The 72,089-nt window shown below is 38.6% G+C and overlaps 1 pseudogene; it reads right to left on the reverse strand.

Annotated features, from left to right (window-relative positions):
* Nucleotides 1–41,827: 41,827 nt before the first annotated feature.
* Nucleotides 41,828–44,600, reverse strand: LOC149216623 (uncharacterized; annotated as a pseudogene).
* Nucleotides 44,601–72,089: the final 27,489 nt, after the last annotated feature.

The raw sequence follows: 72,089 nt of genomic DNA on the forward strand, positions 1-72,089 counted from the left end.
AGCAAGTTTGCTTCTACACTCACTGCATTCTTTTGCATGTCTTCTAGTGTGGTAGGATCATGTTCCCGCAATTGATATGCCATATCAACATTGAAACCGTCTGGAAATTTAAGCAAAGCCAATCCCTCCGGTGGTTTAATGTTAGCAGGAATAACATTGTATACTACATTAAACCTCACACAATAGTCTTGCACACTTTCACTGACATTTCTCTTGATGTTCTCATACTCGGACAAAATCTGAAGTGGATTCTTCTTCACCTCCCACCGATCCAGGAATTGCCTATGGAGGATTGGTAAAGTGGTGATAGAAGCTGCTGGTAAAGCTCTGAACCATTTTCGAACTTCACCTCCAAAGATTTGTACAAAAAATCTCATCGACACATCTTCAATTTCTACTTCATGGAGGTCAAAGAAATCATTCATTCTATCAACATGTTGCTGAACTGTAATGGTTTGAGTGGCATCAAAGAGAGGTATTTTAGTTTGATAATCAGTAGGCATGGCACCAAGATTTTGAGGTAAAACAAGGGGTGCATACCAGTCAGCCATAACTCCAGGTGGATTTAAAACAAGGATTGGGCTACTAGGAGTTGATAGAGTATTTGATGGAGAACTGGGAGTAATCGATGATTGATGGGAAATGATAGGTTGATAGGGAAGTGCAGGTATGAATGGAGGTTGGGAATGAACTTCAGAGGTTGAAGGGAATAATGATGAACTGAGGGTAGTGGACACTGGTTCAGAAAGCTCAGGGATCTTAGCAGTAGTGAGGGATGATTGAGGGGAATTTAGAATATACTCATCAATTGACCGGTTTGCCTTTTGGACTTCGAGATCTGCAATAAACTTGGGATCTAGAACTATGTCGTCAAGTGCACTTTCAGACCTGGTTCTGAATAGGGAAAGGTCAAATGATAAATCAAAGGGGAGATCTTCTAAAAACAACCACTCATCAGGGCATGAATCTACTCTTATTGAAGGTGTGGGACTAACTGAAGTTTCTTGTCTTTTGAGTCTTCTTGAAATCAAATTAGGATTATCCACTACTAGGGTAGGATTTGGATCGGGATTGGCCCTAGTGTACTTTCTCAAAGCCAGTGTGCTCAAATTTCGAAGTTTTATATATTGCTTTACAACTTTCCAATTCATCTTAGTAAATTCTAAAACTCATCATCCATAAGCTTAAGAATTCAAATGAAAGATATTACTTGCGTGATTAATCTTTCATTCCCCAATATGGTCGCCACTATGTTATCACCTAGATTGAACCTTGGTCTGAAGGAAGGCAATGCCAGGGTAACCACAAACCACGCTTAGCCAAGTAGCTAGCCCTACTAGGCCGGGAGAGGGCTCTCTCCGTAAGGATCTCAGCTAAGATGACTGGATCAAGTAAAGGATTTTAGGCTAGGTATAGTAGCACGAAGTTTTGATTTGATTTTGAAGGGGTTTTGCCGGATTATGAGGAGCTGGACAGTTTAGGTCTAGGGAATTAAGTCAAAATTGCAACGTGTTTAATGGGGCAAGATAGGCATAGGCTTTAGCACTCAAGAGCTTGATGGGGTGAGATGTTTTAGACTGGTGAGAAGCTAAGAAGAGCATGTGAAACCATGGATCCTTCCTAGATTGCAGAAAACATGAAATGGTGAATGGTTTCCCAAGGCAGAGCACTGATGTAATGAATTCTACCTATCAACTTGAAAACATTCAACTAGAAGCAATGAAATGATTAACAGAATACATAAAACACATTAACACATGATCACAGAAGAAGAAACTGTACTAAAACTCATACCACATGGATCCCATAAAAATAGCTGCAATTCTTATTAATCTCCTGCCAAACTGCTTACAAAAGGTGTACAATCAAGGTTTGAGCATCCAGCTGAGTCCAACCCTTTACAATGAGAAAGAAGAAGAAGATATAGACATGAATTCAACCTCCTCCCATCCTCAAGGGTCGAATCCCTAAGATGAGGAGCTAATCTAACTAATACTGAACAAGAAACAGGAATATAGGCATTTCAACAACTTGCCTCTAAAAGTGAAAAACTGATTCATTGAGCTAAAACTGACCTCTAAAGCAATGAATATACCCTATATTACTATTTACATATCATAATTAAATTTCAAGTCATCATTTACAAAGGTGAATCATCATCCATGAGAGAGAATCCAAGAACACAATAAAAAACTGGAAAACTAGCCATCCTTAGCAAAAACTGCCCTACGCACAGCACCACTTTCGGGTCCCTTTTGGAGGCCTTCCCGAAATCCAAATTCACCCCATGATAGCTCATTGGAAAGGTCGTCAAATATACTTTCGAAAACACCTATAATTTCTGCATTTGAAGTTCATTTGACTCCTAAAAACTTGATTCTCCCAAGAATGCTTTTGTGTGTCCAAAAAGTGGCAGAAAGGTCATTTTTAGGGTGTTTTTTTTACCTTTTGGTGGACTAGTTCTACCCCAAAAACTTTGAAAATAACTAGGGTGCATGTCCTCATCACTCTGAATCCAAAAATTTAAACCATTTCTTCATTGGGTGCCCCTAGGAAAATCGCAATGCCGCGTCTAGGTAGTTTTCCTGTGTGTATAATTTCAAAAATTGGCAAATGACAAAAATTTCTCCAAACTTGCCCAAAATTGTTCAGAAGCACCATCATCAAGTGTCTTGATGAGCTAAGGAAGCTTCAACAAGAATCCTAAGCCTATCCTCCTCCTTTTTTCCTTTCAAGGCCCGCCTTAGCCTAGCTTTCATCTTCTTGACCCTCATATTACAAATCTTGTTTCAGGTTTTGTAATGATAGGCCATGTGTCTCATCATATGATTGTCTCTATTGGCCTTCTATAGTAGCTTCTCAAGGTTCAAGTTGACCCTCTCAAGCCAAGTCTCCCTATCGTCTTCACTCTCTTTCTCATTAGGAGTCAAAGTGACATGTGCCTCTTTGCTACTTTGTCGTTTCATCTTGAGCATTTCCAACTCCATGAGGACTTGTTTGTCACTCAATTGCTTGTTTTCTTGCTCCAAATATGTGATGACATATTTGGCCCTCTCCAAATTGTCCGCCAAATCTTGTACTTGAGCTTCCCTTTCTTGTATGATGATGTCTTTGATGGTTTCTTCGTCCTGAGCCTCTAGGTCAATGATTTCAACTCCATGATGGGTATACCGTTGCTCCGGCTCATCATGCTCAGTCAAGTCAAAGTCCCTTTCCTCCTCATCATCAAGACTCTCCTCCAACATCTTTCCTTCCCTTTGTGCAGCTGCTACACCTGTACCTGTTGTGTCAATGAAGAAGGCAAAGCCCCTTCCACATCCTATGGAGCTAGCATTTGCCTATGGGCTGATGAAGAAGGCAAGGTCCCTTCCACATCCCGTGGAGAAAACACTTGCCTATTGGCTGCAAATAATCTCCTTGTGCCCCTCTGATATGTCATGTAAACGGGCACCTTAGTAGTTCTAGTCTCCTTGGCTTCCTCATCTATTTTCACTTGGGCACTGCTAGAAGGTCCCCCTGCTTCTTGAGACACTGGTGGAGGAATTTGAGGACCCCTGAAGATATCATGAGAAATAAATGTCTCCCAAGAGATGTTGAGGAGACTGAGATGATGAAGCACAATGATCTTGATCAGGGAGTAATGATAGAGACTGCTCATCTGCTGAGGGTATGGCTTCTTCTGGACAAAATGAGCCATCTTCTCAATATTCCTAAACAAGAAGTAAGGGAGGTTTAACATCCTCAAACTAGTAAAATGCATGAGGAGCCTGATGTGATAAGTGTACAACCTAGAGAATCTGCCCTCACAAGTGAAATACTTCATGATGATTTTCATCATGAGGACATACTTATCTTCAAGAAATCTGAAAGGAAAAAGTCTCTTCACCTCATTTCTATGTTGTGGTTTGATATAAGGCTCATAGTAGTGTTCATCCAGGTCCTGGTCCTTGTACCACTTATCCCCTACATTCAGAATCCTCGTGGCATCTAAAATGATGGAGGGTGAAACTGTGAAGGTTACCCCAGCAAGAGTTACCCTGTTGTCTCGGAGATGAGATACAAAAAGTCTAGTGAGCTCAGGGTGGCGTTGAACTCTCTCTACCTGCTCACAGAACTCATAGTAGCCAAGGTATCTGAAAAATGTGATAGCCAACTGAGAGGCCTGAAATTCCCTAAGGTTTGATGGCTCTTCTCTGATGATCCTGCCTCCCTTGTGTGGTTTTCTTAGTTGCCTAGCTTTATCTGCTGAGGTGTCACTACCTATGTTTGCCTCCTCCTCATAGTCTCGGTCCTCTTAGTCCATGTTTGCAAGGCTGGAGGTTGTATGGAGGGAATGAGTGAAAGTGTTTTAGGAATGAGGGGATGGGAAATGACTGTCTGGGCTAAAAATGAATGAGGGAGTAGGAAATGAGAGGGAGGGCTTGTTTGAGAAATTTCCCTTGGGGAAGAGGGATAAAGGGGTAGGGAAATATGGAATAGGGATAAAGGGACAAAGGGATAAAGGGATAGGGAAATAGGGATAGGGTTTAGAGCTGTAGTGAGTGATAAGAGGAACAATGAGGGTTTAAGGTTTTAGGCATCACTAGGGAGATTTTTTAGGGTTTTATATTTATCAAGGAAAATGATGCTTATGATGCTGATAGGCAAACCAAAACTGAAGTGGGGGATGTCAACTTACTTGCAATGATGGAAAGAAAGAGAAATTTTAGGTTTGTTGGAAGATATGAGGCTTTTCTAGCCCTCCTGCACAACGCACAACACCAGTGCACAGACACACAGCGCCACCCTAGAAGCGCAGCGCCAGTGTAAAATTACACTGTGAATTTTTGCCAGACACGCAGCGCCAGTCTCAATGTGTAGCGCCAACCTGCCTGCCTTAGAAGCGCAGCACCGCTCTACCAACGCGCAGCGCCACTCAACCACTACTCCAGAAGCACAGCGCCAACCTTCCTTCACCCAAAACTTGCTCAAGCTTGCCTCTTCTTCTCACTTTTTGACTCCTTTCCTTCCAAATGAGAACAATGAACTTAGAAATGAAATGTGAGAGCTTAAATAGGAGTAGATTTTGATTTTTCACTTGAAAAACCCACTTTCTAATGTTTCTTGTCCTTCTTGAAAACTTTGTTTTAATGCCTTTTCTTCTTTGTGTCTTTGCAGGTGAATAATGCTCATCTTGAACTGATTTTTGCAGTGTTTCTTTGTCTTGCAGCAAGGAGAGATGCTCTGGTGCAGTTGGGATCATTTATTACATATAGTGACTTAAAATTACATAAGAAATACAAATAAACTCAAAATACTTTGTTTTCACCTCAAAAACATGTTTTTGAGGTGAAAATTACATTAGGTTAAAAGATAATTTTTTAGTGACTATGACCTACAAGCCATCATGTTTGACTTATTTATCATCCTCATACCCTTGTTGACCTTTATTTATACTTTAAAATCAAGCATCTTGACCTTGGTGATGAAACCCTAAGACCTAATGGAAAACATGCCCTATGACCTAATAAAACATGATTGCAATATTGACCATGAAACCATAACTGAAGACAACCTGAAGAAGGGTCAGCAAGTATACTCTATGAGGGAGAAATTGGATTTTCAGAAGAGAAGACAACCATCAGTGAATCAGCTTGACATGACCTAATGAAATGATGTCAAAATTTCAGTATGGGACCCCAAAAATAAAAATGCAAAGAGCAGATTTGATCCCTGATGGAAGTATGCAGATACTGACACTAATAGCATCCATGCTTGTTTAGAGCCTAGTGATCCATTGACTGATATATGGCGGTATTGCGGTAAATACTGGTAGTGTATATTTTTTTGTTTGGGCCTAGGAATCCCTTGAACAGTAATGGCGGGATATACGGTAAAGCCTTGTTTTATAGATGAGGGTTTCAGGCCTAGGAATCCCTTGACCAGTAATGGTGGGATACACAGTAAAGCCTGAGAAGCCATGGTTGGTTTTGTTGTGAGTCCCACATTCATGCTTGGAATATAGCACGGGGGTGATTGGTTGAAAGAAATATTTGGTTCAACCCAATCTATGGTCGAGTGGTACGTGAAAGTCCCTAACTTGGTTGGATTTTGCATATGTTAATAAGAGCTCTTTTTCCTTGTATTTCATGAGTAAATGTACTTTTTATTACGTGGATTTAATGGTTGTTCTATCATTGTTATTATTCTGGTTATATGCTAGTTATAAGCATGGTTTTATGACAAACTTGAATTATGGCTCTTATCATGTTTTGATTAGTAAATGAAATTTTAATGAATATATGACCTAATAGATGATAATTCATCTATTGTGAGAGGACATCAAACCTTCTTGATGAATCTCAAATAAGTATCAGGCCCCTATGTTCATATGTGTATTTATGACTTGTATATTACATGTTAAATTTAGATTCACTTGAAATTAACTAGTCACAAAAAGTACCTTTTTTCCCAATATTTTCATGTATACAGAAATACTAAAAACACAATTTCAGACTAATTATTCAAACTAATAATAATCTAATAGCCATAATTTATAATTAACTATTATAATATGATTAATATTATAGGACACAACTATAGGGTCTCACTGTGAGGGGCATTGTGACAATATATGTACGTTTCTCATTGTATTAGACAATCATCTCTCAGAGTGTGATATCCATCCAATGAAATGTAATCCCAAAGGCCATTGAGGGATTGAAATTTTTTCTTTCAGTGGACAAGTGGTGATATATTTTCTTAGGCCTTAGTGTTTTGCTTCCCTAAGGTTTTAACACTACTCACAACTAGCACCTTCATTCAACCAAGTGAGGTACTCATCTTGGAAAGTTGAATCATTTTGTCTCCACAATCTAATATGATGTTGGATCAATCTCATGATCTTAAAAACATAGGTCATAATAGCGAGGAACCTTTAATGTGGGAAAAATAATATCTAAATTTAAGGAACATGACTCTTTTAGAATAAGAAATAAGGATATTTTTTACACTGATTTTTTTTTTCCATTTGTTTTCACAAGTTATCAGTTGCCTAATATTTTTAACATGTAACTTAGTTGGTATGATTGTACCTAAGGTTTTGTTGAAGGTTGAATACTAAGTTCCTAAGGTGTTATTTTCTATGGTGATGTTTTATTTTCTTTGTTTATACATGTCATCTAGCTGCATAGTGGCCACTATCGAATGTTGAGGTATATGTCGTATAAATATTTTATATTCTACTTTATTTTATATTCAAGTATTCATCATCTTTGATGTCTTATACTTTGCATTGTATCTTCTTTCATTTTCAGGAGAGGAACTCAATATTGAGGGGCCCGGTAGGACCCGTTAGAGGGCTCACTATTCATATGGTGAGGGTGAGCCTGCCGAACTCTCGACTATAAGGCCGCCATCGACTCACTCATTCCGATGCCCACCACCCAATAAGCATCAAGGAACTTTAGTTGCTCGACCCCCGGGCCGCCTCGTAATATAGTGCAGGGGCGCAGATTGGGGCACAGCTTAATTCATTGAACGCCTTTTCTTTCTGGGCTAAAGTAGTGGTGGATTAGTGTTATGGAGTGGGCGTCTTTTGGGGTATCGGGTTAATGTAGACCAAGAACACCAACAATCTTGACGCATCCATAAGGTTATCCCCTTCTAGCTCAGCTCAGGCTTTTAGGGGAACAAACTCGCCCCCCACCCAATAAGTCAAATGAAGGATGGCGAAGTTAGTTACTTATTTAGAGGGGCCACCCAATAAGTCAAATGAAGGATGCGAAGAACCAAAGGGAGAGGAAGGAATATGATTGAATAGGCTCGACTGTTAAGGACCGGCAACGGGGCTCGACTGATAAGGATGCGTAAGCAGGCTCGACTGTTAAGGAGAGGACCCTTTAGGGGGCTCGACTGATAAGGATGCGTAAGCAGGCTCCACTGTTAAGGAGAGGACCCTTTAGGGGGATCGACTGTTAAGGATGCGTAAGCAGGCTCGACTGTTAAGGAGAGGACCCTTTAGGGTGCTCGACCATAAGGGAGAGCAGAGGAAGGAGAGGACCCTTTAGGGGGCTCGACTGATAAGGAGAGGAGAGGTGCTCGACCATAAGGGAGAGGGAGAGGTAAGAAGCAGCAATTGAAGAAAGAGGAGAACAATAACATTGGAGCGACAAATGCAAAATGAGAGAGAGAAGAGAATATTTCTAGTGATATACTTAGAGCCAATATCTTGCATAAGACACACTCATAGAGACTGATGGTCAAGACTTCAGAGTTTGTGAATTCACTTGCAATGCTTTGGAAACACAATGATAATGTTTTGAAATGATGAAAAAATATTTCATGTGTAAATTGTAGTCTAACCGATATTAAGTTGGAAACTCATATTGTAATACTTGATATTTTATATAATAAAATTTATATGGTTGAAATTATTTTTATTTGCATTTGATATTATTTAGTCTTGTAATTAACATATGTAACTTTGCATTATCATATTAGATAAACATGCACATTGTATGGCATTTTTTAAAAATTTAGTCGCAAAATCATACTAATTAATTTATGTTGATTAATAATGAACACATAAAATCAATCTAAAACTACTAAATTAGTAGTTTATATTAATTAATGATGAACATAAATAAAATGAATATATGACTAAATTAGTCGTTTATAATGATTATGAATGAAATTAAATGAAATGAATAGAAACTACTAAATCAATCATTTATATAATGAATATGAAAATACCAAAAAAAGATAAATGACTACTGCAAATGATAAATTAATGATTAAAATGATGACTAAATTTTGCATATATATCACTATTAGTAGCTAATTTACAGTATCTTATAACACGACTAAAATTTAGTCATATTTCTTTGGTCATTAATTGGTTTTAAATGATGACTAAAATTTGCATGTATATGACTATTAGTAGTTAATTTATAGTATCTTATAACACGACCAACATTTTGGTCATATTTCTTTGGTCATTAATTGGTTTTTTCAAGGATTCATATAGTAATATATTTTATTGTATATTTTGTCACTAATTGTGACAATTAATGACTAAACCAATGAAAAATTAATGACCAAATTAATAACTAAATATACTACTAGATGGTAAAATTGAGGAAACCAATTAATGACTAAGCTAAAAATGACTAAAAGTCGGTCGCGTTATAAGATACTGTAAATTAGCTACTATTGGTCACCGACTGAAAAATGGTCGTTTATATGCAGATTTTAGTTGTTTTCTTAGTAATGAATTAGTCATTTTGTACTAGTGGTTCATGATGTGGTTGACAAAATCCCTGTCATGGTTAGGATGAGTCAGGTTGAGTCCTTGTTCAATTTTTACATTAGAGGCCTTATCTTCTTGTTATTCATCATTTTTTATAGTTTCATTAAGTTTTGGGCAAAGGCTTGTGTCCTAGCCCTGAAAACGTGCCTCGGATCTCGCGGGTGTAGGCACAAAATTGGGTAAAAAAGGCCACAATCACTGGGATGTAGGCTCATGAGAGTGAGTAGGGGGTCTTAGCCACTGGGTTGCCTTGTCAAGGGAGAGACTAAGAGCCCAAGTTAGTGAAAATCTAAGTTAACTCAGGGGTTGGGCACCTGGGGTGGTTGGTTAGCTCTATGGGGTCCTGTAGCACCTGAGGTAGGCCTGTAAAGTTTTGGTTCATCGGTTCCACTTCCTTAACTAGAATCAAGGAGTTGAATCATAGCAACTCTTTGTCACATATTTACCTCGGTGGACCAATAAGCTTGGGTAAGTGTGTGAGGAGGGTGTTACATAAATCCAAATAGATCTTGCATCATGCTTTGATTTTCCTCCCAATCTAAATTATCATAATGAAATAAGCATTGATGATTTAGATAATTTCTCATATAACATTGAATCAACAAATGTATGACCAGATAGTGCATTGTTTGAAGATGATGAGATAAAACATGTTAACTGATCAACTCATGAGAAATTGAGATCCATACTGCGTACAAATTAGGAAGAAGCATATGCATTGAACAACTTGGTAGACAGAGCATGTCAAGAATACAAAAAGATGTTTTTCAATACTATAAATCCATCTAAGATCACTACCAAGAGAAAACATAGTTTCTTGAGCTCAGTCAATAAGAAAAGGCGATGTGCTCGCAAGTCAAAATCAGGGAAAGATAAACTACAATTTGAAAGGGTTGGACAAGTCCATGCAAATAAAAGGGCATGGATGAACAATTGGAGCTATCTTCTCAAACACAATGAAATGTGGACCACATGCCTGAGTTAGTGCAACATTCTATTATACACAAAATTGGTATAGAAATTTGATGTTATGCATGGTTTTATGTGAAATATGATATTTTATCATTTTCAATGCATTTTCACAACTATATGAACCATTTTTTATTGTTACAATCAAGGGACCCACATCTCACAACATTCAAACTTGTTGACTTTGATTATTTGATGAGCATGTTGCTGAAAAAAAACTATAGCATTAGGAAGACTGCTCCAGCCATTAGCATCCCTATTTCTTCCCCGATGGGGCTTCCCCCTATTGTACAACCAATGGGGATGTATTTTCTCCCACACCCACCACCTTTTTCTTCCATAAATTCTTCCATGCCTATAACCACTTGCCCAAAACCTTCCCAATACCCACCCCTAACCTTTAATCATCCACCCTTCTCATTGTTTCAATCATCCACCCTTAACATTCCAATTTCCCATTAGGGAAATCAATAAGCTAGAAATTGACATACTATACTTACTAGCTCAATTTCTCTAGTACAATTCTAATTAGGTTTGAAGTATAAAAAAAAAACATTAAATAATTCAAAATAAAACTTATAAAAGGTTAGGTGAAAAGTGATATTTAATTAGGTTTGAATTAAAAAAAAATAAAAAATAAAAAAAAATAAAAAAATTAGGTGAAAAGTGACATAATTGAGGGTGAGCGCATGGAGTTGGGCTACAATTTTTGGCAAGAGAGGGTGTGTTTTGGGTGAAAAACAACAGCTCGATCAAGTTGGTGTTCAAGTATGAATCATGCAATTCACCCAATCCACATTTAATTGTCAACCTAGGGTTCTACTAGTTATTTCAAGGCTATCGTGCACAGTATATGCAGGCCACAGTTCCCTACCCAACATTGAACATTAATTATAAATTCATCAATGTGTAACAACAAGCAATAAATGTAACAACAATAAGAGTAATAACAAGTAATAATTGTAACAAAAATAAGAGTAACAACAATTAAGAATAACAGCAACACAATGATAAACATTCATAGCAACAATAAAATCATGGAAATAAACCTAAACACACATCTAATCCAACAGCACCTAGTCAGGAGAGTGGGCCCAACTCCCTGATCAGGGTTGTGGCGAGATCAACGAATCATAATATGCTCAGAAGATCAAACTATCATTAATTAAAGAAATATTACAAGTATGTTGTTACAGACTCAAAGTTAGAGTATTTCTTTTGTAACCTTAATGACTCTTAACAACCATAGCTTTCATAGTCCGCAACTCTACTTTATACATTTTTTCAATAATACAGTTCCTAGAATTACGATGTTGTCTGCCTTTAATTACATGGTGGTTTTCAAAATGAAATAGAATGTAAAAGATAGTAGTGTGTCAATCGAGAGATTGATTCACCGTTGCAGCCAATGTTCAAGGATAGTGCTACCAGATTTGACAGTATCATTCAACGAATCACAGTCCTGGTCATTCTTCCTTCAAATCTGCAGAAATAACTGAATTAGAAATCCACTTAGGTAATAATCCCCTACGACTATGCTTCATTGACCAATAATCCATAAAGACATGACAAGAGGTATACCTGTGCATTTTAAGATATCGATTAACCATTATTGGCGTGAAATGGGTAAAAATAACAAGGTAAAAGGGTGAGTAAAAGTATGCAAATCTAGTCACCAACATCTCCCCCCAACTGGCCTTACTACAAGTCCTCATGCAGTTCATCGCCTGCGCAAGTATGGATTAGAGTTGTTGTGACCAGCATGAAGTTGGGCAAGATCGTATTTTGCAGACATCTCTGTTTCTGGGAGCTTATATCCATCTGTCCTGATAAATTCCTTCCACCAATCCTTGGGAACCACGTAAGTTGGAATATAGTCATCAGCTGGCAACCAGATAATGGGAAATTTGAATCTCAAGCCCATCCATTGGACCCCACGAAACTGCATGCATGAAATGTATCATGGGACTCTGTCCAAAGCCCGAGCAAAGTTGGGGCCCCCAAAAGGTTCATGTGTCCTAACAGTTGTTGATGATAACACCCACCGCTTTTGACAGTTATCCCTGACCTCATCCTGACAACTAAGAATTTTCTTTGTACAGATGTTAACACACCATTTCTGGGTCACTAGCATCAACCCTCTTCGTCCTTCGATGACCAAAATGGTATGGTGTCTATTATAGACATTGGAAGAGTGACAATTTTCTGCTCGAAGGACAAGTGGTCGATTTGCTTGGTTCTCCTCAAACGTGTCAAATGCATTTCTCCATTTAACTTGATTAACTGTATTGGAAGTGAAATCCCTTAACTGAATATCACCCACGTATGGAACCGGGTTGAAAAATTGATCGTCACCCATAAAATAATCATGCATGTATAAATCACGCATTAGGTGCTGGTTCAGGGTGTTATGGCCCCTTAAAATGCAAAAATTGTATTGGATCTTCTATCTCATTATTAATTTCCTGATAAATGCTCTCTAAACAAAAGAATAAGAATTTCTCATGGAAAAACAGAGCATAGCTATGAGCAGGAGGTCGGCAAGCCATTACCTGTTGCGCCAAAGTAAACATTTCTTCCTTATCGGCCTTTAATAGCTTCACTTGTTCTTCCAATCCCTCAATTCGCTTATGTTGTCTCTCCTGCTTCCGCTTTTCCTTCTCTTCTATCCTATGTATTCAGAGACTATTTTCACAACTTGCTCTCAAATTTCCCTTATTCCTACCTGATGGTCTTCTAGAGAAATGGACTGTCGTTGGAGGTGAGATGCAACAACTTGCCATTTATGGGTCTCTGCAGCCATCACGAATTCTCAAGACTCAAATAAATGCAAGAATGGCTCAGTTTGTGCATCCGCTGAAGTCATGGGCTATTGGTTTTGTGGGCCCTAACCTACGTTCAGCATTAGCGAGCCAAACAAATCCCTACACTACTAGCCTTTTTGACATCAGCCGGCGGAGCGCGGACCGAAGTCTCACCTGAAGCAGTATGGGGGGATGCTGGAACAAAGTTTTCGCACCCTAAGATGGTCATGATGTCGGTTTATACCCCCTACCCCTGCTTTCGCGCAAGTCACTAAGTCTTAGGGCTCTATCAATCTACCCTTTATTCCGTGGTGACTTGGGGACTTTATCTAGTACCTCTGAAACCTCCGGAGCAACTCCCTCTGCCTCCATAACAACCTCCGACACAGCCCCCTCGGTTGTCACTGCTTCGGCGTCCATAGCTTTGGATCCTGGGATAAAATCACAGATGAAATTGTGTTCGAACTCTAGAAATCGATCAAACACTGGGTAGTCAAGTAATTATTCGAAGAATGTGCGGATCATGCACATCTGAGAGCTCACCAACTCAATGCTCAAAATGCCAAGTGTTTTTTGTTGGGTAGCCCCATGTAATTTATAGGCCATTTTGAATTCAACTCCGACCATTCCCCCCAAATTCGGTTCATTAATGTCAGATTGGCGAATGATTTTCAAGGATTTTACCCATAAATGTCATCTTAAATGCCGGCTAACTGCTCCATTTGGCCGTATTCTCATCGTCAAATCATGAACAATGACTTTAACGGTCACTTTCCGGCTAACCTGTGCGATTTCTCCCCAGGTAGCAGAGCTCTCTCCGTGCTGTCGCGAACCCTGTGACATCTCTGCATTCCGTACAATCCTCTAATCGCACATTTACCCAACCCGGGCAGTGTATTTTATAGTCTCACGCCTCCTTTCAGCTGCCTGGAGTGCTAAGACTATGCTACCTTCATATAGTCACCTAGCCGGATCACCAGTGTATGGCTTCAATCGGCTGCCATTCACCTTTCCTGGGAAGGGATCTCTGTTCAATTTAACCAACTTAACTGCTCCACCATTGGTAATTTCCTTAATGAAATAGGGCCCTAGCCAGTGCATCCTGAATTTCCTTGGAAATTTATCAAACTTGTTGTCATATAACAAAACCATGTCATTTACCTTAAAGTTGCTCAGTTTAATGTGTTGATCATGCCATGATTTTTTGTGTTGCTTTTGGACATGTTGGTGAAGTCCAGCCAGAAACCTTTCTTCCTCAAGCTCAGCACGCTGTGCGAGCCTCTCTTCTAGGGCCTCGTGATCTGTCATACCCGTGAGTGCCACTATGCATAGACTAGGCACATTGTATTCCATGGGCATCACTGCTTCAACACCATATACAAGCCTAAAGGGTGCCTACCTAGTCATATTTTTTCATGTGATATACCGTAAATTCCTCCGTTATTGTGCTGATCATTTCATTTAGAAAGTGCATACCACGATCACTCATCAAAATAGTTGGACACCCAAATCACGTCAGTACATACTCAAAGAAAAACTTTGTAGCGGTCGCGCTTGTGCAGTCCTTCACAGGATGTGCCTTTGCCCATCAAGTCAAATACTCAGTCGCGGTGATAATGTACTGTGCTCCCCTCTTCTTTCCTTGGGGCTAAATGGGTCCCACAAAATCTATTTCCCATTTCTCGAAAGGTCGTAACGTCATCTGTGGGTTCAGAGGCAGCTAATCTCTTCGTGATGGCCTGCTAGTCCTTTGACACACGTCGCATACCCTACAGTAGGCTTTCGAATCCTGATGGAGGGTTGGCCACCACAACCCTCTGTGTAGGATCTTCTGTGTGGTCGCCCTTCCTGCGTAATGCCCTCCCGCGGCACCCCCATGAGCATCTGCGAGGATACTGCTTCTTTCAAACTCCGGTACATATCGTCATAATACTTCATCAGACCCCATTTTGTACAGATGTCCAGCAATGACAAAAAAGTCTGTCGCGCGCACCACTAACTCCTTTTTATGATGGGTGGTGTAGCCTTTCGGGGCCATTTCTGTCATTAGGAAGTGTGTGATGTCTTCAAAGTGACCATCCGCGATGAGCATTGCAAAGAGCTGTGCGCCAGGAAATCCCTCCTCCTAATTAGTAGTATCTTCCCCCGTTTCGATGCGCAACAAATGGCCTAGTCCCGCGTTCAGTCATCCAGGCTTCACAATAACTTCAAAATCATACTCCTGGAATAATAACAACCACCTGTAGATTCTCCCCCCCAACACAGGCTTATTGACCAAGTATTTCAACACAGAATGATCCATATACATCTTAAAATGTCCACCCAGCAAATAGTGTCTAAACTTCTGGAGCACATATACCATGACTAATCCTTCACACTCGGTGGTGGAATAGTTCTTCTCTGCCTTGGATAACCTCTTGCTTGCGAATGATATAGGATGGTCCAATTCTCCTCCGCCAGCCTATGTCAGCACTGCTCCCAGTGCTATACATGATGCATCTACATGTACATGAAACTCCTTCTTCCAATCCGGGAAGACTAAAATCGGCGCGGTGACCATTTTTCCCTTCAGCACATCTAAGATTTTCTGATAGTCCTCATTCCAACAGAATGTGACATCATTTTTCAACAACTTCTCCATAGGCATGGTGATCTGGGCATAGCCCTTGATCAACTTCCTATAGTACCCAGTATGTCCCAAGGTTGCGCGCAGCTGTTTCACACTCCTCGGTGCCTCTAAGTTAATTATCACTGCGATCTTTGCGGGATCTACCATCAATCCCTGTCTGCATACCACATGACCCAACAAGTCCCAAAAGGGACACAAAACAGAAATTTCTTCAGATTGAGTGCAATTTGGTACCTTCAACATGTATCTAGCATTAAGCGCAAACTGGCCACATGGCGTTTTACGAACCCAAACATAGTCCAGTCATCAAAGTACACTTCCAGAAACTTATGAATGAAGTCTTTGAATGCAGCAATGACTACGCACGAAAAAATCACTGGCGCATTCTTTAATCCAAAAGGCATGACGGTGTACTAAAAACATCCCCATTCACTCGTGAAGGTTGTCTTGCTTCTATCTTTAGGCACGATTTTGATTTGATGGTACCCCGAAAACCCATCAGGGAAGGAGTACACTTCCTAGCCACCTACATTATCCAATACCTCATCAGTGAATGGAGTCGGGAAAGGATCATGTACACAAGCGTAATTCAACTTCCTGAGATCTACGAATATCCTTATTTCATCCTTCTGGTTCTTTTCCTGTACCACCATTAGGCTCACCCAATTAGATTCTTCTATGGGCTCAATGATGCCTGCCGCGAGCATCTTATCTAACTCTAAGTAGACCTTCTCCTTATACTTCGGATTGAGATAGTAAGGTATTTTCTTAACCGGCTTTGTGTCGGGTTTTAACGTGATCTTCATAATGCCCGGGTCTCCTGTTATCCCCCTTAACTCCCTAAACTTGGTAGGGAACAAATCCTGGTATTCACGGAGAAATTCGGCAACCTTATCTACCATTGCATCATCATTGCTCTGCCTTTGTACCAATATTTATTTGTTTAGTCTTCAGTGGTGCGGTTATATCAGGATTCTCGATCAGTGGGCCCTCGACCTCGTGGTGACCCTTGGTTATAGGAATATTAATCTTTCATGGGTCCTCATCTTCTTCTTCAGCAATCACGTTATAGCATTCCAGCAAGTGGCTCAGTGAGTAGTCCAATCGGGTTGAATTAGATCCAAAAGATCCCGCGGTATCCTAAAGATCACTGCTTTAACCTCTTGTAGCACTTTGTCAATACAGTCAAACCCGTATTCGAAGCTGAACTTAATTATGAACCCTTCGCGCAGAATATCCCATTCTCTTGTGCCATGGAGGAGCTCTGTCTCCAAGTACTAGTTCATCAAGATGACATCTAGGGTGTGACAAAACAAGTGCACCCATTCAAGTTGGGGCTTTGATCCATAGGCCTTAGCCCATTTCACCAACTATACACGCGGATCATCCTTCCTGTCATACTTTTCTATCACTCGTACCTTCAGCTTCCCAAATCATGTTCTCATCATCCTCCTACACTCGCGCCAATCATCAAAACTACCCTTGTGCATACCCCACCAACTCATGGGCGTAGCACGTAGTGCCCAATCCAAAACCTGGAAACGCTGCTTCTCTGGTACCTCCCTCTCAAATGCATCCAAAAACACATCCACATCATTCAAGCCATCATAAGTCGGCAGATTTCTTACCTTTACAAAAAAAAAAATTCAGCGAAGATCACATGAGACATCATTTGTCGACGACACATAGCATAGCAACTGGGTCATCATGTTATAGCTCAGCGTGGTTACTTCATGCAATCAATTCTACTAGCACTCTAATTCTTTGCCTGAGTCTGAGTTGCAGGAACTCTCATGATCCCATGTAATTTGTCCATTCACTGTCAGATTCACCCAATCTTGGTCTTGCCCTGTTATCTTATATATGCAGTCCAAATCATCATCGCTTTCGTAATCGCATGATCCTTCAGCAGGATCTAGGGGTACTATTACGCGAAGCGATTTCTTTTCAAATATCATCTTTCACTTCTTTAGGTTGATTACCCCGTTCATGTCAGTAGCCCAATCAATGCCAAGGAGCATAGGGTAGGGGTTGTTGTCATCCATAATTTCTATTACTTCAAAATCAGCCAATGCACTCGCGCCTTCAATATCTATAGTTACTCCCTGCAACCGTCCCATGGGGATGATCTTCTGCTGATTTTCCATCCTTAACTGAATCGGAGACCACTGCAGCGCGGGTCTCCCCATCCGCTCCCAAGTCTACTTTGGAAAAATGTTCGTGTGTGACCCCAGATTCAGAATGACCTGATCCATTTCGTATTCCCCTATCTACGCGGTGAGTCTCATTTCTCGTCCTATCCTTGCCTTATGCTTACCGATCTTCCGTACCACATGCAGTTCACCCGGAGTGGTTCCGACGCACCTATTTATAAGTAAAATGTAACCCCTTCACAGCCTTGCTATCACGCAGCAGCTTCATGCAGGTCTCCAGGAAGGTTGTAAGAATAGAAGGGTCCATTTCCTGAACAGGTTTATCCCATCTCCCTGAGGTAGAGGCCTCAACGAAGCTATTCTTTGCTTCCGTGAACATTTCGCGTGCGCACTCCAAATCAGATTTAGCCTCCTTTTCTGGAGCTTTGTGAACCCATGCACTGTCTTCAGGCTGTTTCCCCTTATCGTCGCCTATTGTAATTCCACTTCGGAGCACGATATTCACATTCGGGTCCTCTTCACGAAGCTCAGCCCTCATCATCTGCAGGTTCTCAGTCGGCTGCGGTGGTAGCACCCCTTTGTTGAATATCCTTGCTATCAGTGTAGGACAGTCCTCAGTCTCATGATCAAAATGAGTACAATATTTGCATGACGGATGTGTTGGGTTAGTGCATTCACGGACATAGTGTCCTGGTCCTCCACAATTGTAACAGATCAGCTCTCCCCGACCTCTGCCAGGTCCTCCTCCGCCTCGGCCTCGTCCACGCCCCTGAAAGCCTGTCCGCACCATCCCAGCGCTCTGGTAAGGAGGTTGCGTTTCTGCCTGAACTCTATGGATGGGTAATCTGTCCACCATCAAATCATAACTTTGGCAGTTGTGCTCATCATGCCCTAATGACCTAAAGAAGTTGCAGAACAATTGTCGCGGTGTTTGTAAAAACTTCTGCAGCAAATGATAATTATCAGTCAAATGTTTCCCTGTTACCTGACATATAGCGCACCACAACGTAGGCCACACACTCAATCATGCTTGGGCTTCCAGCCTCAAAGGCATCATTCCTCCTCCTGCAATATAGTTCGTAAAGACCAGGCAGTGGTCTTTGTCATGCCCCTGACCTTTACATTTCAGGCACCATACCTCTTCACATGCCTCTGGCCGAACTGTTTTGTCCTGCTTCAGACTTTGCATTTTGAGGCAAAGATTTTGAAACTGTGCATGGATCTGCTGAACCCACATATTCAGATCTTGCATCGGTGTTTCATGTAGTCTTATTGCAACCTCCAAGAACTCTTCTTGAGTCGTGATCTTCTGTTGTTACATGCAACCCTTAGGTGAGGCAGGAGTGAAGCCACAAACCACTCACGATGTTGTCCATCTGTTAAGTTCATATTAGCTTCACAGATTTTACACTTCAATCTCTGATCCAATTCCCAAGGTGTCTCACCTGGTTTCATCGTGATTTCCTTGAACCCCACAATCGACTGCGCCTCGGATTTAGGCCTACTGAACTCTTTATTTAGCGCAGTTTGGATCTCTGCCAACCCAGCGTTTGGGTTATCGTTAGAGTACTTGATGTACCAAGTTAGCACGTGATCCTGCAAAGCACTAACCAACGTTGCCTTCTTCATGTGATCATCTGTGATGCCCTAAGCTTCCCATACAACTTTTACGACGAACCAGAACTGGTCCGGGTCCTCATTTCCCAAGCTCTTAAATAATGGAAGCTTCACTGAATTCACCATGTTGAACTAGGGTGGGGGTGGGGGTGGTGTGGGTGAAGTCGTAGGTGACGGTGGTGAAGGTGGAGGTGGTGTGGGTGGAGGTGGTAGTTGCGGGAACCCTTGTTTTATCAACTGAATTGCACTTCGTGGAGAAGCTTGTGCTACTCCCTCTTCGTCACTCAAAGGAGGTGAAATCAGTGGGCTATACACAGGACCCTTTCTTCCTTCGTTCGTGTAAGTATTTCCACTTCGCATAGCTCCGAACATCAAGGTAGTTTCATAACCCATTTTTCGCACAATAACATCTTAATCCAAGTATTTAAAGACTTCAAGTACTTACCTCGTGGACCTTTGAAAAGTCATTGCTCCACCTCGCTGTAACTGACTGAGGTATCGACCACGAATTCTGTCACAAACCCTCCTATGATACGATCGAGCCAATGATCGACAACATAGGTGATCTTATCCTTAGAGGCTTCCAGTCTCTGTACTAACTCTGGGGTCCAGACAATAGGACTATCAAGCCTCCACCTTCCTTGGCTATCCGCTAGCTTCGCGATCCACTCATATAACTCAACTGGAAAGGAACAAAAAATGATCTTGTGGATTTCTGTATACAAGTATTTGTCTAGCCACTATTCCTTTTTCAGCCTTGGATTTTTGTTCTCTTGCGCTGTGAATTCATGCATCTTCCTATCCAACCAATCTCTGATCTCTTTCTTAGTTGGATTCCAATGATACGACATCACACATCTCTCATGCATATTTCAGGTCCCGGCAACGAAACCATTTGTTGGCTTTGTGGGCCCTGACCCAAGTTCAGCGTTAGTCAGCCAAACAAATCCCTACACTACTGGCCCTTTTGGCATCAGCCTGTGAAGCGCAGACTGAAGTCTCACCCAAAGCATTATGGGGGGATGCTAGAACCAAGTTTCTGCACCCTGAGATGGTCGTGATGTTGGTTTATACCCCCTGCCCCTGCTTTTGCGCAGGTCACTAAGTCTTAGGGCTCTATCAATCTACCCTTTATTCCACCCTTCAGTACCTTCGAGAAGGTGTACGATTGACCTTCACGCAGCCCTAACCCGCGGTTCAAGTACTTTCGCGCAGCTATGACAATGTATTGTATAGGTTCCCAAGTTATCTCAAGTGTTTTACTTATCTTACCAGTCAATTACAGTTAGCGTCGCGTAAACTAATATCTTTACTTGCGTTCAATTAACATATATAATCACATACATTCGCACATCAACTAAACATTGTAAAATAAACCCAAAACACAATATAATCAGATGCATTAACAAAGACTAAATACATAGTAATTTCAGAATACTTCTCTTTATTGATATCTTCTAGTTTAATACAGACTCTATCCACCCTGCGCACATAGCTACAGGGGTCCGCGCACTCAGCTGCAGACTTCCACCCTAGGCCTTTGTGCACTCAGCTGCAGAGCCTCTACCTACGCTAAGACCCGAAACACTTAGAATTCTCTACCAAAACTTCCAAAGCTTACTTGTTCTCTAATTGCCTAGAGCTTACTTACTTAGCTCCTTTTTATACAATCCCATGGTCCGCGGACCATGGGTAGATCTTTACAGCTAACTTGACACTTTACAAAATAAGGGTGGACAACTCTTTATGACTCTTGACACCTTCATGCTCCGCGACCACAAAATGTAGAGACTTTACAATTTTACTACAAAATTGTCCCAAAACATGGGATTTTAGCCCCAAAACTGCTCTTGGGGGAACCCGTTCCCAACATGGGCCTATCTTCAGCCTGTGCTGCCACTGAAACAGTTTTAGGCCTGGGCTTCATAGCATTTTTCTTGTGCTTCCTCAGTCTTCTTCGTAAGCATCGTACCTGTTTTCTCAATTTAATGATTTCCAATTTCAACTGCATGTTTTATCTGGATTGTGAATGATATCTTTCCTTACGAGGGGATCTCCTTTTTGTGCATTGCTTGATGAATTCCTGTTTGACAACAACTTGTTCCATAGGTGTCACAGTTGGTCTAGGGCTTAGTGGATTAACATTGACAAAGTCGTCAACTGGTTCTTGTTTTACTCTGATTTCTTCCGTTTGTTCCTCAACTTGGGGAACAACCTCGCCATCTCCTTCTTCAGGTCTCAGATCTCTACGTCTTCCCTCTATGGCTCTAGATTTACTTGTGGGGTAGTGTCTTTGACACCCTCTTCTTGTAGTTGCTCTATTGCCCGAACATCCTCTTCCATCTACTCAGGAATTTTCTCTAACCCTTGTGGGTTAGTCTTATCAGCAACATCCTCCTCTAATGGTTCTGTAGAAGTAGTATTAGCCATCGCTTCTTCATTTTGTCCTTCGGTCAGCACTGGTTCTTGTGTGGCAGTGTTGACCACCAACCCTTCAATTTTCTCAATTAGTTTAGCATTCGACACTGGTTTTTGAGTAACAATGTCGATAATGGTGCCTCTAACTGTCCCAACAAATTTTAGGATTGGGGGAGAAGCTTTTTCTTTCTCCATGCATCTAGGGGAATGAAATTTCCTTGCCCCTTTTGTCAAAGACGCAAGAAAAGGAGAGCGAGGAATAATTTCATCAATTTCCATTCCCTCAATTCCTGATGATGCAGGCTCTCCTTCTCCTTCCCCTTTGTTCATAGGTTGTTCTATGCTCCCTGTTTCCTTCTTCCACATGTGCTTCTTCCAAATCGTTCTTCTGCCCAACAACTGACACTGGTTCTTGTGGATCAGTGTCGACTACGGCCCTTGTTTCCTCCAAAGGTTCCACATTCACTTGAGCAACAGGTGCTGGTTATTGTGTGGTAGCACCACCTACATTTCCATCCAAAGGTTCTTCAACTGCTTGGACAGGTGGTGTTGGTTCTTGTGTGTCATCACCACCTACATTTTCAACGAAAGGTTCTTCAATTGCTTGGATAGGTGATGTTGGTTCTTGTGTGTCATCACCACCTGTAATTACATCCAAGGGTATTGATTCTCCTCTTAAATTGGCAGTCGACACTAGTTCTTGTGGAGCAGTGTCGACTGCACTCTCTTCTATCTCCATTGTGTCTATTTCTATTGGGCCAATAGGCGATGCTGGAGCAACATCATCTGTGGCCTCTTCTTCCACTGCTAAGTCTTCTTCCTCCTCCCTTGTAGGCAGCATAGTCATAAGTTCTTCCTCCGCTAGCTCGGTGAATTATGGCCAAGCCACGAAGGTTCGAGACAGAGCATGTACCACCAATAATCTAACCAACCCATGATTTGTGAGATTCGCTAATGGTTGTCGAGACCGACGGGCAGACTGCGCCATTAATTGAAGGTGGCTCCATAGAAACTATGGCATGTCTAAAGAATGAACCTATGCATGCCGAAACTGAAGGCATGCAAGGAGTTTGAAATGGTATTTAGATAGTGTAGAAAATTTACCTTCGTAGGTAACATACCTCATAAAAAAATACACCACCTCAGCCCATGGGTATGGTAGAGATTTATGATCATATCCTCTTCCTTTCTGGACTGTTGTCTCCCCAACCTGCAAAAACAATTCCGGAAACCCTCGTAGAGGAGACTTCCGAGAGAACCATTTCTGACCTCCTCGCTGCAACCCATTGACAATCAAATAACTTCCTCCGTAACAGAAATATCTAGTTGACGAACTCTGGAATGATTTCCTTCCAAGTTTAATGAAAATTCAACTGTGATAGCTTCATCAAATCCTTGTAGCCTCTCAAAATACACATGCCATCCTACATCCAAGAAGACTTGCCAAATGTCTGCATTACCTCAAACCTACTCTGTGCTTTCTGGTTCATGTCTCACAGCCTACCCACCCATTCTGCAACGGCTCTATAACAACAGTTCGGAGTGACAGTAGACCGTTGAGGAGGAGTGACGACAGGTAGATTTGCAATGAGAGAGCTGTGATAGCAATGGGGTGTAGTGAGAGTGAAATCAGGGAGGGTAATGGTGAAATATGGAAAAATCCATGGCAGATAATGGTAATAATGAGTGGTAATTGTGGTAATTACTTTGTAGCATTGGAAAGGGTCGTTCATTAATAAAATAATACCAATTTCAAGTCCCTATGCATATGGGTAACTGTGCAAAGTATGGTGGAAATAGTGGAGCGTACGCACTTAGTACAAGGTTCAATAATGATAATAACAAGTCATTATTGTAATTTAATTATGACATATTTTTCATTTATTATAGTATCTCCCCCCAACTAAGGGATGACCTTCCTTGGTCATATCGGGTCATGTCAAATTAATTATCAATTCAAATATGCAAAGTCAATTGGGGACATACATGGCGACTTACCTTGGCAGAGTAATGACAATAGAGGAGTAACAACTTCGGGGGAGTAACAGCACCCAAAGAGTAACAACACTGATTGAACACTTAGCCGAAATCACCACGGAGTAACAACACCGAAGGAGTAACAACATCGGGGTACTTAGACGAAATCGCCATGGAGTAACAACATCGGTAGAGTAACAGCACCAGAGGAGTAACAACACTAGTGAGGTACCTGCAAGAAGAAGATTGATAGAGTAGTAACAAAATTTTATTACGTTAACTATATATATATATATATATATATATGTATATATATATATATATATATATATATATATATATATATATATATATATATATATATATATATATATATATATATATATATATATATATATATATATATGTATATCTATATATATATATATATATATGTATATATATATATATATATATATATATATATATATATATATATATATATATATATTATTGGTTCTCTTTTCTTTTTCTTTTTTGGATCAGGGGTGCAGAGGAGGAATTCCCTACACTAATAACTTCAAAACCAGAGTTATCGGAGAGATATTTAATAAAGGAGTCTCTTGAAGCTAGATGGTGATATAATCTGAGGCGATGAACATTCACGATTAGAGGAGTATGTGCCTCATCAATTTTTATAAGTCTAACAATCCCATTATCGAACATTGTGTCAACTTCATATGGTCCCATCCACATGGAGCAGAGTTTTCCCTTAAAATACTTGAACCGAGAATCATAGAGCAATGCCCAATCCCCTATTTGAAACACCTTTTTCTTAATGAATCTATCATGCCAATTAGTTCGGTGTTGCTGGATTGTAGCAGTATTCTAGACAACTACTAGACGAATTTCATCCAACTCATTCAACTATTCCAGTCGGTGTTTCTGGGCTTTTGAAATATCTAGACCTACTTCAAGGGTTGTCATGAGCGTCTTAATTTCGAATTCCACTAGAAACAAAGGGGATTTCCCATAGACAAGATCGTATGGTGAAAACTTGTTATGTTCCACCATGTTGCTCTATACGCCCACAGTGCCTCAGGAAGCTTCTCAGCCCAATTCCAGTGATGGTTCGCTACAATCTTTGTAAGAATATTATCTAGTACCTTGTTTGTGCTTTCGTCTTGACCATTTGCTTGAGGGTGATATGGAGATGTTACCCTATGCTTGATTCCATACTTTTTCATAAGTCCTACTATCATATGTGATGTAAACTGTGCCCCTCCATCTGAAACTATCTCTCTAGGAGCTCTGTACCGTGCAATAATTTCTTCAAATAAAAAGTCACAGACAACCTGTTATGTTGCTTTCACAACAGCATTGGAATCTACCCACTTTGTCACGTAATCCATGCAAACTAAAATGTGAGATTTCTTCTGTGAAGGTGGATTAAATGGCCCAACAAAATCAATAGCCCATTTTTCAAAGGGCTCAAGAGTTAGTTGGGGCTGTAACAACATTTCATCTGCCCGACCAGGCTGACCGATCTGGAAACCATCGTACCCTATAACATATTTCCTTGCATCACGAAAAATAGAAGGCCAATAGTATCCCATTTGTAACACCTTATGACCTGTCTGCTTATCTGCAAAATGTCCCCCACTGGGGCCATCATGAGCAGCTTTCAGGAAATCATAGATGTCATCACCACTTATGCAGTGCCGTATTTGTTGGTCAAATCCTGTGTAAATGAGATATCCCTCTATCCATGAATAACGAGCACTATGATGGATAATCCTTCGTTGTTGTTACACAGTAATTTGTCATTGGCCCCATATCCCTTGATCTCGGATAAAGTCAGTCCCTGAGCGACATCTTCTCTATGTCATACCTCAAAAAAATGTGTCCACATCTTCCCAATCATTCAAGAAGATTAACAAATTCTCTTTAATCCTGAATATTGACCCTTTTTACCCATGTTTCAAGATCGTCGCAAGTAAACCTCATTCTGCCTACGACGATTTCCTATAATGAACTAGAACGTTGCGACGTCGTCACAGGGGTACATATGTTCTTTGCGACGGTCAGTTTTTAGGGCTCATCGCAAGTCCTCAATATCCTTCTTGTGATGATAGCTCTAAATACACTGTTGCCCCACGACGTCGTCTCTGAGTCCTAGTGTTTGACTCATGACGACCCAGATATGGCGAATTAGTTCAAACATAATGCTTCTGGGTGGTTCTGGAACTAGTTGTTGGGTCAAGGAAGTTCGCCTTTCCTCCTCTGGGATGGTGGTTCCTCCTTTTGAGAAACCTCCCTTGGAGATAAGCTCCCTCTCCCTCATTTATGGAGGCTCCTCCTCTTATAAAAGCATTCCCCATTGCTATGATCAGCTAGTTCTTAGTTTTTGGTATTGAGAAAATTAGCTAGTTTTGGTGTGAGGTTGATGGTTTGCAGTGAGAACTATTGATACTCTAGCAATTGGTTGTGGATTGCCTTAGCCTTGTACTAGTGCTTTTGAGTAAGAGAGAGAGAGTTATTAGCCTTTTAGGAGACCCTTTTGAGGGTGAACGCTTGAAGAGACATACTGAATGGACCCTTCGAGGAAGCTTGCGATGTCAAGGCTTGGTTGTAAGCTTTGCTTTTGCTCATTTTAATACAATCAATGGTGATTTCCTATGTCATGTGTAAAATATATTTGATAGCTTATGGTTCCTTGACTCTGTAAGTGAATAGTTCATTGTTGTACTCTATTATGTGTTTTGTTGTTCTCTTGTGTTGTTTCAGGTGAGCCGCTCATTGAGAAAAGGAAACGATAGCTGAAGCAGGGCAACGAAAGCTCCATCGAACACCGGTTTGAGGTAGGCTCTTTCAACAATGATTGTTTAAGGAAATTAGCTATTGTTTTGTCTTGTTGTGACTAGACCCACTCTAGGGCTAGAGGGGTTGCCTCTGTCCGCAGAGGGAACATTACCTACATCACAAGTTGGCGACTCCGTTGGGGAGTCCTTTGTGTGTTGTCTCTTGTTTTTGCTCTTGATTTGTTTTTGATTGAATTACATAGTGTCTCTTGGTTTTGGGGCTGAGCCATCAGTGTTCTGGGTTACTTGAGTCAATCTGGTAGTCCCTCTCACTGTCTGAGAGATAAGTCTGGTGTCTTTCAGGTGTTTTTGCTTTGTTTTTCCTCTTAATTGAGATCATCACTGTTTATCTCTTAACAGCTGCGACGAGTCACGCCTGCCCTCTTTGATTAAGCTGTATGTCGCGGATATCCCGTCATACAACTGCAACGATTCCTGAAATCGGACCGTCGCCGAAGACAGGTGTACTCTTGCGACGACGTCACTTAGTTGCTAGCTTTGTGCTCGTGATGATTTGCCTTTCGTCTCAGGTTGCTAGTTAGACCCCTGTGACGATTCCTGTAAGGTTGTTTTTCACAGCCTTACCTCCTGAATCACCTAGTGCTGCTTGTCCCCTGCTATCTCTTATCTCTTATCAAACTTTTTGGCTGTATTTTGTTAAGGCACTTTCTCCTTGGTTTCATTTGTCTGAGTCTTGTGTTTTCAGGCTATGTGACCTAAATCTTTGTAAGGTTTCATCGAGAAGTCATTCGTTTGGGTTGCTTGTCCTTCCAAGATTCATCCACAACCATCTGATTGGTTTATTTGAAGCTGTTCTACTGCTTGTCTTCTTTCTGATTGGTCTGTAGTGTTTGGTTATTGAACCAGTTTCTCATGTTGATTTGATTTCCACACTCTCAAACATAGATTACATTTGTTTGGATCAGTCAGGATTGCATTTTCTTGTTTGTCATTAAATCCCAAAAATAAAAAATATTGCATTCATACAGCATACGAAAGTGAAAGCACATTTGCATTAGTGAATCTTTTCATGATTGAGAAATTAGAAAGAAAAGTTCAAATCTTTCATTAGTAGTTGTGAGATAAGTGCATTGATGCATTATGTTTCCTAGTGATTGGATTGCTTGCATGCACTGTAGTTCTTGCATTTGCTTGTCTTGGTTTGCCTTCTCTTGGAAATGAACTCCTTACCCTCATTTAGGTAGTTTTTCATCGAAAGGAATGGTGTTTTACTCATTGTAGCTGCATCCTAGGAATTGTTGAAATACATTCGGTAGGGCCTGAAAATCGAAACTTAATTCAAGATTAACTCTTAAAATCTATTGAATGAACTTAACAACGCATTGGAACTTAATGCACACTTATCTAGAGGTCTAGGCTAGAGACGTGCTCCGGTGTCGTTAAACCTAGTTACTATTGTGTTCACTAAGGTTGGGTGATTCCTCCTTTTGTGATCCAATAGGTACTAGTACGGATTTGAGCTCCCTGTACCGTCGAGTATATATTGGGAGACCCCACTAGGTAATCATCCTATTATCCATAGGAAGCCGAGTCTGCTGCCTTACGAATCGTAATGCACCAAACACAGCATTCGGGAAGATTGACTGCCATACAGAAAGTCCTTGGTCATTTCTCTTTCATTTGATCACCAAGGTGTATATGCAGTTTTGCAATTTGTTTGGTAAACCTCTTGTCTAGTACTCCAGAGCAGTCACTTTCATTCCTTTTCAACTCCTTAAAAGTAAAAGGATCATCTGAGCACTTTTCCTTTCAGGCTCATTAAACCTCGAAAGAGATAGAGTCACCTTTCGTCATTTTCTTGACTCTTAAAATATGAAAAGATGCAGTTTTGTTTCAATGTTGTAAAATTTACTGCCCACGAAATATTCCTGGTTACAGTTAGAGTTTTTTTCCAGGTCGATCCCAATGGCAACATTCCCAGAGACTACCAGTCAAGGTCTCCCCCTAGATGGGAATCCTTTTCCTTCTATTGGAAATGCTGGTGCTCCGTATATGGCAACGTTGTCTTTGCCTGGGTTAACCATCGGTTTGCCTGTTTGGTTGTTTTCAACCTCAGTGGTCCCGAGCATCATGGCTCATGTTCTGCCATCTCCTTCGTTTGAATCACAACACGATGATTCCAGGGTTGAGCCTTCGCCTTCTTCCCATGTTTCTTCATCCTCCTCTCCTACTTCGCCTGGTGAAAGTTCCAAATCTAGTAACCAGGAGGCTAAGAAGAAGAAGAGGAAGATGAAGAAGAAGAAGTTAGATAAGCGAGAGGCCACCCGTGCAACTATTGCTCCAAGTACATCTCAGGTCAGAAAACCTTCTGATCCTCTGCAGAAGGTTAAGTTTCCTTGTAAATTGTGCAAGGGTGACCATCTTCTCTGTGATTGTCCTAGTATTCATAGGATCTTAGAAGTATGGTCTCACGATCTGGTTCATCCCTCATTGCCCTTTGATGCTCATGTCGATGCTACACCCTCAATTGGCAGTGGTAAGAAGAAAGGGAAGATTAGATTCCCCTGTAGGTTATGTGAAGGCAACCATCTCCTTCACCTTTTTCCGCTCATGGATAATGCTTTCGCAGTTTTGGAAAGTCTTACAGCTTCTTCACCTCAACTTCCAGTTGGCTATCAGAGGCTCTCTTCTAACCCTCTACAGGTTGACAAAGAGATTGACATGGATTCATCTCTTGTCCATATTGCTCTTCCCGAGCCTGGCTGTGCTGTGTCTGTTTCCGACCAACCATTGGTCGAAAAGAGTGTCGACTTGGTTTCACCACTAGTTGTTCACTCTGTTCCAGAAGAGAATATTGATCGTACTGCTCATGTCCTTCTCATCTCGTCAGATTCTCCTGAGCCCAAGAATGACCCTTCTATCTCGGCTGATCAAGAGAGTCCTTCTTCGATTCCTGTAGAGCATGGGGGCAATCATACGATACCCCCACTAAGTAGTTCGGTCGTTTGCTTCAAATGGAGTCACTTGACTGCTTTCCGCCTCCCATCCTATGTGCCTTTTCAGATTACAGTACACGCCTATAATAAGGCAGTACCTAGCACTCTCTTGGATGAAGGTGCATTGGTTAGCCTCATGCCTTCCACTACTTGGAAAGCTTTGGAATCCCCACAACTTGTGCCTGTCACTTAGAATATGTTGGCTTTCGACGGAGGAACTAGTCAACCTCTGTGGATCCTTCCAAAGTTCCCGATTACTTTGGGAGGCAAAACCGTCTATATAGATGTGATGGTCGTCCAAGGTGCTTTGGATTTCAGTCTTCTCCTTGGCTGTGACTATATTTATGCCATGGGGGCTCTTTTTTCTTCACTTTTCCGTGTGGTTTGTTTTCCGCATGATGGAAGAATTGTGACTATAGATCAATTGTCATTCTTTGGTCACCAAGTACCTCCTGTGCCACCATCATCCCCTATCGGCTCTTGTCCGCAAGTAGTACCTTCCCCGCCATAGGTCAATTATGTGGCTACCCGTTCCGTCTCCGCATCTGTTGATGATCATGCAGATGGTCTCGTACATCATGTACTGGGGGCATTGGAACCCAATCTGTCATTGGTTCCTAATGCTATGTATTCCTCCCAGAGCATGGTTCTTCCCTCCAGTGAAGATCTCTTGGGCGTCATGTTCTCGTATGGCCCATGAACAGGAGTTCCGAGGATAGTTCTTTTCTTGTGTCAACCTCGTTTAAAAAATGAAACAAGGGGAATGAGCATAGTTCCCATTCTTGTGTCAAGCTTGTTAAAAAATGAATCAAAGAGTCCCGAGGATAGTTTGTTCCTGTGTCAACCTCGTTAAAAAATGACACAAGGGGTGCTAAGCATAGTTTTTGTCTTGTGTCAAGCTCTTTAAAACATGAAACAAGGAGACCAAGGATAGTTCTTTTATTGTGTCGACCTCGTTAAAAAATGAATCAAGGAGTCTTGAGGAGAGTTCTTGATCTTGTGTCAACCTCGTTAAAAAATGAAACAAGGGTTTTGAGGAGAGTTCTTGATCTTCTGTCAACCTCGTTAAAAAATTAAACAAGGGTTTTGAGGAGAGTTCTTGATCTTGTGTCAACCTCGTTAAAAAATGAAACAAGGGTTATGAGGATAGTTCTTTTACTGTGCCAACCTCATTAAAAAATGAACCAACTCCCTTTTCCAAATCGAGTCTTTGATTAAGATCTCGTAAAATCCCAGTCGAGTCTTTCCTAGATCTCGAAAGTGAACCTTCATTCCATCCACCTCGTTGAATGCAATGAAGCTTGGGGGGCATGTACCTCGATTTTAGTCATTATGCTGGGGGCATGCGAACTTATAACAAGCATAGTTTTTCATTTCAAGCTTGTGTAAACATGAAACCGAATCCAAGCAGAGTTCTCTATGGTTCAAACTTGTGTAAAAATGAACCCATACCCGATTTACATCTCATGATTGCCATTTTTATCCACTAATTTCTGCTAGATGAGCCTTGGTTGTTTCATTCCATTGCCACCATCTCTTTGGCCGATCATATGCTTTCACTTGGTTGTTTGTCCTTTCCTGAGGGACCACAGCGATGAGTGGTTTTATTAGCCAGCCTCTTGACCATTACATGTTTTGAGCAGTTCCACCATTGCCAGAACCAGTTGCTACCCTTTATACCACTTGTTCCTCTAGGACGAGTCACCTTTAAGCTCTTTTTGACTCGTAAAAGATGAAAAGATTTCCGAGTATTTTTCCCTTTTTGACTCGTTGAAAGAGAATAAAAATGGGGGTCTACTTTTAGCTCTTTTCCGACCGTTTAAAAATGAAAAGATGGTCGAGCCCTTGTCGTTTCGAGCTCGTTCTTGGTTACAAAACGTCATGTCTCTAGTAATTTTTCTACTTTTTCGGACTGGAAACACTATTTATGAAAAGTAATCCTTGACCAAAATGGTCAAGCGATTCTCTCGAGTATCGTTTTCTACCTTTTTGGGCTTGAGAGACACAAACTTACGAAAAGGGCTCACTTGGAGTTTTCTTTTCCGTGTCTTTTTCAAACTCTCTAAACATGAAAAAGACTCCAAGTTTTACCTATGTCAAACTCTTTAAACCCTGACAACATTGGACTCATCACCATGATGAGACCCAAGCTTCTCCTCCCTAGGGCTCGTTAAAATTTCACTAGGTTGGATTTTTCTGAAGGACGACCTACATTGCAAGCATATGCTATCCCCTTCAAGCTTGTTTTTCAAAAATAATTGGGGTACTCGCCAGCAATGGTGGGGGAAAATTTTGGAAATATTCCATTGGTTACCTACGGTAGCTAGTCACTCTTGAACATCGACACTTTTTCTTCTCGCCGGGTTTAGGATATCCTCACATCATCATTGGCCTTCTGGGGTTCAGGTTTGTCATTTTGCCTCATTCCATTTGATCCTTGTCATCTCCGCCAAAATTCTGCCGCATTCTGGAGTCGTGTCACCGATATGTTCAAGAGCTTAATCCTTCTGCAGTTCACACCCTTACAACCTCCTCTGATCCTCTGATTCATCCATCTTCATCTTGTTCCTTGTCTCGTGTCGTTGATGTGGGAAACATTATGGCCCTCCTGTGATGGGTCGCTTCCTGTCGACGTCAACTCATTATCCAAGAAGTTGATCTAGAGATTCCTTTCAAGTACCTTGGAGCTTGCATGCCTCAATGGCAAGTTCTTCACACTTGACGATAGGCTTGCATTATTGGTCTTCGATCGGGTGATTCCACAAGTGTTCGACTCCAGATCATTCTTCACACTTTGTGGATTGTACTGACAGTACCTTGAGAACCATTGACATTACTAGTGGTCTCTCTCGCGCTTGTTAACGGTTTACATCATTGGCTGGTAATCAAGTGATTTTCTAGTATGCTCGACTTCAGCACATCTATTCGCATATTAGAAATTGTACTATGATCAGTTGGGATTCAAGACCCCGGACTAAGATTACATAAGTTCAGGTTGCGTGGATTGGTTCGTGATTGCATACATGACTCTTTGATTGGATGGCTGCGACCATACCTGAGTCTTTCTGGATGGCTGCGACCATACCTCTATTTTTATATGGTCTTATCGACTAGATGGTTACGTCCATACCACAGACCAATTCTATCTGTCTTTTGGATGGTTGCGCCCATGCCTAGACTACATGTATTTCTTTCACTGTCAAAGATATCAGTTGTACTTGCACCTACAGGTTCTCAGCGATGGTGTTTCATTTCGGTTATGGCTTCGTAAATAATTTCACCCCTCCCACTCTCTCAACCTTCATGCTTTAGGGGGCATCTGTTACACAGTAATTTGTCACTGGCCCCATATCCCCTAATCTCGGATAAAGTCAGTCCCTGAGCAACATCTTCTCTGTGTCATACCTCAAACAAATGTGTCCACATCTTCCCAATCATTCAAGAATATTAACAAATGCTCTTTAATCCTAAATATTGACCCTTTTTACCCATGTTTCAAGATCATCGCAAGTAAACCTCATTCTGCCTGCGATGATTTCTTGTAATGAACTAGAACATCACGACGTCGTCGCAGGGGTACATCTGTTCTTTGCAACGGTCGGTTTTTAGGGCTCGTTGCAAGTCCTCAATATCCTTCTTGCGACGATAGCTCTGAATACACTGTTTCCCCGCAACGTCATCTCTGAGTCCTAGTGTTTGACTCGCAACGACCTAGATATGGCGAATTAGTTCAAACAAAATGCTTCTGGGTGGTTCTGGAACTAGTTGTTGGGTCAAGGAAGTTCGCCTTTCCTCCTCTGGGATGGTGGTTCCACCTTTTGAGAAACCTCCCTTGGAGATAAGCTCCCTCTCCCTCATTTATGGAGGCTCCTCCTCTTATAAAAGAATTCCCCATTGCTATGATCAGCTAGTTCTTAGTTTTTGGTATTGAGCAAATTAGCTAGTTTTGGTGTGAGATTGATGGTTTGCAGTGTGAACTATTGATAGTCTAGCAATTGGTTGTGGATTGCCTTAGCCTTGTACTAGTGCTTTTGAGTAAGAGAGAGAGTTATCAGCCTTTTGGGAGACCCTTTTGAGGGTGAACGCTTGAAGAGACATACTGACTGGACCCTTCGAGGAAGCTTGTGACGTCAAGGTTTGGTTGTAAGCTTTGCTTTTGCTCATTTTAATACAATCAATGGTGATTTCCTATGTCATGTGTAAAATATATTTGATAGCTTATGGTTCCTTGACTCTGTAAGTGAATAGTTCATTGTTGTAGTCTATTATGTGTTTTGTTGTTCTCTTGTGTTGTTTCAGGTGAGCCGCTCATTGAGAAAAGGAAACGATAGCTAAAGCAGGGCAACGAAAGCTCCATCGAACACCGGTTTGAGGTAGGCTCTTTCAACAATGACTATTTAAGGAAATTAGTTGTTGTTTTGTCTTACTGTGACTAGACCCACTCTAGGGCTAGAGGGGTTGCCTCTATTTGTAGAGGGAACATTACCTACATCACAGTTGTTCTCTGTAAGGCAAGTGTTGAGGCGGATTTCCCATAGCAAGATAGTTAGCAATATCTGCATACCACAGAGTGTGAGTAGAAATTGAAAACATATGTTCACCTGGAAAACTATCCTCTACAGGTGTACCTTCATCACTAGTATCCATCCTAGACAGGAAATCTGCAACTACATAATCTTTTCATGGTTTATCTACAATGGTAATATCAAATTCTTGAATTAATAGTAACCATCTTGTAACACGACCAGGGGTTATATGTTTGTTCATTAGATACCTGATAGTTGTATGATCAATGTGCACGAAAGTAGGATACCCTGTGATATAATGCTGAAATTTATTAATGGCATAAAGGACATCCAAGAACTCCTTTTCTATTATCATATAGTTTAGTTTGGTAGGGGTCAAATTTTTGCTGACATAGTAAATTGTGTACAGTTTCTTGTCCTCCTGTTGCACCAAAACCATCTCTACTATTGTTTGAGAAGCATCAGTAGAGATGTGAAATGGGAGCTTCTACACTAGTACAAAATGGCTAATTAGTTACTAAAAAACGACTAAAATTTGCATATAAATGACTATTTTTCAGTCGGTGACCAGTAGTAGCTAATTTACAGTATCTTATAACACAACCAACTTTTAGTCGTTTTTAGCTTAGTCATTAATTGATTGTCTCAATTTTATCATCTAGCAGTATATTTAGTCATAAATTTGGTCATTAATTTAGTTATTGATTTAGTCATTAATTGCCACAATTAATGACCAAATATACAACAAAATATATTACTATATGATCATCTGAGAAAACCAATTAATGACCAAAATGTTGGTTGTGTTATAAGATACTGTAAATTAGCTACTAATAGTCATATATATGCAAATTTTAGTCATCGTTTGAAACCAATTAATGACCAAAGAAATATGACTAAATTTTTGTCATGTTATAAGATATTGTAGATTAGCTACTAATAGTCGTATATATGCAAAATTTAGTTCTCATTTGTAATGAAAAATTAATCATTTGCAGTAGTCATTTATATTTTTTTGGTAGTTTCATATTCATTATATAAATGACTAATTTAGTAGTTTAACTTCATTTCATTTATTTTCATTAATAATTGTTATAAACGACTAATTTAGTCGTATATTCATTTTATTTGTGTTCATCATTAATCAATATAAACTACTAATTTAGTAGTTTTAGATTGATTTTATGTGTTCATTATTAATCAACATAGATTAATTAGTATGATTTTGCGACTAAATTAAAAAAACATCATACAATGTGAATTGGTTCATCTAATATGAAAATTCAAAATTACATATGTTAGTTAAAATACTAAACAATATCAAGTGCAACTATAAATAATTTCAACCACATAAATTATATTATATGAAATGTCGAGTATTACAATATGAGTTTCCAACTTAACATTGGCTGGACTACAATTTACACATGAAATGTTGTTTCATCACTATAAAACATTATCATTGTGTTGTCAAGTCATTGCAGGTGAATTCACCAACTATGAAGACTTGAACATCAGTCTCTATGTGTGTGTCTTATGCGGGATATTGGCTTTAAGGGTACCACTAGATCGGTTCTCTTCTCTCTGTTTTTTCATTTGTCGCTTGAGTGTTAGTGTTCTCCTCTTTCTTCAAATCCTACTGCTTACCATCAATACTGAGTTCTTTTTCTGAAAACAAAAGAACCTAGAATGCAGAGTGTAAGACATGAAATACGATGAACAGTAGAATATAAATGAAAGTAGACTATAAAGGATTTATATTACATATACCTCAACATCAACAATGTTAAAGCCATTCTTCCCCATAAGAGCAAGAAACTCGAACAAGTTTTCTTCAGTTGAGCGATAGTGGCCACTATGTGGCCAGATGACCTATATAAACAAATTAAAGTCACCATAGAAAAGAACACCTTAGTAACTTAGTATTCAACCTTCAAGGAAAGCTTAGGCACAATCATGCCAACTAAGTTACATGCTAAAAAGCTCAAGCTATAAATAACTTGTTAAAACAAATAATTTGAGGTGTGATGTCTAATCCTTGTCATTTTATTCGCAACAACAATTTGTTGTCTAATGCATGAAATTGGTCAAGTATATAAACAACATGTTCTCAAATAACAACATGAAAGTAAACTTTTCTAATAATCATGAAAATCTTTCAATACAAAACAATTAAAAGGATTTCAATCAATATCGTGTAATATTAATTTCATCTTCAAGATTTGGTTGTTGTTTAAACAGACATAATACCAAGTACTTTCAATTTCATAGTTAAAATACAACGAAAAAATCGAAATAAACGTTCAAAATACAATCAAACAATAAAGAGAGGATATCATGGAATGGACATTGCAATTATTAAAAAAAATTGTTTACCTGTCCATCGATATCTTATCATGCATTCCTAAAACATTTGCTTGCCCAAAATAACCATGAGGTGAAAGAATCACAACATTAAAAACCATAGGAATACTTACTAAAAACATTTCCAAAATCTATGACTGAAGTGCCTGAAGGATCTCCAAGACATGATCTCTATATGGTCTCCCCATCCTTTCTCCAATCACATTTCATGAAACCTACCCACACCAGAGTTAAGTAACAATCAAATGAAGGAATTGACATTTGTTTTTATCTTTTATATGTATAAACTTTGAATATAATTTGTTTTGGTAACATATTAATTCGTATTTAAAGCCTTCCTATCATGAGAATGTATCAATCAAGTAGAACATCAGAAAAATTGACCTCAATGAGGTCCTCTAACAATTTCTACAATATCAATATTTGTCTTGCTGTGATATCTTGGATAGAAAAAAGAACATATCTGCAAACGAAAAAGACATATATTACTTATGTTCAAACTATGTATATGGTGTATTCGTAGGTAACTTTTTAAGATGTCCCTTTACCTTTACCAAAGCGGATTGTAGCTTGGTTAAACTCGTTATCCTTTCATTCAACATCAATTTCTGCAAGATAAATGTCACACATTATTCTTTCCCATTTCTCAACATGCAAGATATGATAAATTGAAAGTCACATAAAAGCAAGAGAAAACCATTTTCTAACCAAAACAAATAAACAAACAATACCTCTAATAAAACTTCACACCTCATAAATTACTCTGCCACATGCTCAGACTAAAGGTGATATTCTTTGAATCATCTTTAGGTCATATTTAATGGGATATTCGTATTTTTACCATGGTTTCAATTTGGTGCTAAAAAAAATATATAAATCCAAGTTATTATCAGTGAACTTCAAGTATAATTCAAAAAAATAATGTCATTATAAGGTATGGAGAGAGAAACATCTTCATAACTAGGATTCTCTATTTTAGTTTGGTTTGAGTTGAGTTGGTATTTGAATATATAGTTTTCTCTAAATAAGTGAAATAGAAAGATGAGAATCGAAATAACCCTGTGAATTTTTAATTAATTCATATTATATATCTCTAAAATAGCCAAGTCATCCTTCTCTGCTATTTGATAGAGATTTATTGGCATAGAATAATAATGAATTAACTATCAAACACAATTATGCAATATATTAACCAAGGAAAGAAAAATGACATGGCTTTGGTATTTGTGTGCTCGAAGGAAATCCAACAATGGTTGTGTTCTTTCTTTATCATGAAATAGTATTGAAGACAAATGTTGGTTCAGAAATTGAACTCCGTTACCAATAGGAGATGGTCGTGTTGGGTAAGGAAAGGATGAATTGAAGGGCTCAAGATCTAGCTCCAATACATAGTTATCCTTGTCACTACAAAATACAAAGTTGTCATCATTTTCTTATCCAAGTAAAAAGAAATGTGAGTTTGTATTTGTGCACTTGTGATAGTATATGAAAAAGAGAGCACTAGTGGAAATCAAAGTGTGTTGTCCCATCATTCAACATAAAAGAAAACTTATATATTCAGTTGTTAACTACAGTGGAAATCAAATGTAAAACCCACTCAACTTGATCTTTACATGACATAGTCATAATGAACTAGTACAATAGAAGCATGCTAACTCATAAAAAAGAGATGATAAAAAAGAATAATGGAGCATTATTTCCTACCACATAATTTGCATGAATAAAATTTCCACAGAATTCATCCAAAAAATGAGAAGAAATTATGGCAAAAGAACATATCATTAGTGTTTTGTACCCTCTTTAACACATGTAGCCTAGGGAAGTAGAGGAGGGCAAATGTAGCAAGATTCCAATTGTGTGGGATATAAAAACATAAATGTGGAAAAACACGCCTGCCAATTCACGAAATCTCACTCTAAATAATAGAATATGTTGAGGATAGTAATGATGCAAATAGATCATGTATTAAGATCAAGCCCCTTATTGGTCATGAATTAGCAAGGCTGTTGGTAATTTTTACTCGTACAAAAAGTATCATTTTTAGTGTAATGACTATGTGGATCTTTTTGTGAATTTTTTTACATTTATATTATGGCATCCTTGCAGGAGAGAGTGATGAAAGTTCTCCAAGTTTGGTCAGACTGGTTTCTCCTTTCATATGCTTATGTGAATGGACGGAGAGCTACCTTTCTTCAGTTTGGAAATTTAGGTGTCCCTCCCTTTCATTCAATATGTGGATATGCCCCACCATTGAAGGACCTTGATAGTTCTGAATCCAATCTTACAGGCATAAAAGATGGATCTGGTCCAAATCAATATGTTGCTATGGTGATTGGAGAGGGAGCAACAACTCAAGAATTTTTTAGTATTCCTCTTGTGGAGCTTGAAAGATAGTGTAGGAAAAATGGTTTATCTATTTGTGATGGTAGGGAGGTAATGTTTTTCCGATTGCTTAGCTTAGAAGAAGAAGAGAAGCATAAGAACCAAGATCAAGACAAGGATTTTAGGTATGGGTATAACTTCAATCAGAGGGAAGCATGCAAGAGAAACTAATGCTTATATACAATTGGGAGGGGGAAGGTGGAGCACAGGTGAAGAAAGAAAATCCATACTTTATAATGATAAGGACTATATATCATTATCATCATCTAGGAAAAATGTTCAGGAAGAATCATCTTTATAGTCACGGGTTGTGGAATGTGAATCAGTGGATGCCTCTTGCAGTGGAACTTTACCAAAAAATGTTGGTGTCGTGATGGTAGAGTCACGTGATGTGCCCCCAAAAGTTCAAAATATTCTAGGCAATGTCAAGGAAAATTTCTTTATCTACTCCTTAACTCATATTTCGCCCCATCCACGTTTTGATAGACCAATTATCAAGATCATAGAATGATCTTTTCTTTAATGAAGGAGTCCAAGGGCTAAAAATTTAAGGATATGATCAATTTCTTTTAAAAATGGACAATCTTGTCTGACTTGCAAGGACTTGGGTGTCAAACTTGTTGTCGAGCCAATGTTATTCACATGTCAAAATTTTGAGTATGACTTGGGGTTGAGTTTGAATGAGAGGATTTTGCTTAATACTATTTAGTCAAGGAAAAGAACCAAATTCAGAGTCCATTTGAATTATGATTCATGAAGCATAGTAACAGAGTTGGTGAGCTTAATAGGGCTCATCCTTGTCGTGATGTGTTACATTCGAATGGCATGAATGCATGAATTTCAAAAGGCTGAGATATGATATAAATCTTGGGGAATTTTGACCAAATAAATAACCCAAACCTGACACTTGAGATATGATATAAATCTTGGGAAATTTTAACCAAATATATAACCCAAACCTTAAACCTAGTAGTGTGAAATCCATTGTTTGAAGTGTGGCTACTGAAGACAAATTTCTTAAATACTTTTAAAAATTAACATACAAATAATTTATAAAAGCATGGAATTTCATTGTCAATCAAATGTCAAACTGGATAACAATTAAAGCAATAACCCACAATGACAATCCAAAATTGACAAGACATATTGGACAAATGTTCAAAACTCATTGGGAACATCCTAATCCTACAGGTTGCTCATCTAAAGTAACTGAAGATGTTACCTTGCCTGGGAAACATGGAATGTTAATGATATAAATGACAAAAAGATAAATAATTAAAACTGACTATTAGAACTAGTGCAAACAACGAATGATAAACAAAATGAAAATGGGGCAAAATGTCACATACCCACTCCATGAGACTGCCATTCACTTCCATACTCAATGTTGCCCAAGACTAAGTAGGTCATTCCACTGGTGTTCACATCCTCGTATCCACAGTAGAATTCATCCTCGTATCCACATACAACCTGCATTGGTCATACCCTTCTGTAAAGAAAAAAATAAAAGAAAATGAAGCCCGAAAGCTTTTTATTGGTCAACGGTTTAAAGATTTTGAAGCATGTATTTGAAAAGAAGATTCTCATACCAACATCCTTGCTTGCTTTGAAACTCTATTCAAATACATCACTTCCTCCAAAAGCTTTACATATCATGGATCGTCATAATTCAAGTCATCAATTAAATGATGTTATATCATCTCTAGAGCAAGGGTGCTCTGAAGAAAGCACCCTAATACACTGATTTCCCTATCATGAAATTTAGTTATGTCTACATAAACCTGTATATACAGAGATGAGAGAGTTGGGATCTGAGACGTCAAGGTATGGGATATTTTGAAAGTTCCTTCATTGCACTTCAAAACTAGAATAAGCCAACTCTGCACTCATTTACGAGGTAAAAGACATAAATATTCATTATGAACATCATGGAAAAAAAACCATGGAAGAATTTTATGGTATTTTCACATCTTATAGTAGGTTAACTTTTTTAATTTAGGTAGTGTAGATTTTCATTAAGGAATAGATATGAAACAAAGTCGTTACTTAGTTTTGTTTCATATCTATTGGATATACTGAATCTGTAAACAAGACTTAATAATGAACCAAAACATAATAGTCAACCTAAGCTACATCAATATATGCTTTGTATAAAAAAAAAATTATGCTATACTTGACAACTAAGTAGCAAATGAAAACATTATTAAACATTGAAACATGTTGTTTGTTGCACATGTAAAAGAAAAGCATAAATTCTGTTTTTACCAAGATAAAGTTGTCACCCATTAACAAACATTGGAGATTAGGAAGCCTCTTGAACAACAAATTGAGAAGACACATATTTCGTTAAGCAAAGGAACAACACATATGACCAATGCCTTTAATGATTTAAATCTCCCCATCATCTCAATCAATATGTCCACAAATAAATTGTATGCATTATCAGGATATGAGTCCATTTCCAGCATGGTCAAATTACTTCCACATTGCATATTGAGTCTCAAGATAGAGCATGAAAGCTCTTGAAATAGTATCCCATTCACTCTCAAATATTTTATCATGTATGCCCCTGCATACACATACAAGACAACCTACATTTACAATGGTTTATATTTTATCCACATACAACATGCATTTACACTGGTTTCATTGTAAAGCATTGAAAGTAATAGTAAAATCCAGACTTACATGGTTGTAGTTTGAAGCAATGCGATTGAAGAGGTTTTGTCCATATCTAGCGGTTGTTTGACGCAAATTCAATGATTCCTCTACTGAGGACCACAAATGCAAGGAGTGCACAGAAGGTCGAATACTGACAATCAAATATTCTTTATGGTTTGGCTAGTCGAGTGGGGCATCCGATCAAATTGGATGAGCATATAGCTAAGCTTCAAAAGGGGTCCTATGCAAGTGATTTTAAATGATATCCCTTGGAAGCTTCAACATAGTACTCAGTATCATCATACAAAGGACCACCCAAAAATAGACCATCTGATCCTGTCGAAGTTTGAAGAACCAAGTCACCCTTTTTTAGAAGACCATTGCTACTGTCATTTTGAGCAATTATTTTAATGTCAACACCTGGTATTGATGGCAGAACTGACCCTTAATGTACTTTCCTAGGTACCCCACAAAAGAAGGAATATCAGGTTGGCACCCATCAGTTTTAACAACAACGTGCCGACTTCTTGGATAAAACAAGACCTTTTCAAAACTATTTTTCTCACTAGCATTCCTTTTATCTCTCAGAACAAAGACCATTTCATCTTCAAGATTGGCCCAGTGAATGTACTTATATACAACAATGTTTCTTGGTCCATTATCACTTGAAATAAGTTTGACATTATTGATCATATCTATAAATGCACCCTCCTTTTGCCATATGTCTACAATAATGCTTCGAGACAACTCATTTGCTTTGGGATAAGAACTTGAATCAACATGTATTTCACCACTCAGTAGATATTTTTCACCAGTCAAATATATAGGCTTATGGTTCAATACATTGAATTCTAATGAAGACATTCCAAAGAAAATGCACGAGTTCAAGAAATGAAGCATGTGCACATGAGAAGCTTCTAAGAAAATTTTCTACCATCCTTTCTCAATCAACAAATTCATTGGTTCTTTGTTTGGATGTACGATGTAAGAAGCCAGAGGATGAGTAGACATAATACACAACCAATAGCCTTTTTGGATAAACACTATCTCTGAATGATTAGAAACACCAACATTGACATCAATAACCTTTCTCTCCCAACACCAGTCATCATCCCAATCTAACAAATCATATGAAGGTCCATGTTTTACCTCAAGACGCAATGCACCAGGTAGGACTTTCTCAAATATGAAGTCACTGCTCTCATTTGTTAAACTTAAAGAGTTAAGCTTCTCTGAACCTAGATTTCAACAACTAGAGAAGTAAGTGATATAGAAACTGAGGAGTCACATCCTTCCTTGCATATCACTGATCCACAGATATCAACAAGGGCCTTTATAAATTCAATGCCAAACATTGGTCTAGTTACTATCACATCAATATGTGATGGTGAAAATTGAAGACCAAAATCACATTTTGCTATTGTGGTCAGTGGGGATATTTGATATTAACATGGTTGAACCTCGAAGCAGAAGTTTCCCATGTCATCAATCCTCTTTAGTTGAGGCTTAACATTTTCTGGCCCATGTGTCAAGCCAACTTGACGCTTGCCATAATAGCCATTTGTCACTAATTTTAGGGAACCACAAATATTATAATGTGTTTCTTCTATCTTTAGGATTGAAGCCATGTTTGGCACAACCATGAAATTCTCGAAATTGCTAAACTCGAAGTGATCCTTCTCAGCCTTGATTGTGTAGCGTGTTGATGTTGCATGATCAAGTTTGTAATATCCCTAGACATCTATTGTAGCTCTTTCTCGTCCATCAACTAATATCTTAACACCTTCAAAATAGACTCCTTCAGAAGTCACCACAAGTCCTCCAACTGAGAAACTTGTGACCTGAAATGGCTGAGATATATTAACATGACTGTGCTCAACAAGAACCTCTATAGATGGAAGTGAAACATCAAATATTTTATTCTCACCCTTGTAGAATGGAAACAACCTTTATTTTCCACATGGAATAAAATTAAAAGCAAATTTCCCATATGCATCAGATATTGCATGACAAAGCGCTTGATTTGGCCAAGGAGCTTCTTTGAGGGCACTTCACCTTATGGAAATCATTTGAATAAAGGTATACATGAACACCTAAAATAGGGTTACCTTGAGAAAAAAATAAGCCACCCATATCATAACTTGGGACATAAAAGATGTCATCTACTACCAGATTTCCAAAGCCCAACTCCATCTCTCGAGAGCCTCTTTGGAAAATTGTTAAGAAAACATGAGAATCACGTATTTGAAAGAGAGTATTATAGAAAATATACTTTATAAACCTCAATCATTGTACCTCATGTGTAGCGCCATCCTAGCTAGCATCAACATTAGGTATGACCTTGTATCTTCTTTCTCTGTTTAACAATTGGCTCACAGAGCCCGCTCTTTCCACTTCTTCACATTTGATTTCATGGAGGGCTACTGTGTCCTCTGGACACTCATCCTTAAGGAATATCCAAACTTATTCTACATATCAAACAAAGGAAAAGAGAGAAAAATATCATGGCCTTTCCTTTTTGAAAAAAAATGTAGTGGGATTTGATATGACCTGATATTTGTATACTGCTCGAGGATTGATGAAGTTTATGTATTCATGATGGGAAGAAACCAACCTATATTTCCTTGGAGTAATATTTGTAAACGTGTAACTACCTCCCTGCGACGTAAACACATCATTAATGAGATCATTGCTGGTGGAAATGAGTTCAACGTTCACATTGGCACGACCTCCATTTATATCTAGACAACTTTCTACTCCAACAGCCCCCATCACTCTCCCAAAAATAGTGAACCCAGTGAAGTGAAAATTGACGTAAACACATCATTAATGAGATCATTGTTGGTGGAAATGAGTTCAACATTCACATTGGCACGACCTCCATTTATATCTGGACAACTTTCTACTCCAACAACCCCCATCACTCTCCCAAAAATAGTGAACCCAGTGAAGTGAAAATTGATGTCTTCATGGCCATTACAACCATTGTGATCCACTGATACATATTCACCCATTTAAGATATATTCACCAAGTCAAGGAATATGAATATTTCTGATGTAATTTTTCCACTTGATAATCTTAACATCAAATCTGAAACTGTCTCGTTCATCTTCACATCAAATCCGAAATTGTCTCATTCATCTTCAGAGAGCTCTTGAAACAATTTTTCAGAATTGTATCGAATCTACACAAATATATTAAAAAAATTATTAATGTATGCTTCTTGATTACCAATCAAAATGTTTAAAACAATACAGCACCAATAAATTTGTATTTCATCTCCATTGCACATAATTCACCTTCCTTCGTAGAATGCATATGGCTCGTAGATCTTTTCTAGGTGCTTCAATTGTTGTAACATATATTTTGTAGATGATCTTGATAACCCCGTTATCTGCAATATGACTATCAGTTTGCAATGATTCATTTTATGTATTTTTTTTTTTTTTTTTTATAATTATGGTAAATCAATAATTCTTTAGATTAAATAATGAATCTACTCCTTGAACAAAGATTATATGCAGAAATTATATGCAAAGTAAAAGTAAAATTTACATGAGTAAATTTTTAACTTTTCAAATTCCACTTATATTCATCAAAATTTCGAAGAGCCTGCCCATAATTCTCCATAGTATTAACACAGTCAATTGCTTCAACAATTTTACTGGATTTCCTTTGCGATCAATGTAGGGATTACATTTAAAATGTTCAAATATTATTTTTAAAAATTCTTGAATTGTTATGGGATTTACCACCGAAGAAGCAACCTGAAAAAACCTTTAAGCCAGTCATGCTTTCCTGCGTGTTTGGCCATGGCTGCTAAAGTTGCATTCAGAACCATGTCTACCAATATCTTCAATTTGAATTCAACCAAAAAAAATAAAACATTTAAGAGAAAAAGGATAATGGTTTTCTGGGTTGAAGTTTTGAAGACATATATGGAAGATCTGATCTCCCAAGAGAAATAAATAATGTAGAGAAGCTCCAAAAAAATCAAATAAATATGATTTAAATAATTAAAAAATGTCAAATCTAAGTTTGGAACCATCCACTGTCATCTTCCAGATATAGATGACACACGTAATCTAATAAAAATAAAAATAATATGGAAATACTTCAAAAAATCTAAAATTAATTACGAAATGTTTTTTCACGCTTTGTTAAGAGTTACTCACCAGATCTAGCAAAGTATCTAGATCGGCCAAGAAGCAAGAAGCAAGATAGTTGACCTTTGCCATAGTGTGTAAAGATTGGATGAATCATTCTGCAAGTTGAATATTTGATTTAGCTCAACAACAATGTGAGATTAATTGAGCATCAGATCTGAAGGTTTCCTCAACTTTGTCAAAGACCCACTTTCGAAGAAACCTGGGCATCCATCCGAAGGTTTCCTCAACTTTGTCAAAGACCCACTTTTGAAGAAACCTCGACATCCATCCGAAGGTTTCCTCAACTTTGTCAAAGACCCACTTTCGAAGAAACCTCGGCATCCAACATGTAACCAACATTTGAAGCACCCACTAGGTTTCCATTACAAGGAACTTCAAATATAAAAACCTATTAGTTTTTTTCCAGGTTTCAGCAGCGCACTGCATCTCTTTCTCTAGTTCCCAACTAGCTATCACTAGTTCAATGCCCATAGAATCTGAAATCACTCTGATGGTTGAGATGTTGGTTTTCAGGGGCACCAAACACATGGATCCATTAAAATATCTTCCCATAAATTTGGATAGGTGTTACCCTGGTAGAAAGAGTGCCAAATGTAAAACAATGTCTTTACATTGCCAATTATCAAGGCAAGATGATCTATAACCCCTACGCTTTAGGGAAAATCACCCAAAACCCCATATTTAGGGCAGTTTAAATTATTAAATTATTAAATTATTTGTAATTCAAAGTTTAAATAAAATAATTACAAATCTCTTTACTCTCTTTGAAAATAGAAAGTAACTTTTCATTCAAATAATATTATTTTAACTTTCAATTAATTGAAATTTATTTTATTTTAATTAACATAAAATTGTTTTTGGTTAGTTATATGTATTTTTCAAAGTTATTTGTAATTCCATATTAAAAACAAAATAATTATTGTACCCATGGGGTAGATCTAGCATAAAAACATAAACATGTAAACTTAAATGTAAATGTAAATGTAATATTTAACATTTAACATTGTTAATCTAATGTCGGCCCTATTTAGAAATCAATCTAATTATTATTATGTATAAACACAACATAAATTTAAAATATAAAGAGGTTTACTAATAGTAAAAAAAAAAGAGCTATGGTAAATAAATAAAAATATAAATAAACTAGAAGTATGGTAAATAAATAAGACTTTTTTTTATATTTACTCCAAAGGTATGGTAAATAATTTTTTTTAAATAAACTAGAGGTATGGTAAATAAATAAAACCTATTTTTATCTTTACTCCATTAACCTCTTTATATTTATGAAAACTCAAAAAATAGGTTTTATTTAGGTGGATCCTGGGGGACACATAATTATTAATACCATGGGCCAATTACCATATTTATAAAAGAGGTATGATAAATAAATAAATATAAAAGAGGTATAAAGATGTATGGTAAATAAATAAAAACATATCAAACAAGATTAGAAATCAACATCTAATTATATACCAAGCCTATGGGCCAAATACCATTGTAAATAAAAGAAATATGATAAATAAAAAAAATAAAAATAAATAAGAGGTATGGTAAATAAATAAAACCTCTTTTTATATTTGCTCCATAAACCTCTTTACACTTACTAACACTCAAAAAATAGGTTTTATTTAGGTGAAGCCTATGGGCAAAATACCATGGGCCAAATTATTATTAATACCATGCAAAAAATACTATTAACCATAATATTAATATTAAAAGATTATTATTATTATTATTATTATTATTATTATTATTATTATTAAATCTAATATTCATATTAATATATCATAATATTGATATTATTAAATATAATAACTTTGTTTTAATCCAATATTAAATTTGTTATATTATAATATATATTAATATATCATGATATATATTAACTCTATATATATGGGAGGTAAGAACAAAGACATAAAGTTATAGAGGTGGAGAGATAGGGGGAGTGACAAGGGAGAGATGGAGATAAACTGAAGGAGAGGGGAGAGGAGGAATAAAAAGAGAGAGAGGTAGAGAAGGGTAAAAGAGGGAGAGGGAGACACAAAGATGGAGGGGGGAGAGAGAGGAGAGTGGGAGGGAGATAGTGAGAGGATTGGAGGGTAGAGAGAGAGAGAGAGGGATGGGGGAAGAGAGATAAATGTAGGAGAGAAAGGGCGAGAGAGGAAGGATGAGAGAGAGGAGGAGAGAGGGAGGGATAGAGATATGGAGTTGGAGGGGGAGAGAGGGAGGGAAGAAGAAAGACATAGAGAGTGAGAAGTGGAGAGAGAGAGGGACTGACAAGGGAGAGATGGAGAGAAAGAGTGTATGTTTAGGGGTGAGATAAAGAGATAAATAAGGAGAGATAGAGAGAAGGGGGAGAGAAGGAGACAGAAGGAGACAGAAGGAGAGAGGGAGGGATATAGTAACATATGTAAAGAGAGAGAGAGATGGGGGGAAGAGATAAGATTGGAGGGAAGGGAGAGAGAGAGAGAGAGAGAGAGAGAGATGGGGGGAAGAGATAAGATTAGAGGGAAGGGAGAGAGAGAGAGAGAGAGAGAGAGAGTGAGAGAGAGGAAGAATGAGAGATAATACTTCAGAGAGAGAAGGAGAGTGATGGGGTAAGAGAGAGGATTAGAGGGAAAATAGAGAGAGAGAGAGAGAGAGAGAGAGAGATGGGGGAAGAGAGAGGGGGTAGGAGAGAAGGGAGAAAGAGGAAGTACGAGAGAGAAGATTTGAGAGAGAGGAGGAGAGAGGGAGGGAGAGAGGAGGAGAGAGGGATGGATAGGGAGATGGATTTGGAGGGGAGAGAGGGAGGGAAGAAGAAATACATAGAGAGTGAGAAGTGGAGAGAGAGAGCGAGTAACAATGGAGAGATGGAGAGAGATTGTGTATGTTTGGGGTTGAGATAAAGACAAAGAAGGATAAATGGAGAGAATGGGGGAGAGAAGGAGAGAGGGAGGGATATAGTAACAGAGTTGGAGGCTGAAGAGTAAGAGAGAGGGAGGGAGAGAGAGAAAGAAAGAGAGGAAGTAAGAGAGAGAGGATGTGAGAGAGTGGAGTGAGGGAGGGAATGAGAGATGGAGTTGGAGGGGGAGAGAGAGAGAGAGGTAAGAAGAAATAAATATAGAGATAAAGGTGGAGAGAGAGAGAGAGAGAGAGAGTGATAAAGAGGATGGAGGGAGAGGGAGAGAGAGGGAGAGAGGAAAGAAGTAGGGAAGAGAGATAGAAGCGAGGGAGAGGGAGAGAAGGGGAAGAGAGAGAGAAAGAGGAGGAGGAGGAGGAGGAGGGAGGGATAGCTAGATAGATTGAAGAAATAGATTGTATGTTTTGGCGGTGATGTAAAGAGGCAAATGGAGATAGAGATATAGATGGAAAGTGAAGAGAGGAAAGAAGAGAGAGATGGAGAGAGGAAGGGAGGGACAAAGAGATTGATAGATATGAAGTGAAATAGCACGTGTGTTTTGGGGGTTGAGATAGAGTGGAAAATAAGGAGAGATGGAGGGAGATATAGATATATATGGGGGGGAGAGGGAAGAATATTTCTTGCACTAGATACATTGATTTCAATGTAGACGGTGATTTCTAATCCAATTTGATTTCTTGCACTAGATGCATTGATTTTAGTGTAGATGTTGATTTCTAATGATATTTGATTGCTTTCACTAGATGCATTAATTTCAATGTAGCTGACTTCTAATCCTATTTGATTGCTTGCACTAAATTCATTGATTTCAATGTAGATGGTGATTTCTATTCCTATTTGATTGCTTGCACTAGATGCATTGATTTCAATGTAGATATTGATTTCTAATAATGTTTGATTGCTTGGACTAGATGCATTGATTTCAATGTAGATGGTGATTTCTAATCGTATTTGATTGCTTGCACTAAATGCATTGATTTCAATGTAGATGGTGATTTCTATTCTTATTTGATTGCTTGCACTAGATGCATTGATTTCAGTGTAGACGTTTCTTTATAATCCTATTTGCTTACTTGCACTAGGTCCATTAATTTCAATGTACATGTTGGTTTATAATCCAATTTTCTTACATGCACTAGATGAATTTATTTGAATGTAAATGTTGATTTATAATCTTATTTGATTGTTTTCATTAGATGCAGTGATTTTAGTGTAAATGTTGTTTTCTAATCTTATTTAATTGCTTGCATTAGATTCATTAATTTCAGTGTAAATGTTGACTTTTGTCTTGATGTAATTGGATGTATGATGGTACATTAATTTTAAAGTGATTGGATTAACATTGTGCATTGATTTCAGTGTAAGCATAAAACATTATTGAAAATGTACATTGATTTTTGTGTTATAGTAATTCAACCTATTAATATTGGAGAGAAGGAGAGACAAGGAATGTTGTTTACTACAATAGATTGAGCTAAAGATTTAAATGGTTTATGGTTTATGGTTTAACCTTTCCTTTTCATATAATCAATATGAAAATATGACAATCAATATGAAAAGATGACAAAAGTAAAAAGGGTGACAATAAGAATAGTAGAAGAAAATAGTTTTAGATTAACCACAATGAATACTATTTGTAATTGACTATATTCTTATTATTCACTTTTTCTATCATTCAACACTATTACATTGTACCTTTACATTCAAAATTTATATTTCATCATTTGTCATCATTAAAGTTATTATCATCACAACAAACTAAGGCAACTAAGCAAATTTAAAATTAAAATATACAGATTAATCTGAGACATATTAGCATATTTAAAATGATTATATTAATATTAGATTAATTTACATATTATTGATAAAATTAATCATATGTTCGTTAGATTTTCTTTGGCCGCACATGACTGAAACCAACCTAGATCCATCTTAACTCTGGATCTATCAAGCACCGAGAGGGATCAAATCTCTTGAGGTACAAACCTTTCCTCAAGTTTTGCACTCAAAAAAGAGGTTTGCACCTAAAGATATGTGATCCCTCTCATTGCTTGATAGATCCAGAGTTAAGATGGAACTAGGCTGGCTATATTTTAAAATTGAGGAAATTACAAATATTTTTGAAAGTAACTTTTCATTAAAATAATAATTCTTTACTTTCAATTACATAAATTTATATAAAACTAGCTTGGATATATCTTAATTTTAGATCTTAATTTTGGATTTACCAAGGGCGGAGGGGATCAAATCTCTTTTCACTTTAAAAAAGGTTTGTATATGAAGACATTTTATGCCTCTGACACTTGGTAAATTAGGAGTAATATGATTGAATTATTAATTATAATTATAATTATTAAACAAAAAACAATTGTAAATATAATTATAATCAAGCAAGCCACCCAATGTCATCTTGGTGGCCTTCTCTCACTCTTTAGACTACAAGAAGGATATCCTTATCTAGGGGGGAATCCTTAAATATCGAGCTAAGTTAGGTCATTGAGTAATGAAAGGAAGTTCCTTAATGAATACTAGTGATTTGACACTACTCACTCTCAAAGTAAAAGGTCAGGGATAAGTGTGCGAATAGTCAAACAAACCATGAATTATTAACAAATTTTGAATGATTTTAATTACACAACTATGCTTATTCATGCAACCAAATTATACTTGAAAAATGAAAGATAAAGCTTGCTCAATTAACCATATAGCATGAGATGCTAGTGAAGCATATATACAATGACACAATAAAAATAGAAAATGAATCATAAATTGTCCATACAAGTAAGGCATTAGATCATTCATTCATCATATTCATGAGCATTGGAGATTGAGAGTTCGTTATCATCATCAAGAGACCATTCCACAATTAAGAGATCATACACCAACAATATTAACTATGTTTGGGACAACAAAGAATTATGTGTTTGCAATGATAAATAAAGGAAATATTCAAACTTGTCACTGTTACTAAGGACAATGAAGACACCAAAGTTGAATGTGGGCTACTTACACATTTGTAACATTCAAATGTCATCCATTTATCATCATGCAAGTTGCATGAAGGAAATTTGGTAGTGGTACTAAGTGAACATTCTCTGATCAAAGTTCATACCATCTCCTTAGCACTACCACTTTGCAAGCCGAAGAAGAAATGTGAAATATATGTGCAACCAACTAAATAAGTTGGAAAGGTTGTTGCAACATATATAGATGGTCATGTCATGTTGCAAAAGGAGGTGTTGGCCCACTCCCCTTTTCGATAATTTGTCAACCTTTGAATTTGATTCCCTGTGAATGTGATCAAATGATATGACCCTAAAGATTCTAATAAGCTCCATAATTTTAATCATCCTTTGATCCAATAAAGAGGTGTACAAGGAAGTATAACCTTTCACCCAATCTGTAGAAATTCTGACTGTATATTAACCTGATTATGCAATATAACTAAAGCAAAATACTTTAATCTATTTCTACAATCAAAGTTGCGGAAGCTTAATAGATTTGAGCAAGATCAAGGAGAACACATATAACAGAGAAGCATAATCAATGCACATGAAACACAGAATAATACTCTGGGGAAAGCCTCAGCTCAAAACCCCACTATCTGTATTATCATACAAGGTGGAAATACATCAATATTACACAAAGCTTTAGCTCTCACAGCTAGCCAGCTCTCAGTACAATCCTCCTGGATTCTCACAGGCAAACAAGGCTTCTCACAAACCTTCTCCTCTACCCTCCAAGCCTCCTATTTCCTTGCACAGTTTCTCCTGGGTGATCCTACTGTTACCAAGTGTAACACTGATCACTCACACTGATCTCACACCCTATAAAACTGCACAATCCTCAAGGAACCTTGTTCCTTCTGCATGGATGAGTTTCCTTTATAGGAAAACTCATGCAACTGATAGTACAATGTCCTTGTCTTTAATCTCAACTGGGTCTTTCTCTGAATAGACATGCATGAGTTATTTATGAGAGAATCTTCAGTTATCTGGAGTACACTAGTTTGATGCATGCATGCATTAACTGACTGAACTCACAATTAGTTCCTCAAACTGTTTGGAACTAATTTAACTAGATTTAACTCAGTTAATTGAGCTAACTAATTACAACTCAAATACAACTCATCCTTATCTCCTTAATTAAGGGATAATCTCCTTAATTTAAGGGATAACTGTTGCATGACTTCACAAAGACTTCTAGCTTGAATTTCTCCAACTAATTAACTCAAGATGAATTAATTAATTATTTTTCAAGCAGCTGGTGAGACTAAATTCGAATTTTAATTTTCAATTTTAATTCAAGGACAAATTAAAATTGGAATATTCTAAATGCTATTTTTAGCATTTCTTGTTGCTATTCTCAACACTCCCTCTCAACAAGAAAGGAATTCAACTCGATCCCGATCCTGAACCTTTCAAATGTTCTACATGCAACACTTCTCTCTAGTGTTTTTGCTCCAGCAACTCCAAAACAAAAACAAAAAAAGAACATCCAACATGAATCATAATGATGCATCTATCATCAAAGTCTTTGACTGCTATTGCCTCTGTCAACTGAAAACTCTGCGCTCCTACTGACTCAACCTTTCTGCACTAGTTTCAATCCTTCTCTGCATTCTTCAGTATCTGATTGCTCTAGCCTCTGTCACTTTGATCTCTGACTGCATCAATTCCACTGATTCCTCCTGCTACTATGTACTTTGGGCTCCCATAGCAAGGTACGATCCATGAGATAAAATCTCTCAATGGACCCTACCCAATTTCAGCCTTCTTGGGACTATCACTTCACATCGCCCCACCTCACACCTGGAGGTATGGCTGCATGTGATCCCTCTGATGACTTGGCTCAAAATCTCCCCCTACTGGAGGTCTCTGCATGAGTGGATGCCTCCACTCGGTCTCCTCTCAGCATCTCCAATTGTGGCTCCTCCACAATTGTCTAAGACTTCTTCTGGGGTTGTATGTTGAGAGGTAATTTACTCTCCCTCTCAACAACCAAGTCTCTAACATTTTCCTTGCTCCTCAAGGCTTTGCATGCATCTTGAACCTCAAGAGCATACAGGTTCTTGACTTGAGAACTAATCTGTTTCACCTGTCTCGTGGTGATGTGTCTAAGGAAAACCTTTCCCTTACTAAAGACAACATCATAGCCTTTGTCCTCCAACATCGCAATCGATACCAAATTATTCTTCAGTCCAGGCACATACTTCACATCTGTCAAGGTAATGAGAGCTCCATGCTCCCTCTAAAAAGAAACCATGCCCACTCCTGAAACACTATACTTTTCATCGTCACCCATCTCTATGCGCATCTTGAGGTCTTTCTCCTCCAAGGTACTGAATAAACTTTTATCGCCGATCATGTGGAGTGAGGCTCCATTGTCAAGAAACCAACCACAACCCATCATCGATGACACCATGCATGTGATGAGGGTGAAGTCCATCTCGAACTAAGAGGCTAATGCCTCACCTTCCGATCCTTCTGAGGATCCCTTCTTGGACTTCTTTGATGGGCAATTAGTCGCATAATGACCCATCTCAATATTTATTTATTTATTATTATTATTATTATTTTTTAAAGTATGATAAGAATTCGATTTTCACCTGCAACCTCAAACTTCAAACTTCGAATTCTCTTCTCCGTATACTATTCACTGCTCCGATAAACTTGGCTCCAATACCATGTAGAAACTCTAACTATAGATTAACCTGATTATGCAATATAACTAAAGAAAAATACTTTAATCTACTTCTACAATCAAACATGCGTAAGCTTAATAGATTTGAGCAAGATCAAGTAGAACACATATAACAAAGAAGCAGAATCAATGGATATGAAACACAGAAGAATACTCTGGGGAAATCCTTAGCTCAAAACCCCGCTATCTGTATTATCATACAAGGTTGAAATACATCAAGATTACACAAAGCTTTAGCTCTCACAGCTAGCCAGCTCTCAGTACAATCCTCCTGGATGCTCACAGGCAAACAAGGCTTCTCAAAAACCTTCTCCTCTTCCCTCCAAGCCTCTTATTTCCTTGCACAGTTTCTCCTGGGTGATCCTACTGTTACCAAGTGTAACACTGATCACTCACACTGATCTCACACCCTTTAAAACTGCACAATCCTCAAGGAACCTTATTCCTTCTACATAGATGAGTTTCCTTTATAGGAAAGCTCATGCAACTGATAGTACAATGTCCTTGTCTTTAATCTCAATTGGGTCTTTCTCTGAATAGACATGCATGAGTTATTTATGAGAGAATCTTCAATTATCTGGAGTACACTAGTTTGATGCATGCATGCATTAACTGACTAAACTCACAATTAGTTCCCCAAACTGTTTGGAACTAATTTAACTAGACTTAACTCAGTTAACTGAGCTAACTAATTACAACTCAAATACAACTCATTCTTATCTCTTTAATTAAGGGATAATCTCCTTAATTTAAGGGATAATTGTTGCATGACTTCACAAAGACTTCTAGCTTGAATTTCTCCAACTAATTAACTTAATATGAATTAATTAATTATTTTTCAAGCAGCTGGTGAGACTAAATTCAAATTTTATTTCAAGGACAAATTAAAATTGGAATATTCTGAATGCTATTTTTAGCATTTCTTGTTGCTATTCTCAACACAATCTAAAAAAACCTTTGAATCCCCTATGACTTGTAATTTTAGATTGTTGAAGTGACGCAATTAAAATGACTAACATAAACAACTAATTCATATTATTGTATTTTTGTTAGGTAGTCATATTTTTTTTCCTAGACTAAATTAGTCATTTATGTTAGTCATTTTTAGTAGTATTACTTATTAGTTAGTCGTATATTTTAACCGGTGACTAAAATAGTCATTTATGTTAGTCGTTTTTAGTTGGGTCTCTTAATATTGCTAATTTTTTGTAGTATTTCACTTGGAAAAGTTGTGGTGACTAACTTTTTTAGTCACCTAGTCACTAATTTCACCATTTTCTACTAGTGCTAGTTAGGACCGCGTAATATCGGAGCCTTACAGACTAGTTCTTTGATTTCTACAAAAGTTGCTTCACATTCACCTATCCACACAAATTTTGCATCCTTAGGTAGAAATTGAAAAAGTGGGAATGCTATTTTAGAAAAAAATTCTATGAAACACCTATAATATCCAACATAACCAATAAAGTTGCGTACCTGTGTCAATGTCTTAGGTGTAGGAAATTTTAATATTACCTCTACCTTCACAGGATCAACTCGAATTCCTACAGCTGAAAGCAAGTGTCCCAACATTATTCCTTCTTTCATCATCATATGACATTTGACTGTACTAAGAGAAACATGCGTTTGCTTGCATCTTTCAAGTACTTTCTCTAAGTTTTTCAAAGCTTCTGTAAAGGATTCCCCATATGGGGTGAAGTTGTCCATGTAAATCTCAACACTATCATTAACTAGATCAAAGAAAATTCCTAATATTGCCCTTTGAAAGGTAGCAGGTGGTGAGCTCCAGTATTGTAGCAATAATGCTACAACTCCTGGGGCTTCCTGTCTCTTAATTTTATCAACCCGGTAGTTCGTACAAACTTGGAAGCGACGGTGCTATATGCACAAGTACTAGCTCTTGTCGCAGCTGTCACTTGGTCAGCTGGCACAAGTCCGCTAGGGCTCAAGCCAACTTCTATAGGCTCTCAGAAGAAGCTTGCTAATTGATGGACGAAAGCTATTCTCAAAGGAAAGCTACTCTACTTGACAAACTGAACTGAAAGCAAATCAAAGCATGTAAACCTAGGAAACCCTAATTTAACTAGTCTAACCTCTATAATGCAAAGAATGTGAATGAAACTTCTACCAATGCTGTTGTTACCTCTAATAAGTGAAAATGCATGGATCTAAGCTACTTGCATCATAAAAGACATGTTTTTGTATTTTTCCTTTAAGTGTGTGAAGTGATTGTGATTTTGTGCTAATTAGGGTTTGGTTGTGCAGATGGGATGGAGAAGGAAGGAAAGCGTGGGACAGGTTGGGGAGGCTAGGAGAGGTCCCTAGGGATCCTTAGCATCCATCCACAGAGGTTCCTCACATTCAGAAGCTCAGCAACCGAGTGAGTGGCCTCCTACAGGAAGTCTGCAGGGGATCCTACATGATACTCTGGTTTCTACAGGATGTCTACAAATTACTACAGGATGACCTACCGTGAATGTTTGGAGCGATGGAGGAGTGATGGAATGGTAGGGGGAGGTATGTAAGGTAAGAATAAGGCTGGTGATGGCTTTAGAAGTGGAGGAGTAGGATAGGGAGTGAATGTAGGGAGTAGGTTGGAAGATAGAGGGCTAGGTCAACGAAAGGGCTAAAGAATGGAAGTATGTGGGGAGTGAAAGACTTTGGGAGATAACAGAGCGGAGCAGAGGTCAAAGATGTGTTTGCAGGTGTGATCAAGGTGGAGGACACAGTAATGGAACGAGAGAAAGCAGTGTAAATGAAACAAATGCTTGTGACTGTTACCAAACCAAAAATGCATTAACCTAAACTACCTGTGCTTGTAAATTCAATGAACAGCAATCCAAAATGCGAAGGAGAACGTGCATGAAGCTGTGGTAAAGGAGTGCGGTGCAGGTGTGAATCATGTGGAAGCATCTAACATAACGTGACTGTGTTTGTAGCAATCATGAAATAGGGAAATGCGTATTTTTGGTGGTTAGTCATGGACTGCACCCCAATCCCAAATGAGATGGCAGTGAGCCTTAACAACCCTTTTTGCTGGAGCTCCAATGGATTATATCTACCCTCTGCTAACCTAAGCAACTGTAAACAAATTCACCATAAGCAAATCCTATCTAAACTCATGAAAACAACTAGATTAGCAACCTGTAATTCGAATTGCATGTGAAAACGAAAACTCAAAGTGCTGAAACGAAATGGAAACAACACTACAGCAGAGGGGATCTATTGCTCTCAGGTTGGGCCCTAACCTGAGAGCTATAGTCTCCTTAAGAAAACTCAGAACTGAATCAAAATATGTATTCTTTATTCATAATCTGATGTTATGCCAAAACTGGCTTACAATAGGAACTAACACAGAGCTGTGCTCAAGAATTACAATAGTAATGCGAAAGTTTCAACAACCTATCAAAGGCTACGACCTCTATACTAATGCAAAAACCATAATCCAACAAGTTTCCTTGATTTTAGGTACTCGGCTGTCCAATTGAAGTTTAACTGGTGATCCTGTAGAACAGTTATGACTGTTGTTCCTGTAGAACAGTTGGCTTCCTCTATGCTCGGTGCTCTATGCTCGGTGGGGAGATTGATTGAAGCTTGGAGCTATGGTGGGAATCACGAGGAGGGTCCCAAGGCTGTGGACATCCTCTCCTAAAAACCAGCAGTGCCACCTCATTGTCTCCTTGTCTCCTTTTTCGTGTCTTTTCTCCCTTTAAATGCAAAAAACCTGAAAGCATCATGCATTAGTCACGTAGATAATATGTCTACCCTTCTTCCTACAAACAACACGAACAAACTAGGAAATGCATGCATAAGCAATAAAAAATGAATGGTTTGAGCAAGTAGAATAGGCCAAAATGAGCCCAAATTGTACCAAAATTGGGGCTCATCAGCAGGTGCGTTACAGAGGCCAAATGGAAGGACTTGGTAGGAAAAGGTTCCCCAAGGGCATGTGAAGGTAGTTTTGTCCTGATCCTCATGAGCTATTTGTATCTAATTGTATCTGCTAAACCCGTCCAAAAAGGAGAAAAACTCCTTCTTGGCTAATGTATCAAGAACTTGGTCAATAAAGGGTAAGGGAAAATGGTCTTTCTAAGTTGCTTTGTTTAGTTCCCTGTAATCAATGCAAATCTGCCACTTGTCGTTCTTCTTAGGAACAATGAACAACGGTGAAACACATTGACTGTCCAATATCAGATAAATAAAACCACATCTAATAACTTATGTAATTCATCTTTGACAATGTTTTTTAAGGCAGGATTCATTCTTCTTTGTGGCTTCCTAATAGGTCGACATTCCTCTTTAATGTATATATGATGAGTACATAAATCAGTAGGGATTCCTTTCATATCTGTATACTCCCAAGCAAAGGCTTCTTTATGCTCCCAAAGGACTTTGAGTAGTTGTTTGGATTAGGAGTGTGAAAGGTCAGGATTAATATTCAATGTTTTCCCTAGTTCAATTTCTATAGGAACACTATTACGAGGTACAATTTCAGGAATGTTTTCTACTTCTGTTTCTAGTTCAATATCTTCATGAACATTGCAACTCATGACAATTTCTAACAGTTGATGGGTTGGATCAGAAATGGAGTTGGGACTGTTGAGAAAGGTGCTAATGGCATCGTCCTTCATTTCATCCTTAAAAAAGAGAGCCTCGATGATGGTAAGGATGGGTCTAACTTCTTCATTCTCAGATTCAGGCTCTTTGGTAGGTAGAGACTTTTGTATCAAGGTAAATCCGGGTTTATTTGATGAACTTGGTTCTACAGGGGGGTAAAGGATAAGACTCTTTGTAACTTCCCCATTGGATATTACCATGTTTCTAGACTAACACCCAATGTAAGCATCTACTGTTGAAAGCCAAAGTCTTTCTAAAATCAAAGGATGTCCACCGATTGGGGATTGGGTATGTAAAACCAAAAGTTCAATGGGGTACTACCATGAGTCTACTGAAATAGTGATATCTTCCAGCTTCCCTACCAGTCTTATAGTAGACCGATCTGCCAATTCTAGGACAGTGGGAGTTGTTTTAAGGTTCCACAGACCCAAGGTAATCACGGTTGCAGAGGTTATAACATTAATCGCTGCCCCCAAATCTTCTAGTACATTTGGGATATCCACCCCATTAATCTGTACTGTCAGAATCAGGTTCCCAGGATCCCCGTATTTGACAGGTATAGATTTCCCCAGCATTATATCTAATAATTTACCCATGACATGAATAGTAAGTGGGTCCTTTGGTTTTCTGCTAGGTTTCTTAGAAAAATATTCTTTAATTTTCTTAGCATAAATTGGTACATCCTTCATAGGCTGAAGTAATGAAATTTTAAGGAATAAATTCTACAATTCCCCTAAAAAGTCAAATTTAGGATGAGGACTTTGTTTGCTCAAAGATAATCTCTCTAGATAAGGTGGACCAGTTTGACATCCTCTAGTAGCAATAGTTTGTGAAGGGGTTTTTTGCTTTATAGGAATTTGTGTTGGCTCATCCCCTATTGTTCTATGTTCTGGTTCTAAGACTTCATCATTGGTATGTTCAACAATTATTGGTGAAGTCTGAGTATTGACCACCTGACCAGATCGAAGATTTAATTCATTACATTCCATGGTGGCAATACTATATGTAGGGAGGTTGAGTGTCTCAACTTGTTGAGCCCCTCTATTATTTGGATTTGGATTGGATTGGACAAGTATTTGAGGATGAAGAGGAGGATTACTAGTGGGCACATTAGTAGGCAGTTGTAGCTGCTGTTGTTGCATAGGTTGGGAGAATTGTCCTGAAGGAGGAGGAGGAGGTCCATGCCAATTCTGGGACCATGAATAATTTGGACCAGATTGAGGGTACCATGGTTTCTAGGGCATTGGATATTGGTAAGACTGTAGCCAAGAAGGTGAAAAAGGTATAGACTGCTGACCAAAATTCATATTATTAAAATACTGAGATGGGTCTTGAGGCATATCTTGATTCATGTTTGGCAACTATGGTTGCCATGATTTCCTTGATCCCATAAAATAAAGCTGATCTGATTCTTCATTTGTTCCATGAAAGACTGCCTTCAATCCAGGAAGAGACAGACAAGTGCTAGTGGAATGACTCTATTCACATATCACACAAGTCTCCACGAAATTTAATGGACATTCCTTCAATGGATGCTTCTTCCTACATTGAGGGAAGAAAATAGACATAGCCTTCTCTGCTTCCATCTACTTCTGTTTCGCTTGCAACATGTCTAGCTGCGATGATAATGTGCTCAGGATATCGATTCTTAGGTTGTCCAACAGATTCCCAATTTCATCCTTTGTAGCTCCACCGCTGGATGTTTTGAGAGTTCAGATTCCCTACCTCTGTCTCATGTCTCCTTGTGAACACTTGATGCATAATTCACAGATGGTATCAAATTCTTCCTTTGATATATCTCCTTTCCCATGTGGTAATAGATTTTCCCCCTAAACCCATAAACCATCTCAAAGTCGTTCCTTTCAAAGTAGCAGGGAATATCTTCAATCTCTGAGCATCAGGGATATAATCATACCCCTGACAGACAACATCGAATTCAAAGAGGAATGTGTCCAGATCCTCTGAATAAAGACCATGGAAATTAGGTAATGTTGTTAAAGGAATAGGCTTCATAGTCGCATCACCTCTGATATCTCTAATTGGGAATTCAATTGAAGAATTTGGATGAGCCATGAATATCTTCTAATATTCACTCGGAATCTCAACAGGTTCTGGCTCTGGTTATTCTGTAACATATAGTTAAGGTTTTTTTACAACACTTCCCCAATCAAATGGTTCAGATAATTCCCTCAGGATCCTTTGCTTGCTACTTCTTCTTCCCCGAATTTCACTTCTGCTATTGGGGGGGTTCGGGTTGTGAAATTGATTTTCCTCCAAATCTCATATGAGATCTTACCCTAACAATAGCTTCTGACGATGCTCTAGACTCAGCCCTTGAGATGATCTCTTGGATATGTGTTTTTATGCCTAAATCAACCCATTTTCTTTTCGGGGGTCTCCCTCTGCCCCTTTTATTGGTGTCTCTGTTCATACAATCGGGAAATAAAAGGGAAACATTCAAGAAAATTAAATCTCAAGACCTAGAGCAGGATAAGAACTTCCATCCCCAGGACGAGAGAGTGGCCCCTAAAGAAAACAAGAGAAAGAAAATAAACAAATCACAAAAATCAAGCTCAGGACCTGAAAGAGGGCAAAAAATAAAGCTTCCCTTCCCAGGACGAGAGAGAAATCCTAAAAAAAACAAGAAACCAAACAACCAAATGATCTAATACTCAGGACCTAGAGCAAGGTGTAAGCTTCCTTCCCCAGGATGAGAGATCAGTCCTATGGTCAATACTGGTCGTACTTTCGCGCCTTTGATAGCCTCCCTGACAACGGCGCCAAAATGTTGGTGTTCAAGTATGAATCATGCAATTCACCCAATCCACATTTAATTGTCAACCTGGGGTTCTACTAGTTATTTCAAGGCTATTGTGCACTGTATATGCAGGCCATAGTTTCCCTACCCAGCATTGAACATTAATTATAAATTCATCAATGTGTAACAACAAACAATAAATGTAACAGCAACAAGAGTAACAACAAGTAATAATTGTAACGACAATAAGAGTAACAATAATTAGGACTCATAGAAACACATTGATAAACATTCACAACAATAATAAACTCACGAAAATAAACCTAAACACACATCTAATTCAACAACACCTGGTCATGAGAGTGGGCCCAACTCCCTGATCAAGGTTGTGGCAAGATCAACAAATCACAATATGCTCAGAAGATCAAACTTTCATTAATTAAATAAATATTACAAGTATGTTGTTACAGACTCAGAGTTAGAGTATTTCTCCTGTAACCTTAACGACTCTTAACAGCCATAGCTTTAACCCGCAACTCTACTTTATACAGTTTGTCAATAATAAAGTTCCTAGAATTACGATGTTGTCTGCCTTTAATTACATGGTGGTTTTCAGAAAGAAACAGAATGTAAAATATAGCAACGTGTCAATCGAGAGATTGATTCACCGTTGCAGCCAATGTTCAAGGATAACACTGCCAGCTTTGACGGTATCATTTAGTGAATCACGGTCCTGGTCATTCTTCCTTCAAATTTGCAGAAATAACTCAATTAGCAAGCCACTTAAGTAATAATCCCCTACGACTATGCTTCATTGACCAATAATCCATAAAGCCATGACAAGAGGTATACCTGTGCGTTTTAAGATATCGATTAACCATTATTGGTGTGAAATGGGTAAAACGAATAGGGTAAAAGGGTGAGTAAAAGTATCTAAATCTAGCCACCAACAGAAGCCATTTGGAAATCATGATCAACGTCCTTAAAGCTCGATTGAGTTGTGGGCTTGATCAAGCCTTAAAGCTAGATCTGTCCTTAAAGCTAGATATAGCTATAGGCTAGTGTTGGAATTATGGTACATGTGTTCTCCTTAATGGCAACCCACATACAGGTCAATTCAGAAATGATAAAGTAATAGCACAGAAGAACAGAATGATGGGACAAAAGATTATAGATCAGAATCAAGAAATTGAGAAAATGTTTTAAGTTGTATACATTGGTTAAGCTAGTCCAAGTCACATATACACTCGGGTACACATAATAAAAGGTGTGTATACGTATGCACGTAGTTTCACAGAAGAAAAAGTGCATATGGGATGGAAAATTAAGGTCAAATAATACCAAGGGTCCATACCATGGTATTAGCCCACAATATTGAGTAGAATAATGGTTACTTGGTCCTGTCTAAGAATACCATAAGTTCTAAGTGTTGTTTTGGTGCATGGTATTGACAAAGGCTCTAGTATATAAGGAAGAGAATATCAAAGGGCTAAGTGTGCAAGTGAAAGGGTTTTTCATGAATACTTCTATCTGAAGTATATTTTGTGTTGTAAGGGCTATGGTTATGATATAGATCTGAAATATCTTGTGCACCATTGGATACAATGTTGGATCAGGATCATGAGACCTGAAATGAATTATCATTGTATGATATGATAATGGATAGGCTAGATATGAATGCTAACACATGTTTTATCCTTTAAATGCTATGATCTGGGTATATCTAAAGTCTTGAAAAGTTGTGAAGTTATAATTCATTATTTGCATATCTATACGCAGGTTTGCCTCGGTGAAGGAGCGTATACATGCGGATACGGAACTTCCAAGTAACGTATGCAGGGGAAGGGCATTTTCTTCATAAATGACTGATCTATATGATAAGTGTTGTTGTTTTACTGTTGTTTGTCAATGATGTCTTCATTAGATATGAAGTAAAACTGATTGTATAAGGAGATTGAGTAAGAAGGGTGATCTTTGCTGCTATCTGTTTAGAACTCTGTAACATGACAGTAGATCTTCAGAATGTCTTTGGGTAGTAAAGTTTTGGTTCAGAATTTTTATGATTCAGTATCTTTAAAGGTATACGCAGGTTGGGTTACAGAAAGCAATGTATACATGCAAGTTATCCTCATTAAAGTAGTGTATACATTCTGACATATATTTTTGAGGTTGCAGTTGGTTCTGGTTGTTAATGCAATGTTCTAGGTTCAACTATGTGTTCTAGTGATAGTGATCTAACTATTCATATTGATTGATTGTGTTTTTCTTCAGAGTTTCTGGGTTTTAGTGATTGGTAGATGCAGTTGTATTTGATGGTTGTATTGCAGTGATGATTGATTTTTAGCTTCAATGTTATTGATGGGTACAGTCTGAAAATTTGAGGAAACATGGCCTACATATTGTGTTGATGTGTACCAAGAGTATCCAGTCTGAAAATTTATGACACGTGGTCCCTAGAGAAAGAGTGAAGGTAGTAGCCTTATGTAGGTCGGCGCCTACGTATTGGTAAACATATTACCCAGTACAAGAGATAGGGGGTTGGAGCTCCCTTCCAATAGAAGCTGGAAAACGAGTGAAGATTGTAGCCTTCAGCAAGTAGATGCCTTCATACTAGAAAAAGTCTGCACCAATACAAAACTTGTAAACACTTTTTAATAAGAAGATTGAAGACTAAGACGACAACAACAATGGTTTTTTCCCACATTGGGTTTCCACCAGAAAAATCCTGGTGTTCATGTGTGTTGCTTATGTGTGTTGATTTATTCTGTTCTTACTGCATCTGTTTACTTCTTAGTAAATGCATCACACTCTGATTTAAGTTCAACAGACAATGAATTAGTTGTTTTACAAGTTTATTATATATACGATGGTTTCATTCATTATAGGCACGGACATATGCTATTTGGTTTATGTAAAATAGCGTATACAGTTTGAAAAAGAAAAATATTATTGTGAAAGTTTAAATATTGATTCACCCCCCCCCCCACACCCTCTTAGTATTTTTCCCAACAATTGGTATCAGAGCAGGTCCTTTAGAAGAATCTTGATCGCTTGAAGGAAGATCTCTCAAGATGAGCAATCACGAAGGAATGGGATCTATCAGACCACCAATCTTCAACAGAAACAACTTAGCATTTTGGAAGATAAGAACTAGAGCCTATCTTCAATCGCTTGGAGCTTATGTTTGGGCAATTGTGGAAGGAGGATACCAATATCCAGCAGCAATCCCCACAGATCCAACAAAAAATAAATCATATGAAACCAATGCCAAAGCCGTCAAATGCATTATTGGGAAGTCTATCATAATCAGAATTCGTCAAATTCATGCAACTCAACATAGCCAAAGCAATATGGGACAAAATCATTCAAAGCTACGAAGGAGACTCCCAGGTAAAACGTGCTAAGCTCCAAACTCTCAGAATTCAATATGAAACTCTCAATATGCATAGTGATGAAAGTATTTCTAGTTACTTTTTACGAGTAGATGAGATTGTAAATCGTATGAAGAATCTATGTGAAGAAATAAAGGAGGCTACTCTAGTAGAGAAAATTTTAAGATATTTATCTTCTAAATTTGAGTCAAAAGTATTTTCCATTGAAGAGAAGCAGGATTTACAAGTTGTTACTGTTGTTCAACTTCATGTAATTTTAACTGCCTTTGAAATGAGGAAAGGAGTTCCATCAGAAATTAGAGAAGCTGCTTTCAAAGCCTCTGCAAAGGGAAAATAAAAGGAATATCTCAAGGAATCAGGATATATATCAGAAGAAGACGAGGTAAACTTTGTGAAGAAACTTCAACTAGGTACCGAAAGATTCAAAGGTAAGCTTCCCTTCAAATGTTTTTCTTGTGGTAGAGTTGGTCATTATGCTGCTAAATGTCCGCATAAAGATAAGCATGACAAAGGAAAGGATTCTTCAAAAGGTAATAGGAAACAATTTGTTAATAGAAAAAGTTATTATACTCATGAAGATAGTGATGACCTGTCTAATAGTGATGAAGGTGAATTTGATCAAGACATTAAACTACTCATGGCTTATGAAAATGATAAGTTTATGGATGCCTTAGAAGAAGAATATTTTCTTGAAGAGATCACTCAACTCAAAATCTTCTTGGAAGAAAAGAATATAGTCATAGACACTTTGACACATCAACTCACGGAAAGGGAAAAGCACAATGAAGAATTAGAGTGTGAAGTAGTGAGTCTAAGAAAGGAACTTGAGAAGACAATATATCTGAATCTTAGATTTGATAAAGGATCATAAACCTCAGATGAAATCATCAAGTTTCAGTGTTGGCTTGGTGGGGCCTGACCCAGATTCAGAAATGATTTAGCCAAGAAAATCCTGGTACTACTGGCCCTTTCGGCAACAGTCCGTGGAGCACGGATTGAGGTCTCACCCAAAGTAGTATGGGAGGGTGTTGGAAGTAGGTTTTCGCACCCTAGGTATGTCTTGATGAGGGTTCTGGAGGTTCGCAATCCTAATCCATGTATTGCGCTACTCCACACAGCTTTCTATCCTTCGCAACCCGTGCAACTGCTTCCACACAGCTCTGTAAAGAGCGCGAAGAGGTGTTGTCTAAATCCTTTACCCTTACTGTGCTATTATTATAGATATTACTTAATTGTGTGGGACCAATATTCTCATTAATCACTCAATCATTCATAACAAGTGCATGCAATCATAAAACTGTAAAGAGATGCATACATATAACAGAAGCATAGACACACAATATTTCAGAATCAACTTATCTTTTATCAATTCTCTGTCCAAGTACAATCCCAACTCTGCCCTCCGCACTCAGCTGCAGGGGTCCGTGCACACAACTGTGGACTCTACCAGGCCTCTGCGCACTCAGCTGCAGAGCCTCTTACCACTACTACAACCCAAGACTCAAACTTACAGACTTAGAGCTAATTCATCATCCCAGAACTCTATCTATGACTGACTCTTCTTACACTTAGAGCCTCGCTCTATTTATACAATCCCATGGTTCGTGGACCATGGGTAGGATGACACACTTTACATTAAATTATATTACTTTAGGGTGGACAACCCTAGACTCTCACACTCTGCGCCTGCCTTTCACGGGGTCTTTACATTACATTTGACCAAAATTCAGGCTTCAAGCCCCAAAAACATGCTATGGGGGGATCCGCTGCCCAACAGGCCCCCAACACAATCATCGTGACTCGTCCTGAGTCACTCTGCTGGGGCGGCGATCTTCGCGCAAAGTCCAGCCAACTGTGCCTGTGTTGCACGAAGATCCGTAGCGCACTGCTCTGCCGTCCACTGGATCCATTCTGCTCGCTCAGTCGAATGCTCATTGTCAGGGTCAAATCCCTACCTCAGGTCATGCATCACTTTCATTTGTGTGAGTTTTCCTTCGATGTCGACCGTGATGAGGAAGGCCTCATCAATCCAAGGTTGGACGTGTGCTTTAAGTACTGCCTCTTTTTGGCGCGCTGTGTCCACTTGCTCCTTCAATGCCTTGGCCTGTTGTAACCTCGCGAGCCACTGAGTTAGGACCACTGTCTGCGCCATCCCGCACACACTGTCATATTGCATTTAAAGCTCTCACACCTTTATTTCCAACCACTGTATGGTGGGGTCCTCCTATAAGGTTGTGAGGACCCTGAAGGATTCTTCCAACAACGTGGTGCAGCTCTGCACTGCCTGTTCAATTTCTTCCAACCCTTTTCAGATATCGTCGACGCGCTGATCTTGAACTTCTAGGGGCATGGAGGGCTACGCCTTTAATCGTAGTTCAGCAATTTGCAGGTTGAGGTCTAGCTGGACCCTCGTAGATTCCTCCTTCACCTCACGGAATCCACTGGTCAATTTGTGGATCCACATTCCTACTGGCAGATCTGTTGTAATTTCTAGTTCTGGGACGTGGCGACATGCTTCCTCTACGATCTGCTCCAACTGTTGGTTTTGAGCCACTACTTCATCACATTGTAGGCTAAGCTATTCGATGTTGATTTGTTATTCACTTAGCATTTGCACTGCGCGTGCCTCCCTAGCGTGGACTTTTGTTGTCGCTCTGTCCTGTAGCTGGTATAAAATATCCCACGGAAGGGCAGCCAAATTTAGGCCGAGTCCCTTGATCCATCCTACCGTGGCTCTGTCCTCCATGTTGTTCACTGTCAGTGATCCTTCCGGCAGCACGACGGTGTTGGCCATTTTGTTCCGCAACAACTGCTCTATTTTTGATGCTCCTGTCGAACCGTAGCCAGCTACCATTCCTTCTTTTGGGAGTCACATTTGAAGTCCCTGCAGTTGTACCCTGAGTGCCCCCAACACATTCTACTGCTCTGTCATTGCTTCTTGGAGTGCCTCCCTGGTGACCTCACGAACCATGTCACCAATTTCATATAGATCACCCTCTTTCAGTGTAATAGGCTCCCCATCCAATTTGGAAGCCTTGGTCTTCTTCCGTGGTCCTATTAGGTTTGTACCGCGCAGCCATTTCAATTGTGTAGAGGTGGTACTTAGGTCCGCGCCTTCCACTATATCATCTGTCCCATGTCTTGTGGTCAAGTCCAAGCCTCTTTCCTCCTGCGTCGTGGTGGCCCCAGCTGCTGCTGTTTTTTCAGCGGCCTTGGTCTGCTCTGCGACAGCCTTCGCTGCCTCGCAGGAAGCCCTTACCTCCTCGGCGAGCTGCTCGTTCTGCTTCTGTTGTGCCAGCAGCTTGGCGGCATCCTTCTGTCTTTGTATCGCTACCTCATCATGCGCTGCTAGATCTGGGGCACGCCATTTGGGTGGCCATGAGTCGAGCACCGCGAAAACAACGTCATCGATTGCAATGAACGGGAGTTTGGTCCAGTTCTACTTCGGATCCTTCCATGCCTTGATATACACATTATGCATATCCGCCTTAAAGTCTGCAAAGCTCCGCAGACTGTCGTATACCATGGGGGATAGGCGTGGCTGTTTGTGGATCCACATCCATACGCTCACCTCCATGAGTATCCAGAAGATCTTGATCTCGCAGATGCACGTGGCGTGCCTTATCACCTAGAGCGACGCATATTTCGCTGCCTTTGGCATGTCCTAGTCAAGGGGAGGAAACTGACTATCCTCCGACAATTCTCCTACAACCGATAAGATGGATAAGAGCAACCACACATAGTGGAAGGTCTTGCCTTATTAGGTCCCTATAATATTAGTGATTCCCCCATTACTATTTTCGTTGTATCCCTTATTAATATTGTTGTGCCCCTATTGTCCCCATATTGTTATTAATGTGCCTCATAGAATCCCTCTATTGTTATTTTTGTGCCTTTATATTATTATTGTTAGGTCAGCTTGGTTATATTGTGACCCCTTAGACTCCTATATATAGAAAGGAGGTTTTTTCATTTGAATCATCCAAAAATTGTTTATTTGTGTAATGTAAAGGAGGTTGCCCCCTCGAAGAGGTTGAATTATAAGGCGTTGATCTATCTTTTCTATCTTTTTGTGAGCTGGTTTCATAACATTTGCTATCAGAGCTTTGGATTCTAGCGTTTCACTACTCCAAACAGGTCATCGTCGAACTTGCACTATAACTTTTTTTCTGAGATGTTTCAGACGCTAAAAAAAAAACCATTTGGGTTAAAATCTTTCGAAACCTCGGGTCTAAATTTCATATATTTTTGCACTATATTTGCGGAGATATGATCTGAGGAAGTTGGCCTTTTTATAGACTCTCGAATTACATTCCAAACAAGTGACTTGGAGAAAAAAGTCATAACTTTTGTTTTGAGCATCAAATTGAAATTTCATAAGAAGTTACAGAAAGAGGATGGACTGTAGTTTCCTGTATATGTTTTTCAGATCCTAAGGTCAAAACAGGGACACGAGGCACTTAATACAAGTTCGCTCTTCCGAAAAGGTATATAATCAAGTCATCTTGGGAGATTGTGCATAACTCTTTATTGGAGAATCTAAATTCGATCAGACTGGTGGCATTGGAAAGAGGACGCAGAGGGCTACTGCAAGTCACAATTTCAAAACTGGAAGATCCGAAATTACAGAGATACATCAGATGTAATATCGAACTCCTACAAAGTGAAAAAAGGTGTGTAGATTTTTTTAAATTTTTGCATAAGCTTGGTTTGAAAAATTAGTTTGAAGGAATTCAAAGGGCATAGTGAAGAATTATTATTGGTAATTGATGCCCCGAAGAAAGAAAATGGAAACACCTAGTAAGCAACTTGAAAGCTGTAGCATGACTCGTGAAGAAGAGGAATAAATGAAACATATATATCAAAATTATGAGACCAAGTGCAACAAATGTCACTCACACAAAAAGTAACAGAATCTAAGATGGATGGTTTAAAGAAAGATGTAGAAGCTAAGATGTATGGCGTGGAAGCTAAGATGAATGGTTTACAGAAAGGCATGGAAGCTAAGATGGATGGTTTAAAGAAAGGTGTAGAAGCTAAGATGAATGACGTGGAAGCTAAGATGGACGATTTGAAGATAGATTTGAAGACAGGCATGGAAGATATGAAGACAGATTTGACAAAGTTTCTACAAGAAATTCTTACTAATGACGAAAGGGTAGTAAAGGAAACTCATGATGAAAACAAAATAAATGTTAATCATGATTTCATAGACTCTAACATTGGATCAAAGAACCACCATGTTCCAAAGATCGATATGAGGAAGTTTGATGGCAAGGATCCCGGAACATGGATACTACAGATGGAGAAATTTTTCGATCTCCATAATGTGAAAAACACACAAAAGGTATGTATTGCAACTTTATATTTGGAACCAAATTAGTTTATATGGTATCGATGGCTTTGCTCTCGTAAACAAATTGTCACTTGGGCAATTTTTAAGGAAGAAATGACAACACATTATGAGGATACAAAAAGCAACACTTTTTTTAGCCAATTGATAAATCTCAAACAAAAGGGTTCAGTGATGGAGCACATTAAGGACTTCCAAAAATTGAACATAAGGGTAAAATATATTCCAGAGGAGCATAGGATTGATCTGTTCATAGGGACTTTAAAGGATAATATCCAACATGAGGTTCGCCTTTGGGAACCTGATTCATTGCAGAAGGCATTCAGGTTAGAAAGAAAAATGGAAAGCAAAATTATGGCAACCAAGAAGCCTACCACTCACAACTATAAAGATGGAAGTGTTGTTGCCCCTAGCCTTCCACAACCTACAAGGTTGACACCACAACAATTGGAAGAAAAAATAGAAAAAGGGCTTTGTTACAGTTGTGATAGCAAATACACTAAAGGTCATAAGTGTGCTGAGAAGAAATTATTCTACATAGACTATGAAGAGGAGGAAGAAAAGGAACAAGAAATTTCAAAAGAAGAGGATATACTCTAGGAACAAACCCTAGATAAAGAAGAAATGAATCTGACCATATCTTGTAATGCATTGGCTGGAATTACCACTCCTCAAACTATCAAGATAGAAGGACATATCAAGAAGAAAAAGGTAATAGTGTTGATTGATTCAGGAAGTACACACAATTTTATTTATTGTAAGATAGCAAAATAATTGAATTGCTTCTTATATCCAGCACTAGAGTGTCAAGTGATGGTTGCAAGTTGATGAACCATAAATTGCTCTGGAAAGTGCCATAATATCAAGCTATCCATGGGAGAATATGTATTGAATATCCCAATGCTTTCCATTCCAATGGGTGGTGCTGATGTTGTACTAGGAGTCCAATGGCTGCAATCCTTGGGTACAATAGCTTTAATTTTCAAGAACTTTTCATGAAATTTTCTATGGAAGGAAAGGATGTTGAATTAAGGGGTATTGCAAGGAATCTGGGAAAGATAATCAGCTCTAACGGTATGACAAATCTTCTAAAGAACAAACAACGAGGTGTAATTGCACAATTATGTTCACTAGATGTTTCCACATCGAAAGCATCTATTTCTCCAGATCTCCAAAAAGTCTTGGATAATCATTCCAAGGTATTTGAGACTCCCAAAGGTCTCCCACCTATTCGTGATCATGATCAAGCTATTCATTTGATTCCAGGAAGTGTTCCTCCAAACATCAAGTTGTACAGATATCCCTATGCCCAAAAGAGTGAAATTGAATGTATGGTTGTAGAAATGCTAGAGGCTGGTATAATTCAACCTAGTCAAAGTTCTTTCTCTACTCTAGTAGTATTGGTGCACAAGAAGGATGGATCTAGGTGCATGTGTCCAGATTATAGGGAGCTCAACAAGCTCATTATTAAAGATAAATTTCCCATTCCTGTCATTGATGAATTATTGGATGAATTGCATGGATCAATGTACTTCACCAAGTTGGATCTTCGTTCAGGATATCATCAAATTAGAATGAAGACTGAAGACATTCCTAAAATAGCATTTA

Source organism: Pinus tabuliformis, chromosome 1_1 (genome assembly GCF_031772625.1).
Source record: "Pinus tabuliformis cultivar Carrire ecotype Pingquan chromosome 1_1, CPIR1, whole genome shotgun sequence".
NCBI classification, from domain to species: Eukaryota; Viridiplantae; Streptophyta; class Pinopsida; order Pinales; family Pinaceae; genus Pinus; species Pinus tabuliformis.